The 60,948-nt window shown below is 33.2% G+C and overlaps 1 protein-coding gene across 2 annotated transcripts; it reads left to right on the top strand.

Moving 5' to 3' along the window:
• Nucleotides 1-22,323: 22,323 nt before the first annotated feature.
• Nucleotides 22,324-26,543, top strand: LOC125055910. 2 transcript variants are annotated; one of them, XM_047658639.1, is made up of 5 exons: nt 22,324-22,672; nt 22,941-23,240; nt 23,561-24,531; nt 25,104-25,433; nt 26,326-26,543. In XM_047658639.1, exons 3-5 carry the CDS (start codon nt 23,885-23,887, stop codon nt 26,504-26,506), a joined length of 1,158 nt encoding a protein of 385 aa, XP_047514595.1. In that variant the 5' UTR covers nt 22,324-22,672; nt 22,941-23,240; nt 23,561-23,884; the 3' UTR covers nt 26,507-26,543. The 2 variants fall into 2 exon arrangements, with proteins under 2 accessions (XP_047514595.1, XP_047514606.1); XM_047658650.1 differs by having other exon boundaries at nt 25,104-25,426; nt 26,326-26,396.
• The last annotated feature ends 34,405 nt before the right edge of the window (nt 26,544-60,948 follow it).

Genomic DNA, 60,948 nt, shown 5'->3' with positions numbered 1-60,948 from the left:
AGTCGACAGCTTTAAGAGAGTTAATATTTCGAAAGGAACTTCTGTGATTATTAGATTCAACGTTTACCTTATATAAAAGTGAATTAAAAATTAAACATATTTAAACATTTGATATCATTAACTTCATTATTTAATTATAAATGCGTGGATGGTTAAAAAACTAGAGTATGGTAATGTCGATCTGATTTTTGTCCCGAAAATGTTTAACAAATAAACATAATTTGAGAAACACAAATTATATTCCATTTAATACATACAACATATACAAATCAAACCTTATTGAAGTTTAAAAACGTGATAATACGGAGATAGCTTCTATGGTTACAAAGTTATTTTTAAATAAGAGGCTCAGTACTCATATTAATTTCAAGTGTGATATTTAGATGAAAACAAGATTTCTTTATTAGTTTTGCGATGTTTTTATTTGTCATAATGGGCAAGTGGGATCAGCCTTCTATGATTGACACACGACGTTGATTCGTCTAAGCCGGTTTCACTTCACCGTACGAGCGAGTGTAGGTACAGATACCGGCAAACATCTTGAACAAATGTTCTTGCCTACGCAGAAGCGATTTTTAGGCGTCACATTAGTGACGTGTCGGTCGCGTGATTGGTAAATCAGTTGACGTTTGTGTCCCGCGATGCGCAAACTTTCCTCCACTCTCTTGATCAAGAAGTTTGCCGATATCTGTACATAGAAAGTCCATGACCACAGTCGGGATTCGAATCTACGACCTACAGATATGACCGTCGCATGCTGAAGTCATTAGCCACTGCTCTATATTTAATCTTTCTTTAGATAAAGAAATATAATTGTGCTCAAATAAGAATAATTACCAATCTTTTATCGTTATAACGGTAACTACTTCCACTTAAACGCACGTACGATTTTTATCCGGGAATTGAATTTCTTTTACATGCATATTTGTTAATCATTCAGCGGTTAGTTTATACAGTTACAATTAATTATTCACAATCACATAGCATCGTTTCAGATATGTTCGAAGATATGAATAAAAGTGACGTTCTCGAAGCTAAACGAAAATTGACTTTATTCTCTAAGCCGTATAATTCATTATTAAATAAACATTTAGTAATCAAGATGTCATCTGAATTCGCTTATCATTATAATCTATAAGAAAAATCTTGTCTTATTAAAACACACCGCTTATTTCTTTTTGAATACTGCAATTTGATCATAAAGGTTAGGTAAAAATTACTCATTTAGTTTCTATGAGATATAATAATTGCGTGATTAAATCATTGTCCCAATGGAAAACCTTTCTAACTAAGCCGTGTAGGATGCCTTAATATGGCTTAGGTTTTAAATATCGTAACATCGATATTCTAGAATTATCTAATGAGTAAGAAATATAATCAACCTTCGGCATAACAAATAGTATGTTCTAAAAGAGAATTGCATTATTACTAACAGTCGTTTTAATAATCTTCAATTACAATATAATACTTATAGAACGCTTGATGAATATTTTTAAGGTGACCTGAGACTTATACTTACATTATTACTCTCAGGTCACTTTAAAATATTTATTTATTTAGTATGTAGTTTCTCACACTTTTTTCATTCACTCACTCACTTACACATTTGCATCCACACACTCACTCATGCTCTCAGGCGTGTTGATAACAGTTGAAAAGTAAATAAAATAAAAGATGTAGTTAAATTATGTATAAATATATTTTAAGGAATTTATACTTAAGTTTGTTATGGAAGAGCTGGGAACCCTGACACAGGTATTTCTTACTTAAAAGGGTTCCCAAATCTTACACATTGTAATGCATTTGTACTTAAAATGAATAAACTAGTGTTGCCCAAATGCAAGACCAAGACGAGACTTAGGCCAGTCTTGGTATTGTCTTGCGTCAATACACCTGGTCTCGGTCTTGGTATTGGTATTGCGCTCTCAGTCTTGGTCTTGGTCTTGATCTTGCTGCAAGAGTCTTGCAAGTCTGGCAAGACTTGCAAATACCTATTAGCCTATTGCTATTTGTGGGGGCTTGCGGGCTATCCTGGAGCATTCACCAATGTACAATGTTCATCAACCAATAATAGCAGGCAGGCTACAGGCATTGTGTTGAGATTAGCAGATTTCATTACAGTGTGCGTAGGTACATTTTTTAGGCAACTTGTCGTACTCGTGACTGGCGCGCTTTGCTACGTAGGTACTGTCGTTAAAGTATGTGTAAGTAAGAAACGATGTAGGTACCTACTACAACAAAATTGTATTCCTTAGAAAAATAATCGTCGTACCTACACGACGATTATTTTTATTTATTTAGTAAATCATCGCTGAAGACAATAGTCGCTACTAGAGTAGGTACGATAGAAGTTGATAAACCGACACTGCAATTCTCAATATGACGTCGCTCATATTTGGAGCTTTTCCACGTTTCAAGTTTGTTAAAATCACCCACTTCCAATTTTGCAGTGCAATGTCCTTTAAAAAGGTATAATAGGTAATCTATATATATAAAAATGAAACCCGTTTTCCGTTGTCACGACATAACATGAAAACGGTTTGACCGATTTGTCTGATTTTTTTTAATAATATACCTTGAAGTACGAAGATGGTTCTTACGGAGAAAAATTAAAATAAAATTGAGTGAATCAGTCTAAAAACAACACTTTTCTATATTCCCATACAAAATATTCGTAATAATACTTAAAAGTGAATTTGAACTTTAATACCATAGCATAAAGTTCAAGTGTTAGTGGAGGGGTTCCGGGAAGGTAAATTTTTAATTTTTTGACATAATGTATTTGTTGTCTTATCAATTTTCTTTTTTTATCTTACTAGCTAGACCGGTGTCCCGAATAGCAGAATAAGTATTTTAAACAAATAAAGAATCGACTGTTAGGCGGTACGATGTTCGCCAGGCCAGCTAGTAATAATATAAACTAGGTATATTTTTATTACTTACTACAATTTTTATAAAATCTACCTATCCTTACGACTACATTCTTCCTTGCGAGGACAACATAATCTATTTGCGTCCGTTCTGAGCACCCGGAAACTTATTTTTTTCTGTAGAACATGGGCAGTGGCGGCGACCTTTGACATGAAAGCGACGGCGGCAACACAAAGTCTAGAAGCGGACTAAATTTTTACCTATTTTGGTGGGGTTGTCAATGTTGGCATTAGCACAGAAAAATAAAATTAAGTAAACACAACGTTTATCCACTTTTTAATAACTAGGTATCCACGATAGAATATTTTTTCTACTAATTTCCTAAGGGTCGATTCGACCTAACTTCAATTTATACACGAGTAACTATACCAAGAATAATCTATTCCATGATTTTAATCTCGAGTAAATCCATAGTCGTTTGTCCACGTAATCAATAGTATAATTGCGCTAGGAATAACAATACGCGAATAGCAAGAAAATGGTGAACGAAAATAAAACTCGGCAAATAAATGTTGTTCTACAACGGGACAGTGTAAGAGCATACATCATGTCAACTCGATTTTGCCGTATTATAGTGTGAAAAAGTAGCTTTTAACAGGTGTCAAACGACGACAAAAAGTTTTTATTTCTTGTTAGTTTGAGGCTTTCGTCTAAAAAGGAACTTCTGTTGAGCCTAGTTGAATTTCATTCTAATATTATAGAAAATAAAAAAATCTAAAAATAATTAATAAATAAATAAATACTAAATTGTTTAAACGTTTCATTATACAATGCCAGACTATTAATTTAGTGCGTTGCGTTGACTTGAAATTAAAACACAGAATACATATTTGTGAAATGACAGAAATCAGCTGATTGGACTGACTGACGCCATTAAATTATTCTAGGAATAGCTGTTATTCCGTGCGAAACGGCGGTATAGTTGCAATTCCCGAATAAGCCCACTATTCTTAGAATTTGTAGTTGGTAAAACGTAAAATTTATTTACTCTCGATTAACTGACGATTTATTCTAAGATTAAGATTTACTCTTGTTTGGTCGAATCGACCCTAAGTACTCAGTCTAAATATCTTTTTCATAATTTTTGTTTTTCAATAATATGTTGTGTGTAATTGAATGGTAAACTCTAAATCTTACTAGAGAGCTTTTTTAAAATGAACTTATTGAAAGCACTGACATGGCATATACACTTTTCAATCTTGCTGCTCACATTTTAGTACCTAGGTATCACTCACTATCTATCATTTACCGATATTAACAATGATTATTTCGAAATCAAAATATTCGCAATTCAATAGATGCAATACCTACTTAGTTATTAATTATCATCTCGCCCGACAGCTTTTAACGCTGTAGTGTTCGAATTCAAGCCAGTGTGAGAATGTATTTAAATAAAAAAAACTCAAAGCATTCAATTTATACCTACCTACTGCTAGGACATCTTCAAGGTCATTTAATTTTATACTCCTATACCAACCCTACCAAAATAGGTAAAAATTTGTGTGCCTCTGTCCGTAATCTTTGTCGGCGAATGCGGCGCTCAGTGTCAAATGCTGTGTTACACTTGTTGCAAACCGCGGCGTCTTTGTCGGTAAATTATCAAATAAGTAGGTATTTAATACACCGACCGACCAACAGTTTATTCGCAGAACGTCACATTTCCCCAATCAACTTTGAACCTTAATTCTTTAGCGATAAACTTGAAAATCTGTTGAAGAAATTTGATAGATTGTAGTAGCTTGATGTGCTGGCGTCTGTACCATAGTATTGGCTGCCGTAGAAACAGTTACTAGACCTACTCGACTCGCTGTTAGTTTTAAATTTTGCTAAATAGAAGAATAATATAAACTTTGAAACATAAGTTTCACACCTACATGATGTTTATATAATTTTAAGCACATACCAACCTACGAGTACTAACGTTAGATCTGCACATTAGACATAAACAAGCATAACATATTATTATAGGTAGATACCTACAAGGTATGAACTTTGCTAGAAAGTTATTAGGGAACAGATTTGTGAGTATTAACACGCTACCTACTTAATAAATTGTTGAAATATAATAAGTACTTACCTACCTAATCAATACAATACGTTTCAGGGTGCTTTCAGACGAGCGGCACGTTGCCAATTACAAATACAACTGCAGCCCTTAGTTTAGTGTTATGATTTGTGATACCTACGGTTTTGATACTGGGGAACGTTTCTCAAAATCGGGATTGAAACCAAATACCTACTTAATAACGCCCAAATCTCAGTTTGTCTTAACTGCAAGACGCAAGAGTCTTGCAGGCTTAAGTATTGTCTTGCTCAAGTCTTGCAGGGTTCAGTCTTGGTATTGGTCTTGCTATAATAAGGCGGTCTTGGTATTGATCTTGGTCTTGCAAAAACGCAAGAACAAGACCAAGACTGCAAGACCAAGACCGATTTTGGGCAACACTAGAATAAACAGATTTAAAAAAAAAATGGAAACCTAGGATTTAGTATTTGCGTCACACAAATATCTATTTTGTATCATCAAGACCGTAAAACGTGTGTTCATAGTGTACTTGCAAGGTGATCTATTTGGATAATACTTTGATAAACTGAGAATCATCCAGGCCATAAAGTCTGCCCTGTGTCCTGGATCCGTCCTATTAATGTTATTCCAACTTTGATAAAAGCATTTTATAACCAAACCGAAACGGCTTACTCATATAGAATCGTATGATATTTGAGCTTTCTCGCCAAGCGACCTTATTTCTGAAGTTCTTAATTAAAAATATACCTTTGTAACACAATAGTGTGCGGTCAGACAAAAGAATGTAATAAAAGAATTCCTAAGAAAGCGTTAACTATTTATACGAAAGTAATTATAAGAATCGAATCGGTTTCATTTACTTGAATTGATCTTCTCGATTACTAATACCGATACGTAATTCGATTTTTAAGATGCCTATCGGAGTTTTATCACGAAAATTAGTTTTATCGTTATATAATGTTACATATAAAGTTTATAAAGCAATTTAACTTTTCCAAAACGTATGAAAAATTCGTCATACTTTGACACGTAGTTTGAGAATGGTTTAAGATGTCTAGACTAGATATTGTTTAGGAATTCCGTAGCTACTAATTAAATCTTTATTGCACTTTGTTATAAAGTTTTTTACTGACAAGAGATTAATTAACTATACGTATATTCGAATCGTGCTGTATTTCGTGCGACTGTATACTCCTATATACATATATTCTTAAGAAAATAAATGTATAGCCTTTGCAAGTCAGAGATAATGTATCGTTCGAACGGTTTAGATTATTGAAATTGATCGTTAATTGTTTTCGGTCATAAAGTTTTGATGTTTTCACTGATACTTGTAATACGTAGTATTTTTGGCAATTCAATCCGAAAAAGCTCTCTAACTCCTAATGTTTGTAATTCTATCACTCCTCCTTTACTGTTCAAAGTATCCTGCTTTGGATCTCCTTACCTCTTGATATCAGACGAGCTCAGTCTTTAAATTTATTTAAAAATCTTCTTTTTGATCTTCAGCCTCGAAATTTAGCTACTATATTAATTGTGACTCATTAACCATTAGATTAGCTTATACAATTTTGTTTATATTATTATTATTATTTTTTTAGATTCAACTTTAATTTTTTTGTATAAGGTAACGAAGTGTAATTAATTAATGTTATGAATAAACATCACTTTGCTGAGATAAAATTAAAAAAATATTACCACTTTATCAATAACCTTACAGCGTGGCTTAACTTAAACTATTACAATTCTCTTATTAGAATGAAATTAATCGTACAATATTTGAAAACTTCTTTATTTTGTTGAAATTACAAGCAAACTCAACTGACATAAAACAAAATTCGGGTCAAATTAGTAAGTTGAGAAACCAAAGGTAAGCTTAACTCATCCTCATTAAAAAGGGTCTATCTTCATATTTAAGAGATATAAGGGTCTATTATATGTATAACATACTATGTTTAACCGAAATTGATAGAATGGACCAGTCCCTAGAGATCTATACAAAATTACACGGGTATAGAAAATGTTGTACCAAAATTGTGTAATTATTTTTTCTATTCGGATCCGACCCACGTTGTCCTGTACACCCGTAAATACAAAAATTTCAAACTTTTTTAATAGGCTGTCAATCTAGACCGTTGAAACATTCTCGAATCTATCTAGGACAAGTTAAATTAATTTATTTTGTTTTAATTAATAGAAAAGTAAAATTATTTATTTGTAATCATAACAATAAAACAGTATTTACAATTTTCTTAACCTTCATAGTAATAATAAAAATAATTTAACAATAATAAAAAGAAAATTTGAACATACTTTTGTCCCTGTGGCAGTGTACCTTTAACGCTGGAAATATTTCCTCGCTATATTGCGATACTTTTTCGTTGAGAGTAAAGCTTTTTTTAATTAATTAATAAATTCAACAAACTCATGCACAGAAGCGTTACATATATAGAGATTTACGTTGAGCGTCAAGTTGAAGAAAGTGAGAATCCTTAAATATTAAAAAATTATACAAACAGATCTCTTTTCATAGGTAATTAGATTGTATGCACATTCTTTCACCTTGGCGTTCCACAGGGCGCTTTAAGGGCACATCTTTATGTAAACCGCTGTTAGTCCAGGTATGTCCCAACCGTTACATTTTAGGAGCCTTAAAGGGAAGGGCGTACATTAAGACCTGCATTGCACTAAGCAATGAAACGAAAGCTTCCTAGTGTCGCAGGCGGTAAGCACTTAAGTGATGGACCTGCTTGTTTATACTTATGTATACTTTTACATTTAAACCCGTTTCTATTTCAATCTTCCTTCAGGTCCTCCAAATCCCACCGTTCCTCTCTGCACTGCTTATAAAAAAACTTGGGCTTTAGGGGACATATATTATCATCGAATTCAATAATGTATGGATCGACATATTAAGGGAAGAATAGTGCAAAAGAGAGTGAGACACAGAAGTAAAAAGGTGTGGCAACAGGTGTTCTTGGCCTCAGATTTCTGTATCTGTTTCGTGGTCTTTTTCCTTGAAAGGCATTCGATTAATCAAGTTTCTTCAGGATATTTTCCGTCACCATACTAGCAAGTAATAATTGTTAACTTTAGTCCATAGCCGATCTATGGAGAGGCGCACGGCCAAGCGACTACTCCAACACTGCTCTTAGTGCTCGTTCAGACACGGCGGGAACCGCGCGATTGTCAGATCGTGCGGTTTGAACCGCAAAAATGTCGACTGTTCAAACATTGGCGGTTAGTTAGCGATCAGTTTCAAGATGGAAGTCGAAGAGTAACTAACGTGTCAGTGGTTGATACAGAAAATAAAGAAAAGGCAGATTCAGAGAGGATCGACTGACACATGGTAAATTTGTAACACTATATCCCAATTTAAGAATGTTTGAGAGAATTTTTTTTGACTATTTGAGAATGTCAATAAAATCTTTTGATGAACTCATTGACCTAATCAGGGAAGATATTTCAAGCTCTGAAACACATATGAGGGCAAGCGTGTCACCAGAAGAAAAACTCTCCACTTCATCAATAAATAACTCAGTGTCGAAGCGATAGCGAGCTCACGGTGATCTTGTTATGATGTGTTAATCGCGCGGTGCCCGCAATACTAATGAACGCGAAGTAAAGACTCCATAGTAATAGAAACGCGCGGGAGTATCGCGATTCTATTTTCTGGCGGTTGGGTTGCGGAAACCGTGCGGTTTGATTAACCGCGCGGGTATGTCTGAACGATTACTTAATAACTCATACAAATAAGACCCGCGCGATTTCCATGCGATTCTGAAATCGCGCGGTTCCCGCCGTGTCTGAACGAGCACTTAATGTTAAAGATCTTTTATTACAATTGGTATCTTTTCAATCCAGACGAAACGACATTTATTTGTATACTTCAATTTCTCACATCCCACCAAATTACCCGACGAAATTTCTCAAATCTAGGGTTCATGGAAAAACCTAGCATGAATTATTGGCCCTAGTCAATTTGTCTACATATGTGGCTTTATATAATCCCGCCTACAATTTGCTCATTACTTTGCGGTTTTCGTATGGGAATATTGTGTTAGTGGAAATTGAAATTGCGATATATCTATCACTTTATCCTATTCTCTAGTGAATTTATTTGCGTAATAAATCACTTTCAAATTATAACGAAAACCATTTATTAATATCATTAGAGACAATAACTTCTAAGTATATTAAATCAAATTTTGTTTTGTTGTCTTATTTTGGGAAGAAATAATAAGATTATGATTATGGTATTATTTACTATTGAATTATTAAATATAATATTAATGTCCGTGGCATATTTCTACCTATACATTTATTATAACAGTACCCAATTACCTAAGTTTAAAAATAATAAAAGCGTGCATAAATACATATTTCCAATTGCCACTTCTCTGAAAGAATACCAAGCTTGTTGCAACAAAACTCTGCTGCGATCAGTGCTCACTTATGGCTCTGAAACCTGGCCTCTTAGCATGAATGACAAGATTTCTCTGCTTATTTTCGAGCGTAAGATTCTTCGAAGAATCTTTGGTCCTATTTGCGACGACGGTGTTTGGCGTATTCGCTACAATGAAGAATTTTATAACATCCTTGACGACGCCAACATCGTCCAATTTATAAAGTTTAACAGGCTCAAGTGGTTGGGACATGTGTACCTAATGGCGGACGACAGAACTCCAACGTTTTTACTGGAAGGGTGGGAACCCGGTGGGACGAGTAAACCCGGTAGACCGAGTCTGCGAGTGAGATGGAGTTGTTGACGCGGGAAGCACTGGATAAATGGCGATGGCCGAAGTGTGCTTGAGGAGGCTCAGGTCCGTAAGGCGCCATTGACGATGATGATGTCATCATAACAATTTAGATACACTTACAAAAATATACATTAAAACTATGATCCACCTATATTAATGTTACATCTATAAATTTCTCGTGTCGCAATGGTCGTTCCCACACTCCTCCGAAACGGCTCGACCGATACTAATGAAATTATTTATTATTTATGCATTAATATTAGTAAGTCTAAGAATCGGACAACATCTATTTTTACCCCAAATTTTTCATTTTTTTGACAAAACTTTTTGTTTTTTTTTAATGATTTGTCACCCCTCAACGATGAACCCTAATTTTTGTTATAGTAGATAGTTATTTTTATTGAACTTAAAAAAAGTTTCCTAGAAATAATATACATGGCAAAACGACGTTTGCCGGGTCAGCTAGCATAATATATATTGTGCTATGTCCCCTAAGTAATTTTATGTAAGAACAGGTACCAATAATACGACGTACGTAAATCCATTTTCCCCACATAAGCAAACCATTAAAATAGAAGCAAACACACAAAGTAAATATATTACCCCATCTCCACAATTACTCGTTCGCAAACGTTGAACGAAGCCAAATTTAGGATCATTTATATACAAATTTTATCCGTCTCAAAGTTACCGAACCCTTAAATTACTAAAATTACACCCATTTTCATTGAGTGCTGTAAAAAAATTAAAATGCTAAAGTGTTGGCAGGGGCGTACACTGTAATCTTATCTTTATTTATAGAATGGCGATTACTTGAATGCTGAGGCAATTTGTTGGTAGTTAATGCATTAAAGATTGATAGTAATCCTTAAGATATGCATATAACGATAGCAATTTTGATTGCTTATTGAAAAACTAAAAGACATTTAGGATCTTACGAGATACAGTACTAGGACAAGAAAAAGATGAATTTTATTTATAAGGAATCGCCTGATCATATGATTTTTAGGTTTTAGAGCGAAGCCACCTAACACAAGTCGAAGAAGTGTCATGGTAGAATACGAAATTCCACCCGTATCACTTCGACGCCCACTATTGAGTGTTTTCTCTGGCAGTTTTTGCCGCTCACCACCACTATGTAGCTGTCCACTGAAGTACTTCGAACCAATTCGATTCGTCTTCAAGAAAAGAGCGTACCAATTCTTAAAAGGCTGGGAACGTACTCGCGAGCCCACTGGCAATAAACGTTTCCTTGGGCGGTGACACTTAACATCAGGTGTGCCTCCTGCTTGTTAGCCCCCTGTTCTATAAAAAATAAACATATTTACGAATATATATTATTTATACATAAATAAAAACTATTAAATTTAAATACACAATTACGCAGTCTTGATCTCCACATCAATTTGGAGGCTTCTTACTGTAAAACTGTATTTCTTAGCTTGGCCTTATTGGGGTCTTATAGCCCTTACTGCAATATTACATACCAAAATTTGTATTAACGTAATTATGTTGTCGATTATATAAAAAATATTGTAGTTGTGTGAGCGAGCTTTTTGCCCTACAAGCCAACAAGGCTAAAGCGTTTTCCAACTGAAAGCATAAAAGCTGTTATGAACAAGTTCTGAAAATTTCCTGAGCTAATTACGAATGCCGATTAACGCAAACACTACTTCATAACTGCGATTCAATCGGTTGTTTATAGGAACTAATGAAAGTCTACAATAACGAACGGTTACAGTTTGTTTAGTTAATCAGTGGTTCATAGGGGTGAACTCGTTCTATAGTTGAGTCCAAAGGTCAAAATTTATTACAGGGTATCAAAAGTAGGTTTAATGACTAAATAGATAAGAAGTGTGATTAAAATAGCGTTTATAATCTATTTTGTTTTGTGTGTATATAGAATGGTTCTACAACTATCGACCAAAGACAAATACCCTATATGTCATTACGAAGGATTAGCCTTTGTCTGTCAACTTTAAAAGATATAACTATCATTATATTATCGTCATATTGCTGATTTTGTGCTGTTCTATGGGTGTGAAATGTGAAAGGTCACCAAAGACATCTTGCATCGACTCCAAGTCTTTGTCAACCGCTGCTTTCGCCGTATTCTGGGCATCTACTGGCCCGAACAGATCTCTAACGAGCCACTTTGGGAGAGCTGCCGAGAAACCAAGATTAGCCAGCAGATCAAGCGACGCAAATGGAAATGGATAGGCCATACACTCCCAATCATATTCTCAAGCTTGATTGTTACTCGCAAGTAAGCGGAAGCGGAGCCATCCCAGGCAAACCTGTCGTCATACAGGCAGGTCTGGCAGTTGCAGATGAGGCAAAAGAGCCGGAAAGACTTGGAGCGTGGTGAAATACGAGTCTCAAAACCTACCGCAATTACTGTGAACACCCTCTGCTCCATCAGAAGGGTTAGAAGATATTGCTGATTGGTTCGATTCCCGCCAGTAAATTATCATTTTCCAAAGGACAAGTTTAGGAAGTTGGCCCATAAATTAAACATCCTAATGTGTGTCCTCCATTACAACTGAAGAATAACAAGATTCCAGGTACATGTATGTCTTATCTAACATGGAATCTAAATACATACATTTTCAACGAGCTATTTACACTAAAAGTTCTCTACACTGTAGCCCTAGTTTGTAAACAAACGAGGTTAAAAGCCAGGGCGGAACGTTATTTTGTGAACACGTCGATCAAATGTCAATCGAGATCCGGGATGTACGAACGGATTTGTAGACAAACGAAACGCGTATTGGGTGTCGTACTGAGAATGATCACAACTATAAAAGTTCGCTTTATAGTAAATAATAATGTTATGCAAATTAAAGAAATTTAACTTATTTATTAATTATCTGTCAACTTGACGTAGCATCACTCACTGATCAAGCACGCGAAACTTCGATTTTTTTTTATAGAATACTAGCTGACCCGGCAAACGTTGTTTTGCCATGTATATTATTTCAAGGAAACATTATTTAGGTGAATAAAAATATGTATGTATTATAATAAAAATAGGGGTTAATTGTAGACGGGAAAAAATTAAGGTTTGTATGTATTAATGCCACATAATAAAAAATAACAAATAAAAAAAAATATCCAAAAAATTAAAAATAAATTTTTGGGGTGGACACCCCTTGTCACTTAGGGGTTTGAAAGATCTCAGACTTATTGAATATGCATAAGAATTACATAAGAATCTGTCGAGCCGTTTCGGAGGAGCATGGGAACGAACATTGTGACACGAGAATTTTTATATTACATAGAATAGAGGGCATACGGGCTTTAGAGGAGTCTTATCTGATGTTAAGTGTTACCACCGCCCATAGACCCAGGGCCGGGTGTGTTGCCGGCATTTTAGAATTGCTACTCTACTCTTGAAGGACCCTTAGTCGGAAATACTTCAGTGGGCAGCTGGTTCCACATAGTGGTGTTGCGCGGCAGAAACTGCCATAAAAACCGGTTCAGTTGTTGAACTATGGGCGTCGAGGTGATACGGATGGAATTTCGTATTCTGTCTCGACGTTTGATGGTGAACTCTGAACACTCTCCGTGGTAAGTGCGGTAGATGATGCATAGCAGTTTTTCGAAGTACGCGTCAAAAATGAAATAATCTTAGGAGTATTCATTCTCTATAAGATTTCTCATAACTACGTTAATCATTTACAGTTAACCTAAAAATGTAACATTAATTATTTAAACCTTGTTTGGCCTAATATAGAGAAAGCGGTCCACTGAATTTCACTCAAAGTAAAAATAACTTAGAAAGGCGCTTAAATTAAATTCATTGACCTTTATCAACCTCTATTGGAAATATGTTTGATAGACAAGCGTGTCCCGCAGAGCATTCTCACGATTTCACCATTTCACCGCCTTCCTGTCAAACTAAGTGATTTGGTAAATTCGAATATTCGGGCAGAACGTTTTTATGATGTTATGTTATAGAGCCGCCCATGGGCTCGCAAATTTTCGCCTTTTAAGAAATGGTTTCTAAAGTAAATTTTATCCATGTAAGCATCCCTGTACATTTTGCTATTTTCTTAACACAATTTAAAGTAAACATTTGTTTTCCCAAGTAATTCTTTGAAATTTTCTCTTGTTTATTTGCAAGATAAGTCACCAATCAAACATATTTCTCTATATTTGATTAAAATTTCTACGTTATTCTTGACGTGATAAAGTGCATTGTGAAAAAACAATATTTGCCTATCAATTATTTGACCTAAACTATCCGAAGACCCGAGCCTAAAGTTCCTCTACATTGACAGTCGAAACAATAAATGAAAACACAGAACACTAATACCCTACTTCTGGTAGCTAAGTAAGTACAAGGTTTGATTCCAACCGAAACAACAAATAAAAGGTATTGTGATTTGTCACTTAAAGTATTTAGGCTTTGTTGTAACCACAACTCGTTTTGAGATATCTGTAGCTACTACCTAATAGACAATTGAATAAAGTCCGGAATAACTCACAACCTACCTTTTATAGAAATATTGATGATAAATATTTATTCCCGACGACAGAGTCCCGGGCACAACTAATCTCTAATATTTTAATAGACTTCATAAACATGTAAAATCAAAAGCAGTAATAAAGTAATAATCTTGCTATTAAATTTAATATCTCTAAAATAAATGTATAAACAAAAAAATTCTCCGTAATTTCCTGTGGAACGTCAATATAAAATAGTTGAAACTTAAATTACCTCGGCGAGCAATAACATGTCGGAAAACATAAAATATCTTCAAAGTAAATCAATGGAAATAAGGTTTGTGAGCCAAGGCCTTGCGTTGAATTTTATAAGCTTTAACAAATGTGTTTGTATCATGAATTATCTTAATTATCGTAAATAAAATAATTGTTGGATTTTTTTTAGTTTAATAAAATTTGATCAGGATTATTCAAAATATTTTTCCTCGGCCTATCGTCACATTTTTTTAGGTTAGGTTTATACTTTTTTTAACATTATCGTGAGTGTATTGAGCGTTTTTGTGAACTATTGTGAGGCATGATATCAGTATCTGTCTAACCTCTATTTGTTCTCAAAATAATACAATTTCTCCAAATCCTAACTACTGAGAATTGTGTGCCTATCTTCTTGGTATGGATACATCGTAACGAGGTATGTACTCAGGACTTATTATTATAGTATAAATTGTGTATCACCGAACCGTTCTTTGTGGTACAATAATTATACTGTTGATATGTTTGGAGAATATTGAAGGAAAGTATTTGGTAATGGCATGTGTCTACAAAAAGAGAGTAGTGCACTATTGACATTTTATATTTGGAATGTTTATGTGGTTAAAGTAAATATTTTACTTATAAGTGGTATTCATTTGTGAGTTATGTATGTTTTCTTTCTTTTTTTATTTCACAAATATTGTACGTATTTCATGTAAAAATAATTATTATCTTCACTACCTAAATATTATAAGTCCCGAGTTGGTTTCGTGAGTTAGTTAAGATTTCAGTCAATTTACATAAAACCGTAAATAAATTAAATAAATACACCTTAACATTCTTCAGTAATTACACTATTTATTAGTGCAAACCGTACGAAAATCCCTTTGATTGTTTTTGAGTTTGTCACGTACATACACATGAAATCTTCGTTCCATGACTTCTGTCAGAAAAATACTGTATCTTTACATATTAAAAAATGAAGTAAAATTAATTTACCGATTTTAAATGCGGCAGTAACATTTTAACAATATACAATGAAATATTCCTATGTTAGGAACTTCACATTATTATATTGCACCAAGACAACAACATCACGTTCCCGAAGCATTTTAAATCTGGATAATCGCCTTGTCGTGAGCAAATGTGTCAGCTTACACGAAACGAGGTGAGAAGTCAGCTCACTAGTCATGACCAAATTGATTCTTTGAAAAATAAATACATTATTAAATTGCACGTTTTTAGAATGTATTCAATAGAATTTTAAATTTATATTAAATAATATAAATATAATTAACGAAGCGCACTAAAATGTTGTTTTCAAGTTATACATTACAAACATTACTTAGCCAAGGAATTAGTGGGATTATTGTTTTACTAATTAATTGAAGAAAATAAATAAATTATTTAAATTCATAAAAATATAGCCTAGTTTAAAACACATAACGTACACTACCACTATACAGACATATTACTGCGCGTCTGGTTCATAATATAATTCATAAAAAAATCTATTTGCACACGAAGATTCGAACTCAACGCCGCGAAAAATCGCACTAAACTAAGCCAAGTACCACGAAATTCGAATGTTTTTGGGAAAACACAATTTTTGGTTGTACAATGACACTATAAAGATATAAATAAAAATGTGGAAAAATCGTAAATGAAAATTTTATAGTCTGTGTTTGTTCTGTTTCATTCTTGATTCTTGTTCATTAAATGCAGACGCTTGAGACCATAATGCACAGGTATAGCAGTTAATTTTTACGATTATCGCTGTATGCAGTCTGTGAAAATATAACAGGGAAGACACGAGGTAATTTTCTGTTGAACCAAGTATGATATTAAAATATATTACTTGTATATAACATTTTGTTTGTATTGTTTAACATTTAACTTTTTTTCGAATAAAATAACTATGTGAGTTAAGAAGGTAATCATTGACTTGTAGTTACAATCAGTGGAAATTTGTATAATGTTAGTTAACATTTTAAAGTACACTGGCAATGTTTTTTTAAATTATAATTTTCGAATCAGCGCGAAACAATTTATTTGCTGAAAAACTAACTTATGACAAATTATTACTGGTTTTCGACAAACACACATTAGTTAGCTTCAAATAACTACTTAAAATGTTATAAAATATAAATATTATTTTAATTCATACTCTTTGTAATCAGGAAATTTTTCGTTATAAACCGTCTTGTAAGCTCGAAGCTCAAATGTACTTACTATGCTAATAATATTCAAGCAATCTAATGAAAATAGTAGTTACCTCATCGTGGGCAGTTAACAAAGGCGAAGCTACGCTACAGATGGGTTTTCAGGTAATAGAAAAGTAGATGTGCTTTTAAATCTACATAATAGCGAAGAAAATGGAAGGAAAACTATCTCCGCTTTAAGAAATACATTTTCTTTGTTAGTGGAGATATTTCTGAGTGCTGTTTGAACTATCTATAGACTATGAAATCGTTGTTATATTCTCATTTACCTTAGAGATATTGCACTGAGGTTTCCTTTTGTGGACAAATAATCTTTTTGTTAGCTTTGTGACTTGTATAATTTTCTTTAACTTTCTTTCATTTGACGACATAATACAAAGATAAGACTTTAATTATATTAGTGTATTAAAATGTTACCGAGAAGAAGCCTCTTTGTCATATATCTTGGAGAGCTTCTTGTAAAATATGTTTTTACATATTTAGTTTTATTGTGTTCAGTATGTAAGACTCTTTTACTCAAACAAAAATCAATATACATACATATATCGTCTTTGCGAACACAGATGGTGTAAAATTTGGGGTTCCTAGGTTCGTTTCCTGACCTTTACTTTAAAAAAAATATATACAAACAATGTACAATACGATTTTTATCCTTTGTGAGATTGATAATGCTTTATTTAGTTTTTACTAAAAACATTTGTTTTTAGGTAATAGGTAACTTGTTGCCCCCGCGAACTTCGTTTCACCTTAACATGATTATATTTAGCCTACCTTTTCAATTGCTACATACAAACATATGGAACATTTTCCTATGCAACCTATAGACTTTTGCTTTTCCGGAATAAAAACAGGGTTTTAGGTTTTTCCGTGCAATTTTTCTCGCCATAAAAACCTTCCTTATTCAAGTAATAAATATATAAAAAAATCTCGAATTGTTCCAGCCGTCTTCGACTTTAATTTTGTTTATAGATCATACATCAATAATATGTGAAATAATTTAATCTAAACATGCTTTAAAACTAAAGCTTATAACAGCAACCATCATATTATATATCTAATAGTCTTTTAGCAATTACAGCGATGTATCTAAACACCGACGCCCATATACGGTCATTAACTGATTGGCAATTCCGTCTGTGTATTGTGGTTAATTGTACGCAGACAATCAGATAGACAATTAGTAACCATTTTGATTATAGGGTATAAACTTGGTGTGTCAAGAATGCCTCAGTTCAATTAGAATTTGTCAACATTTCTGGTATCATTCGTATTTGCAGCAATGCCTAGAGACTCAGTCCCAAGGTCGAGTACCGGCTGTACACATATTAATTGCACATATGCACGCCTGATCACCTATTTCATGAACTACTATGAGTTGTAGCGCCACTATTTTTTTTTTTAAGTAACAATGATTAATATTTAATTTACATGAATCATGTCAGTATTATGATGATTTATACTTGATATGCTTTAATCACTTTATATCTTGACATACTAAAATAAAAATAATGTTTAATAGTACGTGTATTTGTTAAGTAACAAATAAAATATTTGTAAAACATAGTAACTCAATCAAGTGTTAAAGAACTCTTTTTCTCAATAAATATAATAATACTAGCTGACCCGACAAACAGTGTTTTGCCATGTATATTATTTCTAAGCAACATTGTTTTAGTTCAATAAAAATAACTATCTGCTATAATAGAAAATAGGGGTTGATCGTAGAATAGTGATAATTAAGGGTTGTATGTATTTTTCTATGTTGTATCATAAAAAAATAAAAACACAAAAATGTAAAAAACCCCTTATCACTTAAGGGTTTGAAAGATAGATAGTAGCCGATTCTCAGACCTACTGAATATGCAATTCATAAGAATCGGTCGAGCCGTTTCGGAGGAGTATGGGAACGAACATTGTGACACGCGAATTTTATATATATAGAGATAATGCGTATTATGTATATGTATGGGAAAACCGGGAAGGCGGGACTGATGTGGGAGACTGCGACCGGCTATTGAGTTACACCAACAACTGAGAAGAATATTGCAGTACTATAAATGTATAGACTTTAAATGAGTTTTTAGTTAGAGGCTCGTTTGATGTCTCTTTGGAGATGTCAGAGATTATTAGTGATGGAAGTTTTAACTTTAGAAACAAAGACAAATATAAGGAATTATGTCCCAATACGCAAATGTTAATCTTTATAGGTTCTTGTAGTACCTATGTTTATCACAGAATTGGTAGGACTTTGACAATTTTATGACGTTTATTTTTAATTATTATTTTTGTGTTAAAAATTATAAATATGTAATAATAAATTTTGAATTTTATACAAATGATATAAACCTCTCGCGAGTTATATTTAAATAACACATTATTTATTTAATCAATATCGTTTTTTTGACAACCAAAGAGTCATAAAGACTGATATGATCTACGCAGTCTATATATTTAATAGCCCGATACTTCACAGCCAATAATCGAAGAGTAACCCTATCGTTGCGTTAAAGATACGGTGGCAATCTTCATTCCAGCAGTCCGGTCGATGAGACCCACTCCGCATATCCTAGGGTTGCCAACTATGCGCGGAAGTAGCAGAACTTGCATAAATATTGGATATGAATAATTTTATTGCTTGAAACCTCAAAAACGTTGAAAATCCAGACGCGTGCAAACGTGATGTAACTTTCTAAACATGAGAATGGTAAAAAAACGATATAGTAATAACGCCACTATAGAATAATCTAATGTTTTTAGGTTTGGACCTCAGATTTCTGATTATGTTTTATCTAATATGAAAGTAAGTAATCATCCTGTGCCTGACACACACAGTCGTGTTTTTATTTATTTATTTATTCAACATCACTATTCTATCTTTACAGTTATTACTAATACGTTAGAACGACACATTAATACCCACACCGATTATTCTACATAAAAAAACATTAAAAAAAATATATATACCTAAATCTTATAACTAACAATATAGCAAGCAACTGTTGTGAACTCAGCTAGTGTACAAACAAATACTTGACTTACTAAAAAATATTTTGTGTCTTAGGCATGCCGGTTTCACTACGATGTTTTCTTTCACCGTACCAGCGAGAATTAATGCACTTAGACAGAAAGTCCATTGGTGCACAGCTGGAAATCGAACCTACGACCTCAAGTATGAGTGTCGCACGCTTAAGCCACTAGGCCAACATCGCTCATAATTAAGTATGTATTGTTTTCTAATATCAATGTACAACGACTTCCTTATCAAATTGCGTTAATTTGACAATCAATGGAGTAGTGATATTAATTTGATATTCGGTTAAGTGCTGTGATAATTGGATAACCGTCTAATGACGTCACACGATTATTGATCAATTGAATTAATAATATGATTGCGCATCACTTGTCTTAAGCCTTTGTGTTCACTTATTGACCGGTAGTATGATAGCCGCCGGGCCTTAATTCGACAAATCATTGTTATACGTTGACCTGAGTTAGATTTCTAGCGAAACAATTATTAGAATAGGCAGGACCAATTATTCATGAATCGATATGCATATACAAACTGGCTATGTGGAGGAAGGAAGATGATGCGCCGAACTAAAGGGAGGATCGTTGACCTCTAAACACTGACTGATTCAAAGACTAAGGTCATATGGTCATAATAACTTACTATTTGTAGCCGCAGATTGTAGAGGTCGCTACATATGTGCATTACAGAACCAATTCTCGCAATTGCTTGTTCGAATCTTAGGGAAATCTTTTGATACGTTGTAAATTGTATCTGTGCTGTGGAGCTATGGCCATGTTTCTGCTTAGTATATGCCTTGTACACGGTCAACACGGATCAACCACCGTGATCACCACTTTCAAAGCAACAGGAAGTTTGGAAATAAGTTTTTATACTTGAGTGAAAAAAAGAAACATTGAGAAAAAAAACAGATGCTTAAAGAGCGGATTACTTTACCATAACATTTAAGGATTCTTGATGACTACGAAATTTCCGTTTAAGACACTTTTATGAATCACTTGAAATAGTGCATCCAATGATTACAAAGAATTATGCGTCAGGCTGTGTGCGCTGAAGAACGGTTAATAGCTACATTAAGGTTTCTGGGGACGGGAAGAAGTTATAAAGGGCTAAGATCAGCCTTGCGATTCTGTAACTCACTTTTCGAACTCTCACAGCGGTTTTCGCAGCGACCGTCGCGCTCAAATCAGTCGTGAAGCAGTCATTTTATGATTTGGCATTCTGATAAGAAGGGAGCTTGTAGTTTATTGTTTGTAACAAGTAGGCCTTTAGTTCTAACACATTCGCTGTGATGTTTTTCAAATCACATTGAAACTTTCAGCCAGGTTTAATATTCTGTTTTATTTGCAAAAAGTTTCAAAATATTCTAAGCAAATAAATCTTTACAGTCATCTTAGCCGGCCTTACCTTTAATTCCGGGGATATTTCTCAACAAGGCCTCATTTCAAAAATAACCCCTGAGCAACCACTTCATTACAAAAGGCTTAATTTTCAAATCTCCAACGTAAAACGGATTTACATTTTTGACATCAGAAATAAATGGGAACACCTAAATTTAGATGAGGATAAAAATTTAGTTAATATCTCGATGAAATATATGTATTTAATATTACTTTTGTTAAGTAATTATAGAAATTTTGTTTGGACACCAGAAATCTTTGGTAAGAAAAACATTTGGTATAGCAATGTTTTTCTTAAAGTAAAAACTTGAATCACTATCGCCACCATACTGCCGTGTGGTTTTTTTCCACTGTAATTATAAATTTTTGCACTCAAAACCAAATCAAAATACAAATTGTTTAATTTGTTATAATTTGAAGTACGTAATTTAATAATTCAAACTGAAGATCGGGCTCATTACGTGAACAAGACAATTTTATTCCAATAAAAATAATATATAAGATGAAGTCTGTAAACGGCTATAAATATGCAAGTATTTAGTAACGATTTCACATTGATTCACTAGTGTATTAAATTACAGGTAATAAAAACTTATAATGACGCAAAAAATTAACCTGCGGCGTCTCAAATATCGGTACACATAATTTTGTATAAAAATTCATTTTGTTGTAACAGTTTCCTCTCAACTGTTTTTGCGAGTTTAATAATCATATCTTATATGAAACCATTTTGTCACGGTTAGGTATTTTTGGTCGCACTCATCCAAAATGACGTTAGTAAAAATTTGGTACATAATAAGTAATAACCCGTTACTATTTATCGAGGAAGGCTAACATCACGCTACCAACTAATCTAATATATAAAATTCTCGTGTTTGTAATTAAACTCCTCCGAAATGGCTCGCCCAGTTTTCGTGAAATTTTGTGTGCATATCGGTTAGGTCTGCAAATCAGACTCCATCTATTTTTCATGCCCCTAAATGTTAAGTGTTACCCCTCATTTTAGTTTTTAGACAAGATATTTGTTTTTATTTTCTTATGATACAGCGTACAAATTTACATACAACACTTAATTTTCGCCCCTCTACGAGCATCCCCTATTTTTTATTATAGTAAATAGTTTACCGGGTCGTCTAGTAATAATATAAGTTTTAGTTAGTATTTTTATTTAATTGAAACGATCGAGTTATAAGAACTTTTTACATTCCATAGATATGAGAAGTATGACAAATTTGAAATTATTATGATAGTAGTTCCTAACCTCAAAATGACTCTAAAATTATGAAAGTAAATAAGCTGAGTCTTTCCAATTTTCTTTTATTTTTTGTATTAGTCCCTAGCGTCAGAACCGACTATGCAAATATTATTAAAGAACAAAGTAAAATTGCAATGAAATCTCAGCAAAATAATTCGGTTGAAGCCGCCAAAGGTGTGATTACTGTAATGTCAAAAACTGGGAATACGAATGGGAAGTACCTCGAAAAATTGTCTAAAAATTCCGAACAAAATGTAACAAGGCAAATTAGAAATATAATTAACGCACTAGAATGTGTGGGATGTGATACGACACAAATACCTAGAAACGAAAAATGTTATGGCGGAAATGTGTAAGCAATTATTGTACTAAGGTTAAATTATTTTTATTACAATTTCATTACAATCTGAAAAATAGCGCAACTGTATCTACTTCGAATAAAATTGATTACATTCTATAATTAAAAATGAATGATTTTATTAGTAAGCGTTCTGAACGATTATGGCAAACTTGCAGAAATCATTACCAAATTGAGAACTTATGAATTGGCTTATAAAATAACATAAGCGTACTTTATTATAAAAATATTATTTTAAGAAACGCCACTTCCTCATTTCCAGGGAAACTTTAGTAATTTGCTCGCACGGCAAAGAATGTTATACTGAAATACACCCGGACTACATTAAGAGGGGCTGTATGTCCCGAAGCAGGTTAAATAGGACATTTATATGCAAATGTCCGCTCTGCAATGACAAACCGTTTGATGACGTCGCTTCCTACGAATACAAGACAATAAGAGATTGGGAATACGATAACAGACGCCTCCAAACTGCAGTTATTGGGATAGACCTCTTGTGTAAAGTGTGTGACACTAAGGGAATGAATCGTGAGGCCGATGAACGCTGTAAGAAAGGAAAAGAGTAAGTTAAACGATAAATAAAATTCTCAGTCTCTGTTAGGTATGGGGAAGACGTATTTCTTAGCTTTGCATAGAACATAAACTGCTTTGGCATAGGCAAGGCACGTACGGTGTTATTTTTGCTTATAAAAAATCGATCCGTGGTCCACAGAGCTTCGAACACGTTTGATAATTCTAAATTTAACCACTATACTAATACGTCTTTTGTCTTCAAAATTTAGTGATATTAATCTATATTAATAAAAGCAGATAACAGGTTTACCTATAAGTAATAATCCAAACCCTTAAATCCTAATGCAATTAAAAATCTTTCTATTCCAGTGCAGATTACATGGTATGCGCAAAAAATCAAGTTTGCTTCACAAATATTGATTTGGAAACTGACTTTGTTTCCAGAGGTTGCGTTGATGTACCAGTCTTTAATTCCATGTATATTTTTTGTAATAATACAAATTGTAATAATGTGGCATACAAAAATGCTAAGCTTATAAAACGTAGGAGTGAAATTGAAAAGGCACAGGAATTTTATATCAGCTTTCCTAAGACCTTAGTATCACGAGCTGGCTCATTTCGATACATCAATATAGCTGGAACCCCATTAAGATCTATTGTGGTACTGATTACTATATTGTCAGTCATTCATCTATGAAAAGAAGAAAAATCAGTCAGTTGTCAATTAATGTCAAATTAAAAATGAATATTATATTCAGTTTCATATATTTTTTATTTGTATCCATTAACTGTGATGATATAAGGAGAATATTACCCTTTCCAAGATTAAGAGAACAAATTGAGGAAGTAACGATAGAAGCTACGTCATCTGAAAGTCCTGATTCCAATTTGGTTTCATTCCTCGTTCAAAATGTTAAAGAAATATTTGGGGCTGCTGATGAACCCACCGTTTTAGTTGACCAAGAAATTGATGCGACTACAACAGAATTTGAAGTTACGACTGAAACAGAATCTGTAGATAGGGAAAAAATTTTGAATAAGATAAATATCTGTCATAAAAATATCTCGGGAGTAATTATTGATGAATGTACTCAAGAAAATATTCTAGATAGCACAAACGAAGAGGTAACAGTAACGACAAAACAATTTTCAAAAGACCGAGTCATACCTGAAAGCGAGGAAATAAAGCTTAATCCTCTTGAATCGTGGTATTCTAAAGACCGAGAAGAAACAAGTTCTTTACCTATATCTACACCGAACTATAATGTGTCAACAAAAAGATCGTGTATTTTTTGCAACAACGTTGAAGTGGAGTATTGTGACGATCCGAAAAATAAATTGTTAGTATACCTCCTTATAATGCCATACTATGTTAATAATAGTAAAAGTATAGTGGATAATAGGAAGTATAGTAAAAGTAGAGAAATTCAAAAATTTGTAAATTAACGTTGCATTATTACATCTGTAGTAGTAGGTACTGTAGGATATTTAATTTATAAATGATTAAACTATATTATTAGTAAATTTTATTTTGTAATACTGATAAAATTAAATGCATAAATCATTTGTTTGCCATAAAAGTGGTATATATTTTGATGGATTAATTAAAATAACCTCACAATCAGCCTTAATAAACTAGCATGCAAATGTATTTTATAATTAAAAGCAATTAAATTATTTGTTATGTCATATTCTATATTAGTATGTGAAAACTTATAATCTTTGAACTCCCTCGCGTTATAAAAGTGTGTCTATGATTTTCCTCTAGGAAGGTGATTGAAGTTTGATTGTTGACGAAGAGTTGATATAGCATAGCTATTTTTTTAATACAGCGTGGTTACATGCTGTACTATCAGTTTGGTATTATAAAAAAGGAAAATTTCAAAAATTTAAGCTATTTTCTTACTTTCAGAATATCTTCAATCGTATGTGAACAAGATGAAGATCTATGTTATTCTCAACACACTCCATTCGGTTTGGTCGATCGTGGTTGTTTTAATATAAACCGTAATATAACCACGTATTTCTGTTCTTGTAATCTCTGTAACTACATTGCGATTTCGGAAATGCCGCACATATTTTCAAGGAAACAAGATTGGATAGAAAATGTTAAAGAAATGTCCAGATTAAAACGATTTAGGCGGTCCATTTTCAAAGACATGTCGTGCTTGCGATGTGAAATTAATGGTACTACTAAGAGTGGAGATATTTTATATAGCACTAATTGCTTGGAAGGTAACATGTAGGTATCATACATATTATATTTAGATTTTTGACGAACATTCTGGCCTTACGACGAACATTTCCTTTCAAGCCAAACTTGGGTATTTTTACACGCTTTATATTAGCTTCACCTGTATGTATGTAACCGACTCCTTCGGACTCGATTTTGACCCACTTTAAACGGACAGATTTAATTCAAACTTTGTACACTTATAAAGAATCAGCGACAATTTAATAATTTCATAGGTTTATCTCGAAAAAACAATGAAATTTTTTTAAGTCCACAAAGCAATACGATCAAATTGAGACAACACGTATTGCTGCTAGGACTAAAAAGTGGAAAATAAATATAGTTTAATAAAACTATAAAACACGCTTTTAAAGCACATCAAACTAAAAAGTGAAAAATAATTCCTAATTTAGGCTGAAAATGGTAACGAACAAAAAATACTGGTATTATTGTGAAAAAGCGTGGGGCGCTCTGTGCCATATTTTTCGTCTATCGAGCAACCCACGCTTTTTCACAATAAAACCAGTATTTTTTGTTCATTACCATTTTCAGCCTAAATTAGGAATTATTCTTCCATATATTAAACCCAGATCCTCTGAACGCTTGACTATGGAGCAGTTGAACTAAGCTACACACTTAACGTAACGAACTATTTAAAATCGCTTACGATAAGTAAGATACGATACTTAAATATGGTGACAAAAAAACAGTACTAAAAGTCTTTTGCGGTGTGACTTAATTTCTGTTTAGATCACATTTTTTTTTGGCTAAAACCGCCGAAATATTAATTATATTACCTATAAGTTGTTGTGAAAGTAACAATTAAAAGTTTTAAAGATATATCCAATATCCGCAATTTATGTAATAAACATTTTAACAAAGTAATCGATTTATATTTCAGAGGGTCCTTACCACTTCAATTATGTGCGAAAAATGAGATTTGCGCAGTAAAAGCCATTCGCAGTGAAGGATATATGTGGCGAGGCTGCGTGTCCAAACCACTTTATAACTATTGGTGGACACTTTGCGATACTGACCTTTGTAACTACGAGGCATTAGTATCAATTTTTGATCAGTTTTAAAAATTAAAACAATTGAATAACGTTTTTTATTGACATACAAATCTGTACTAATACATACATTTCACTTAAAAATCATAAGTCTGATGTAAGCAGCAATAAAAACCCGCCCGGTCAGCTAGTATTTATAATAAAAATAATCCTTTTTAAGGATACCAATTGTATTATGTATATCTTTCTATGTTTGGTACTGCAGAATGATTCCAAGTGGAAAGCTCACACGACTGCAGACCGCAGATTCAAACCGCTGGTCTGGAATATTAGATGTCTCCTTGATAGATTAGTCTCTTGACCAAATATTTGTTTCATCTATGAGAATAAATCAATTATATCAAGTAACTCATGAGAACTTATACTCACTTCACTTCACTTTATTTATAACTAGCGACCCGCCCCGGCTTCGCACGGATGCAATGCTGATACTAAATTCAAAGTGCTATAGAGTATAGGGAGAACCGCGGCCTCCGACGCGCTTCGTCCCGCAATTATAAAATTTGTAATATCATCAAAAATATTCATTTAAATCATATGCTGTAAAGGGCCATATAAATCTATATTAAATCAACAATTTATTTAAGGTATTTAATTGGATAAGGATTTATGCTGTACTGGTTAAAATCGCTTCGAAAATTAGCCATTATTTGTCGTAAAAAGTAAATAACAAAAAAAAGTTATTGTGGGTTATTCATAAGAGATAGACATATACCATCACGGACTTTTCTGTAATATTTTTCAATGTGTATAATACTTAGTACATTATTTTGATAAAACTCGTAGGGTTCAGCCTGCATTTGCAATGTAAGCGGAAAAAATGTAATTATTTACGACATCACATTAGAAACCTCAAAAATAACAGTACTTCTCCACTATTTAATGGATGTTATTATACATATAAACCTTCCTCTTGAATCATTCTATCTATGAAAAAAAACTGCATCAAAATCCGTTGCGTAGTTTCAAAGATTTAAGCATACAAAGGGAAATAGGGACAGAGAAAGCGACTTTGTTTTATACTATGTAGTGATGGCGACTTCTGTGTAAATCACAATTCCGCCAATGTCGCGTTCTAAGTCTTCACACGGTGATGATAGATTTGATAATTTTGATAGATTGAATTTAATCTAAGCAGAGTTACCTAAAACAAAAATGACGTCACAGTAAAGACAACACACACAGATATCTAATAATATATACAAGAGACACATTATACTACAAGGTATGGAGGGGAGAATCTTATTTATAACTTTAATTTATTAACAGGTATAAATTTCCCAAAAAATTTGACAATGCATTGCATCATAACACGTCATATCAATGTGAACAGTAGCCATCACGACAGAGAGCATCACAACACAACACGTCACATAAATATAAATGCGGCTTAAAGGTTACATGGAACTTATACTCGTTTTACTGTTTTATGTACAATGAGTACATCATCAAATGTTTACGCTAAGATGAAAGTATCAAAGTCAAAGTCAAAAATCATTTATTCGTATAGGTTAAACAACGTACACTTATGAACGTCAAAATAGAAATAAGAAATAAACTTTAAATGTTCTAATTTTTAATTTACTGTCAGTGCTTTAGACCAGTGATTATGAATAATAGGAAAGGGATCTTTTGGTTGTCTAAAATCTTTGTTTAAAAACAAAGGACTATTGCATACGTTAGAAAGTTCGAAATACTCGTTTTACTGTTTTATGTGCTCATTGTCATTAAATGTTTACGCTAAGATGGAAGTGTCAAAGTCAAAGTCAAAAGTCATTTATTAATACAGGTAACACAATGTACACTTGTCAATAAAAAAATTATTAAATGCTTCTAATTTTAAATTTACTGTCAGTGCTTTAGACTAGTAATTATGAATTATAGCAAAGTCAACTTATGGCTGTCTAAAGTTTTTATTTGAAAACAAAGGACTGTCGCTTACGTTAGAAAGTTTTTTAACGATTTTTGGGATTGTTTTTCTTACAAAAATCCATTACAAGCAAAGTTTGATTCCCTATATATAATAACAACTGCATGTATTACACCAATAGGCTAGCTCTGGCACTATTATATAAAATATAAAAGATTATTTTATAAAAATGCTGAAGCAGAAGAAATTTTCAGTAGCTAGTACATATATCTTTTCCGCTACAGCTGCGTGATATTACTAGACAAAGTTAATGCAGCTTTAAATATTTTTAAAATAACACTGAGATCTCTTTTATATGTTAATACATTCATGTGGGATTTTGTTTGCTTACAAAATTCTTATACATTTGCTTTTATTGTTAAAAATAACTAGTTTAGATGAAATTTATGATTCTTTGTTCGTATTATTAGAAATTTCTTCAGAATCACTATGTATGTGCGTCAAGTATAATTTAAAAATATTTTCAATAAATGAATTTTTGTCAAGTTTATCTGTTGTTATTATTTTAAAAATAAAATTTAAGAAACGTTTTAAGAAACAGTATCAAACAAAACAATTATGTTCGCAAACTTTTCGGTAAGGTAAGCGCTTCTAAAGTATCCCATGTACTCTATAATATCACTTAAATGCAATGTCAACACCTGTCAAACCTTTTTTCTGTTTGAAGTTTGACATACTTGACATACTTATGACTTATGACTACTGTCAAGTCTAGTAAAGTACTCGGGCGGAAACGGTGTCCTACGTTACATACTCGTATACGCCTTAGATACGCGTATAAAACGTATACATTAGTAAATAATATTATGTACTGATATATAGAAAAAAAAATATATTCAACAAAACCTAGTACTAGCCTACGTAGACTATTTTAACGATATTGGGTTAACGTTTTTTCTCAGCGCGACCGGTCAACCGTTATTAAATAGCTCTCAATAAAAATAAAGAAAATATTGAATGTTATCAAAAAGTGCTGATATCTTAACAAGAGCCTACCTTTCAATATCTGGCTGGCAGCCCAGAATCTAGATCTTTTTACCTTTGGCATCGTTCCAGGGAAAATATTAGGTACCCTTTCGAACTTGACCCTATCACTTTTGAAGTGTTTGAAGTAAAGTGAGAGAACTCGACTTACTGAAGCCATAAATTCTTAGTTTTCTTTGATACTAAATTTTATTTGAGTTGAGAACTTTTAGGGTTTTATTTTATACATCAAAAGAATTATATAAATATAACATTAACACTTTGAATTTGAATTGGCTTTATTACTCGATAAGTATCTTTATAATTTTAAGCTTAGAAAAATCTTATAAGGAATAACTTTAATTAGTTGGGTTTTAAGGCGAATCTACTCCTTATAAACCACACTGCTAAAAGATGTTAGGCGGATCCCGATGTTCCTATATATAATTTCAATGTATATTTCTCTCAATATTTGAAGATGATGTTGCAACCTGGTAATCGTGCGTACAAAACCTCAACATTGAAGTTTGTATCATTACCTTTTTTATCTATTTTCAAGCTAAGTCCCCGACTATGTTGTCGTCGGAGATATTAACTAACGTATATGTACAACTTAGGTATTGGTAACCCGGATGATTAAGCATACCCTATTTCTTTTAACAGAGCAGTGTTGGCCTAGTGGCTCAGCGTGCGACTCTCATACCTGAGGTTCGATCCCCGGCTGTACACTAATGGACTTTCGTTCTATGTGCCCATTTAATACTTGCTCGAACGTTGAAGGAAAACATCGTGAGGAAACGGACATGTCTTAGACCCAAAAAGTCGACGGCGTGTGTCAGGCACTGGAGGCTGATCACCTACTTGTCTATTAGATTTAAAAATGATCATGAAACAGATTCAGAAATCTGAGGCCAAGACCTAAAGAGGTTGTAGCGCCACTCATTTATTTTATTTTTTTATTTCTTTTAACAACTTTTTGTATAACATGGACAGTAAATTCCAGAAAGATGCCGTTTAACCTATTGTTGAACATTATTTCTTTCAAATTCATCTCTGTTACTTTTATCCTCATAGCTTTTTTTGTATCGCTATTGGAAGTTGCAGAGTACTGATGCTGCAAAGACCTTGTATTGCATGACAGAGCTCCATAGAATGCGTCACATGAAGTTCTAATATAAATTACACCATACCATATTAAACTTCCCTTACATTACAAATAGAGAACGTATCGAAAAACCTTCTAGTGTGTCTAAAACAGTACATTCTTTACTAAGAAAGTCTGCTTCTGAATTCCGATAATACGTTGAGGTTTAAAGATTGTTGTATACAATCGACTTATGGTTGCCTTTATAGAAAATGGTTTCCTTGAGCAGTGCTCAGTCGAGTGTACGATGTTGAAGCGCAAGATAAGGCTTTATGAGAGCCTACGTTATCCTATAATTTTCTACTTCCAACCAGCCGCTGAGATGAGTCACAGGTTCGGGAAAATAGCTTAGCCATTTAAGTTGTTTGATGTGAAATATGGATTGTTTTCGCGCCTATATGCGCTTTTAAATTTGGAATTGTAATAAGTGTTTCTATTGTTTTTGAATAATTTAATTAATTTCTTTGGTTGCTTAATAAGCGGAGCACTGGTTTTAGGTTGCTATTTCAAGATGTTAGACAGTTGTATTTAACAAATGATCAATTAAACGGACACAGAAATATCATTATTATGACGTTTTCAACCACAACGGCTCATGTATTAGAAAAACAATTGTTTAGACTTTGCGTAAGCTATTCCCAACAGTCTACGGCTTTCGCTCTTTATCTGACAAACAAAACATAAAACGCGTTACGCCCTTGGCGGAATAGCATCTTGTTTACACCAACGCCGTCGGGATTGCAAAAATCTCTTGAAACTCCTGACATATTTGATATTACACGTTAAGTGAGCATTAAATACACAATTTGTTACGTGTTGAAAGAAACGTGGAGAGTGCCTGAGGGCGTTTTCTTTCCAACTAGCATGCCTTCTGCGTTCTCGGTGTGTAAAAGGGACAGTGAAGCTTAGTTTATCTAAAGGTTTATTTAATAGGATAGGATACCTCCATAATTTAGTATAACTTAGACTTGTACATAAAAATAAATAAAAAATTGTTACTTTTTCTGTTATGATATTAAATTATTTAGACTTTGTTGTTGGGAAATAAGACCAGGATGGCAGTTGTAGTTTCATATATTTTTTCTTCTTCAAGTACTTTTAAAAAGACCTGTTACGCACTCGCGAGCCTTTTATTAGTGTCTGGCGGTACCACATTTGACATGAGACAAATCACCCACTCTTGTATATTAAACCTAAAAAAATCAAGGCTTAAGTTAATAACTTTGTATTTACTTTACAAAAAGTCCAACTCAAAATCGAAAAATCATATTTATCCTCTACTATATTCCCACACCACTCATTACCATTTCATACGTTGCATCGGAACTCTGTTATTACGAGTCGGTAAGGGCGCAATGATCACGTCTGCGTGTGATTACTCGTTTCTTTTCTTTTTGGACGCCTCGAAACAAACATTCATCCAAAATAGATTAATGATACACTCCGTTTTACGGGTTTGGTATGTTTGTATTGATTAGTTTTACATTCGTTAGAATCTGTTTAATCTATATATATATCTATATATAAATGGTATGTTGGTTTGTGTACGCTTCAAAAACTCAAAAAGTTCTGCACCGATGGAGCTGAAATTTTAGCATGATATATAATCTGCATCAAGGATTAAGATTTTTTATCAATTTTTTCCCTTTTTTTTTCATTTTTTTCCACAAGTATCGTAACATTAAACTTACATGAAATGTTTTCTTTTAGTTCTTTCTCATTTCTCAACCATTCAATCATAATTATAATTTATTATTCTTTATAACTAGCCCTCTTATCATTTAAACTTAGTCTAAATGCTTTTTAACTAAAGTACTGTTTCGTCTACATCTATCAAATGGTATTTCATCACAATGAAACGACGTGGATTAAAACTTAAGCTATAACAGTGCAATTAAACTTATTTCATTTTTATTAATAAATTTGGTAATAAGTACGCTAATACATCTTTGCAGCGACGCTCTTACCGGCCAAATAAAGAATGTGACACTGTAAAATGCGTCCTGAGCCCTTACTCTGTCACTTCCAATAGCGACATCGAATGCGATTGTAACGCCAATAGTGAGTTTTTATACCGCGCGATTCTAATATTGCGACAAGAGCTACGGAAAATAAAGAATTACCTACATCGAAATTGCATAAAAAACGTCGGGATTTATATAGCTGTCGCAATTGTAAGGGCGTTGGTCTAAGAGGAGCCAAAAAACTCTGGTGAGACCGAAGTTTTTTTAGAAGAATTAACATTTATCGTAAATCATACATCCCCTCTATTTTATAGCAAAGTATCAATAATAATGCGTCATCAGACACAATTTAAATAGAAAAGAAGAAATTAATGAATAAAATAAGAAATAGGATGGCAGTTACATTGTGAATTTCAATCTTTGTGAAATAGGTTGTATAATATTTTAAAGGAGCCCAGTTATAAGACGGAAGTATATTCATGCAGCCGCAAAAGCTCGTTTTCACATAACGTCGCCACCTTAGTAGTTCATTAAAAAGATATATGTGGTCATTAGGATCTACGGCAGTGTTATGCAAACTTTGGAACATGCTGTTTGGCTAATTTGGGAAATAAACAATATTTAATGGGGTTTAAAAATAGTTTTATACTGAAAACTTATTTTTGGAATGTCAGGTACTAAGGTTAACATCCGCGTTTCTACATTCTCAGCATTTTTATTTTGATAACCTATTTACCCATATTATACGTATACTTCGCAGATTTGAAGCGATTGATATTTGCCAAGATGCTATAACTATATTTTTATTAAGTGCATACATCCGGCGCAAGCGCCAAACACAGAGAAACTAGACTTTGACACACTGACAATGTAAAACCTGTCTATTATATTTATTTAATCATTATATTTACTTTAAACGATAAAAACAATAATTAAATAATAATTTCATACTCATTCCTACGACTGCCGAACTAGTCACTAGTCGACTATGTAGTAGTAGTAGTTGAATAGTCGATAATTGATAGATCTAGAAATATTGGCAAATAAAATAAGCTACTAGTATAGACGGTTTTGAACTGAATTTTCACGTTGTTGACTCTATTGACTAACTACAACTACGTCAACTAATATTTATATACAATAAAATACATAATACTTTTCACATAATATAAAATCAGTTTGCGTCACAGTTCTATATGAATTATTAACGTTTTCAAACAATAAAACTTCTATTCGACCCAAAGATTGGAGATAAACTTTAGATTTTTTACAAATTTCCAAAGCGATAAACGAAATAGTGATGTATATCGCATTTAATTAAGCAGATATTAACCGAATCTCTGTATTTTATCACAGAATGGGACAGTAACATATTACTGACATTTTCTAGAGATTTGTAGATACCGCTCCTTTACATCCGGATACGTAAATATGTGAAAATAACTTAGATAAGAGACAGGTATCGATCAATGCCAACAATATGAGGAAAATGTTTTTATATGCCTTTATATTCCAGTGGTATTGTTTTATTTGAAAAATTAAATAGGACGTGAATTGTTTTTGAATAGTTTATTGAAAATATTTTTCGAGTTATAATGTAGAAAGTAATAAATTACTACGTGTTCGTAATAGATACTTGTTTTTAAAAATTTAGATGAGTGTTATGAATAATATAACACGGCCATTCGCCTTGATTGTTTTGACTGACTGTTTATTCTCTTTCGCTTTCATGGTTAGACGCATTTCATTTCCTTCGATATCTGCAAATTTTATTTATAATTCACGCCCTGATTAATAATTTTGTGAGTGTTTTATCGTGTTGTGAAGTTTTTGTGATTACTTAAAGAAAAAATATTTGTAATATTGACAGTCTAACCTTTCCCATTGTTCTTGTATTAATTGTTCCCTTTTAACTACGGCTTGTACTTAAAGTATTTGTAATATTAACAGTCTAAGCTTTCCTATTGTTCTTGTATCAATTATTGTTCCCTTAAAACTACGAGTGATATTTTTGTGCCTATTTTAATCGTATTAAATTGAGTAAAAGATATTTAAAATGTATTGTTAGAAATCGTGTATCAACAAACTTTGTGGTAAATTCTGTGTGTGATGTGATAGGCATTATATTATGTATTTTAACAAAAAATGTAGGTTTCAAATACAGGAACAGTATTAACCGTAAAGATAATATTGTAATGGAATACAGGATCAATGAGAATGTTTGTCAAAAAACAAATGAAACAATCCAATTCACTATCTAAATTTTAATGCTATAAAATTTATCAGTGACAAGTAGATTCTACTGATAAACATACTTTAAGATGCTTACACTGGGTTCATAACATATATTTTATCAGAAACTTATTGTTGTAGATAAGATTGCTGGATTTTACGAGTTCGTTTGAGAAAATAACATGCGTCAATATGGCATATTCGATGGAATCCGGTACTTTATTCCTTCACGTATATTCCATCAGTGATTCTATCAAAACTTTATTAGAAACGGGGCATTTGGCATACTTTTACCGAGCTTCTATATATGCTTGAATTTCTAACGTAAAGTTTAAGATGTAATACGCAACTATATATACGCGGAACTACATTTTGTAATAAGAATAGTCTGAGAATTATATTGAACTGAACTCCTCCCTTTTTGTCAAATCAGGTTTACGCTGTGATGAAGTGAGACAGATTAGTCATGAGTACTTTAAGTACAGGAGTTACTGTCATACTTAGAGACGTTTATAAGTCACTGGTGGCACAGTATTTGTAGCCAGAGTCCTTCGAATCTTTTAGGTCAATTTTTATGATTGTATTGTGTTCTAGGTGGGCCAGAGAGAATTTTGAAAACTATTTTTATAGAGCATGGCCCAAAAAGGCTAAGATTTTTGATTTGCCTATAAATATACATATAACTAACCCTTCTACCAACATAATAGGGATAGTATTACTGTAGTAATCTTTATGTGACAAAAAAAACGAGCCAGCTAGTAATTATGTATAAAATTAAGAATGTAGCTATGAGATTAATTGCCCGATTTGTTGCCGAATGATTTAAAAATAACATAAAAAGTGATTATTGATTGTGAAAGCGATTTTTATATTAATTTACCGAATTGCTGCACTAAGTTTTTGAACCCAGAGTTTATAAACATTGAGTATACTTTTCACACCATAAAATAATAATAATCGTATGCCTATATTTATGTTAAGGGCACGTAAAGTATTAATTACAATAAAATGAATTACATAACTTTCTGAAGTCTTAACGGACATAGTAGACGCCTCAAATACTTGCCCAATTATTACTAACAGTATTGGTAACAGCTGCCAATCGATAGTATTGTTTCATACGTGATTCCATTAATCAAAAGTACAGTTAACTTGATTGCATCAGCGAGCCTTATTGTTAGATATTTGGGCTATGGTTACAACCGATAATACAAAGATCAAAATTAATGAACAATTTGTAGTTTAAATATATGTATTCAAATATAATTAAATTATAAAACTAACGTATGAGATCAGAGATAAATAATAAATCTAGTTAAAAGTATGTTCTTATAATTATATGATATATAAGCCTATATCACAGTTGTATTTTGATAATATGATTATCAAAAGTAAATTAGTCTAATTGCATTCTTTTAACTAAAGTACTCTTTATTTTCTGTCAAATTGTGCTTTAAAAGAAAAAGAAACTAATTAAAAGTCTTTGATTAAATCGGTACTAAATCCGATCTATTTTTTATGAGGTAGTCTATAGTAATATAGTTTCAGTTCTTACTATTAAAGTGTTACGCGTTAACAAATTAATGTTATTATTTCTTCCACCTTCGAACATCAGTTAATTGTTTTTGGATCCACCGCCAAATAAACATAAAATAACACCTTACAAAAAGCCTCGCCTGTTTTATGATTTAAAATAAAAATATATCGTGAACGGCTATTGTTCCAAACGTTTGTCGTTCAGACGCCTTAACAATGAATAAGTGTGATTGTGTCGATTCGCATCGGCGCGTTTTATTAAAATTTCCTTTATTTGTTTCTTGTTTCTCCCTAACAACGGCTTTGCTTGAGTATTGGGGATAGCGTTTTTATAATTCAGTGGTTGGGCCCGACCGAAATCTTAAATCTTTGCAATACTGTTAAACAAGGTATGTATATAGTTTCAATTCTTTCATCGAGATTTCGTATGTTACAATTAAGATGATGATGGCATACATATGGGCGGTGCGAATTGGGTGCACCTAATCAGGGACAGAGAACAATGGAAGGTAAGGAGGAGGTTTTGTATTTACTCCAAAATAATTATTAAAGATTAAGTAAATTTATAATAAATATTTTAAATCTTTACCGTAAAACTGTCAACATTGTATCCCTAACTTTCGTCCTAACTGATCTAACTGACATTATGTATAGTAATTCATGTGTCCTTTTCTTTATCCTGCCTTGTCTATATATGTTTTAATTGCGCTGTTTTGTTCCATTCTTTTTAAGTAATTTTATTTCGTATGTAGTTCACTTCTTGCGCTCACCTTATCTAATTTAATATGTTTTTCTTTCAGTGGTTGCCTGGAAGAGATCGTTGGAAAGCGATAAGGCCGCTCTTTAAACTTAATTTAAGGCTTGTTTAATTGCCATGTAACTATACATTCATATAGTTTCTTTAAAAATAAAAAAATTAAATTCCAAATTAAAAATTATATTTATATGTATGTACCTATACGTAGAATTTATAATCCCAAGATTTAATATTTAAAAATAATTAATTTTGGATTAAATTAGAGGTTATACCTACCTTAAATACCGAATTTTTATTGTTTTTTTTTTTGTACTCAAGATAAACCAAGTGATTTTTACTATTTGTAGCTAAGATCATTAATGTGTACCTATTAATTCTTATTCGATTTTCATCAAAACAATTTAACGGTAAAAATTCATATGTAATCTATTCTCTAAGCTTTAAAAACAACTGGCTTAGATATTTTTAAACCACTCTCTAGACTTATGCGCAACATCTGCCCCCCGGGGAAAGCACAATGAAGTAAAAAGCTTAGATTGAATATTTAAAACCTATTAAAATACTCACGACATCCAGATCACAAGATCGTCAGAATGTAAAATTTTTTACTGAGTCAAACTCGTGTTAACATACATTTTTACTAAATACCTTTCGAACACATTCTTCTGGGTTTTGGGACAAAAGGCATTTATGCTTGAATTAATTTAGTATTCGGTGTTAAACAAAAACGTTTTCAGATATTTCTTTATACAAGCTTCTTTATTATTACACGTTTAAGATTTTCAAACAAATATTTTTGTCAACGTTATTCCATACCAAGCTTGGAATAATTAAATCATGATACTATTTAGTGTTGTTAATGGAATTCATATCATGCCACGGAAATTGTTAGTGTTGTTTTAAGAATCATAAAACAATATCTATCGTTTCTTTGATTAATAGGAGAAATAAATATATTAAGTGTTGATTGTTTTATATACAAGGTGTATGCTGTGAGGCAATTTTTTGGAAACCGTTGCCAAAATGCTGGTAGACCTTTCGATGCCGATTTCGACCTTTTAAGTTGTGATTCTCAATTGACTTTGTATATGTCACCGTAAAATTGTAAACACCGTTAGATTGTAATCTATCTCGCGAGATTATAAACTGTCGAAAGATTGTGAACCTCAACGAACTGCTTACAATTTAACGTATATCTCGCGAGATAGATTACAATCTAACGGTGTTTACAATTTTACGTTAACATATATAAAAAGAAAACTCTTTCTGACATTGTCGCATTCGAAATAAAAAGATTAGAGTTAATTGATTGTTACCTAAAGATGTAATTCATTAACTCTAACATGAATGTATATCATTCGTTGTTCCAAATTGTCTTTATCATTATTATTATGTAGATAAACAGACTAACTGCTTAATAAGCTGATGCACGCGAATTGGAGATTTGGAGTAATTATCCAACCTATTTTTAAAGGAGTTCAAAGAGTTCACTTATTACACTTTCCGGAAACCTATTCCAGTCAGAATGTTCGTTAGGGAATTTGTATTATATTGAGTGGTCTTCAGTTGTAAAGAACTTCCCCTCAACTCCTGGAACATTTTGGTGGCCAGTAAAGATTTTATAGATTTAAGCTAGGTTTTATCACATAAATATATGTAGGAAAATAATTGTAGTCCTACTATTACTACCTACTACATTGTAATAAGTAATAACTTAATTACTACCTATTTTTAATCATTGCCAGATGTCGTCCGACCACAGGCAATATGCCAAAGCTACGTCATGAAGATCGTTAACTACACTTGCCTATCGATAGATTAATTATTCGCTAAGTTCATAAGGCATAAATTGTGTATGATACAAGATGCTGGAAGCTAGCCCGGACTTAATATGGTAAGCCTGGTATAAACGTTCAAGTTTCAAGGGATAACTAAATATAAACTGAAGATTAGACATCAAACAAGTTTTTGAAGATAAAAATCATTAGATTATTTTTAATAAAAGAAAATTAATAAATAATTTCTAATGGAGTCGTTTTAATAATAGCTCAAAACATATGTTCTTGAATGCAAAGTAGTTTCTTGCAATAAGTTGATTTTAAAGTGTTAAAGAAAAACAAAGAAAATTCTGTATTACCCATGATAATGAAGGGTGAACTAAAAGAAAAAGTGCACTAGGAATCCCTGTTCAAAACCCGAGCTATACATTAGGCTGGAATCTTTCGTTATAATCTTTCAGTGGTATTGCTTATTACTTGAATTACTACATGTTCCATATACTGTACAAATGATGGTGGAAGTAAACTATAAACAAACTGTTTCCTGTTGTATTAGGCGAATATATTAATCGTGGAAAACTATTTTTAAAAACTTGATTTAAATTGAAAGTTGTTACGTTATGCAACTTTCAACCCGTCGGGCATTCAAGCCCGTGTACGCTAATTGAGCGCGTAGCAACTTAGCCTTCCTTATAGTAAACGACAAATCTATAAGAAAACTACCACCAAAATCGGCGGCGTGGTTTGAAAGTGATATTTGCCTTAAATGAAAATTGATTAAAGAAATCCCATCAACCAGAAGCATCAAAGAAATAGTTCAAGGTTTTATACATGATGTTATTTCTTGTAGAAAGTTTACTGATTTTTTTAAGGCATAGGGAGGCAAACGTCAATATGGGACGCCCAAAAACGGCAGTCCTCGTATGTGTACCCATTTTAGTTGGTGCGTTGCTGGCCTTTGAAGGAGGAGTATAATTTATACAATAGGAGGTCGTGTCTCCCATGAAAGACCTCCTCTGGGAGTCGATTACATAGTTCGCAAAAGAAAATGCTTTGTTAATATCCACAAATTAATAGTATAAAATTGTCTATGTTTCAGTTGAATAAGTTAAAAAACTATTGCACTATGTTGCTAATACAATCGCGACAATACATGGCGAAATTATTAACATTTAAATTTTTTACCTACAATAAAGTTCACAAAAGAGAGTGACTTTACATGAATTACAATCTAGCCTATACAATAATTATGGCTAATAAATAATCTTATGTTGACTTAATATTCTACAATACTAGTGAATAGCTTAAACTAAGGTTATGGGCATTAACAGTCTCAGTGTTACATATATAATGTTTTGACACTAGGTTCGTGTGCTAACATAATAAATCTAATTATAATATCGATTTTTATAACAACTCGAAACGTGGAGTTTTTATTTTGTCATGTTTTTATAAATAGTCGGTGCGAATCAATGTAATTTAAATAGTAGCAAAAATTCTTAATCCATTTAAATATGCTTAAACCAGATACGATTGCTCGACGTTTAAGAAAATAACGTTTTAGATTTCCCAATAAGTGTTTAGAACAATAAAGTGTAGCCGTCACTATTTGTGTCAGTTAAATGAGATTTATAGCGAATCCCGCCATTAAATCATTAAGTGCCCGTAAAAAACACCTGTTACAATTCTTAGTATGACAATTCAATGATGTAATTGTTTCGGAAAATTCTTCTTTTGATGCTTTTCCATTACTGGAGTTCGGCCGTCAGCCTCATGAAGTGTGTCTCAATATTAAACAGGAATAAATGTTTTAATATCTCGTGTGTAACTTTGCTTCAAGAAAAGAGCGTAACAATTGTTAAAAGGCCGGCAACGCAATCGCGAGTCTTCAGGACATATAAGTTTCCATGTGCGGGCGGTATCACTCTTTATATTTCATAGTAACGTTTGCAGTTACATAAAAAACTCTGCAATCCATCCAATTACAAGGTTCTAGGTGAGAGGCGAGATTCTGTTTTGGGAAGAAAAATCATTAAATCAAGGTGAAAAAGTACCAGACTTCAACTCCTTTCAACCCTAAGTTTAAATGGCACTTTGTTCCGATATATATCGCTTTATAACAAGGAACGTAATATCGATTGAAATACCATTTATAAATAACATATGAACTGTATCTTTTTATTCAACGGTAAGTGGCCAGTATCTATACTAATATTATAGAGGAAAGGTTTGATTTTTTGTTTGTTTGAAATGAATAGGCTCCGAAACTACTGGACCAATTTCAAAAATTATTTTACCATTGGCTAGTTACACTATTCCCGAGTGACATATGCTATGTTTCATTTTCAAAAAAAATAGGGATGCTTACTAAAACTTGAATAATCTAACCCAAGGTGTAAAAAAATAAACAAAAAACTACCTTCAATCGTTCGAGTGCGTTGCGAAAACTATTAATGATAGAACAAAATGATGTATTACAATTTTTCAGGACACATCACTATCTACAAAAAATGTCACGACAGCATGTCTCTATCTTTAATACTTACGTCACAATAAGCGTCCTTTTATTATTTTTTTTATTAAAATACCACCGCTAGAAAAGGCTCTTTATTCTTACCTAGTTATTGTTCATTATCAAAATAATTACCAACGTTTCACATAGGCTACAATTTAATGGCATAACCACCAAAAAAGCATGGTGGATTGGTGTTCTCCTGCCTTTTCTCTTGAATAGTTTACTACTCTTTAATATAACAAAAATCTTACTACTAGTCGTATATAAATGTAATGAAGTGTGAATAAATAAATAAGCAAAAATTCTCCTACATTTGAGAAATTAGAAAAAATAAAGAATAGTAATAAAATCAAAACCAACCAACCATTGATAAATTTCAATAAAGATTTGAGTGTCGCCAAACAATAATTGAAGGGTAAAATCTAAAAGAGCTTTGAGTTAAATACGTTTCTATAAAATGTTTTACTACCTCTCATTTTAAGTGCTTTAATTATAATAACAGTTGCGCTCTAAAATGAGTTCAACGAATATAAAACTTAAGTAAACCAAATCTATCACAGGAGCCTTTATAAGCTTTTATAAGTTACTGGTTCGAACTTAAAAATTATATTAAACTAGCTGCCCCCGCGAACTTCGTTTCTCCTTAATGTAATTTTACTTAGCCTACCTTTTTAGTACCTAGCAACATGGAACAGTCTGCTACACTACCACTAGAAAACTTTTTAGGTTTTTTTGAGAATTTTTCTCTATATATAAACCTCTGAGTTCAAGTCATAAGTTAAAAAATAGGGGTTGTATGTATTTTATATGTTATCATAAAAAATACAATTTATCCGAAAAAAAAAATGAGATGGACCCCTTATCACTTAGGGGTTTGAGACATAGATAGTTCCGATTTTTAGACTTACTGAATATGCCTAAAGAAATTTCATAAGAATCGGTCACCCGTTTCGGAGGAGTATCGGAACGAACATTGTGGCACGAGAATTAGATTTAATACGAGAGAAATATACCTAAATACGATGAAACGGTTTACTTTAGCTTACTTAAACAGGCTACACAACCATGTGAATGCTGAGGCAATCCAACTTCTTGATACAACAGGAACAAGACGCCTAAAGAGAACTAAACCATTAGAGTTACTAAAACTAGAGTAGTGATTATAAGTGCAAATGCGGTATCTCGGACATACGAACATAATATCAAAACATTATAGAACACTAAGACTGTTAATGATTTACCCTAGTTTGAGCTATTTACTATTATTGAAGAATATTAAGTCAACATAATGCTACTTATTAGGCATAATTATAGTTTACAGTCTAGCTGTTATTCATGTAGCACGACATTTAATTTCGGTAAATTATAGTTACATTATTTTATTTCGCAATATAAATAACTATAACGCCCATATTAGTTCGATTCCCAATCAAATAACTTTCTGGCTTATCATATATTTACAAAAAAAGACGCAGAAATGTATCCATGCATTTGTGAAAATTAGGTTCAACATCAACTTGGTGTAAAAAATAATAAGGTATTACAAAGTAAGCTGCAGAGAAAAAGCAAATATCAATATTCATAAAGCAGTATTAAAGATTTAATTTAAACGAAAGGAAGAAAACTACGATTTTAAAGAGCTTTTCAAAGCTCATTGTAGCACGTCTAGCGATGCGTCCCCTCCACAGTCATAAAGGCAATTACGCCCTTTCACTTCAAAGTTTCAGGCTTTCAAGAGAACTATCTTTTATCTTTGAGTACTTATTGCTTTCATATTTTTAAAAAGAACAGTAATATGTAGTTTTAATAGTATTTTAAAATATGAATTATAAAGCTACAACTTTTAGCAATATAAAAATTAAGTTAAAGAAATATTTATATCAATTTGTCGCGCTCTTTAGGAGAGACTGCTATGGTTACTACCATTAGACAGGATAAGATTGAATATTACGAACACACTTTTATAAAAGTTTCTAAACACCCGGCTGCTTAATATCTACCCGCTCACCGTCTACAATATAAAAATACGACTAAAGGACTGGCTTATGAGCATACCTTACGCAGTGTTAGAGATGCTTTTGAGACCTATTGTGTAGTTACACTAAAGTTTTGTTATGGAAGAGCTGGGAACCCTGACACAGGTATTTATTACTTAAAAGGGTTCACAAATCTTACACGTTGTAATGCATATGTACTTTTATTTTATTACCTTGTTAACAAAAAATCATGAAGTTTTTTAACTGAATTAAATATACTGGTAAAGATCTGTAGAGAATATCGACACATGTTCAAACGACGCAACGTGACGCGTACTTTATATATTATATTAAGATGATACACCGCAAAAATGTTGGAAAAATATATACTCGTATAAGTACTTTTTTTGCCAAGCTGTCGATTAGAAATAATTTTCTCATTACAAATGTATATCTGTCAGCTGTCATCTCTCAGTGAGTGTGGACGTACGATATCAAAAATGAAAAGCGTATCTTTAGCCCAAATGTCAGGTCATTTCATCGCAAGTCAAATGTACAAAACTGAAAATAACTTTATCTGAGTGGAGCTTATGAATATTTATTTCCCCCTGCGGTCTCACCAAGTTTGGACACTTAGCACGTTATCAAAGTTTGCTACATTTAGTCGGAATATTTTTAAGCTTAGATAAAAAATACTTAATTTGTAGGACATTATACACTTAATATTACGAACAATAATTTAAATTTAAATATGAAACATTCTAGAAGAGAATTCTCATTCGAGAATAGTTCTTCTTCGGCAATTAATAATTATTCAAAATTAAAACATTACCTTTGTCTGTGTGATTGCTACCTGAAATAAATTGTTCAATTGAGAAGAACAGCTCAACGACCGGCACACGATTATAAATAGACAGGTTAATAAAATAATGATACTAGAAAATACATAAAAGTACGTTACGTTATCAGTGGGCAAAACAAATTAAAAATTTACGACCTCAGTATCAGCGAGGTAAATTATTTGACAAGAACGCATTAATCTTTATCTCTGTACCTGACTAATGCCTTACCAATCCTGGTTGGTTGGGTTTTAATTAGTGGCGATAAATGTGTGGTCCCCTATCTATTGAAAGGCTGCCGAGTCAACCGATATTAATGTAGAATTAATTTGTGTTCAGTACAGTAAGTAAACAGAGATATTTTTGATTAATAATTTATTTTTATCATCGGACGCCGAGGCAAAATACGAAATTCCACCCGTATCAACTCGACTTTCGTCCTTCCACATCTGAGCGTTTCTTAAGGCAGTTTTTGCCGCGCTCCACCACTATGTGGAGGGAGCTGCCCACTGTAGTATTTCCGGACCAATTCGACTTAGGGTCCTTCAGAGCGTACCAATTCTTAAAATGCCGGCAACTTGCTCGCGAGCCCTCTGGCATCAAGAGTGTCCATTAGCGGCGGTATTCCTTATACTTACTTAACAATAAGAAAAAATGTGATTTTTTAAAAATATATTTAACTTTTAGTGTCTTGAAAAGTCAGTTATTATTTGAATTTCGATAAACCTTGATTGGATTTCAAACTACACAAGCGATTTTATTACGATGCGTTCCGCTTTAACAGTTTATTTTTTGTTAAATCAAACATTAACGAATGTACTAAACGCGTAAGACGAAGCTCATATATTAATATTTGTTTTTAAAAGCGAAATACTAACATACAAAGAGCATAAATTATAATTCAGATCAAACATTCAGCGAATCGTAAAACAAAAATAATAATGAACGTCGAAAATTCTTTCCGCGTAAGCTATAAAGCGAAAACTTCTACAGTTGTTTCGGAACTAATTCATTAAATTAAATTCTCCAAGGAGTTCGCTGTAAAGTTGTTGAAATTATACTTTGTTTGTGTACACGTAAGCAAATGTGACTCCAGTGTCTTTATTTTACTTGTGCTTAATATCAAGGGCGTGTTTCGCGGAGTTTTCATATAATTTCGCCAGTTTAGGGTTTCTGTTGGATTTATATCGCGGCCGTGATCCGAGTTGTAGAGAAAGTTTTAACGTTTTAAGTACCGATATGAGAAGAGTATTTTTATATATATTTACAGAACAGGAGGGCAAACAGGCAGAAGGCTCAGAAAAATGTCTTAATTGAGGAAGGACCGATATTTTGTATTTATTTTGTTTTAAAATCAGTACAGATTTGTTTATTAGTATTTCAATTTTAAGAAAATATTATTTTTTTATTTTTATTTCATAATACATAATTAAAAAGCTCTGTTTATAAAGACATTGTTGCACCTTTTTAACATAATAAGCAGTTTCAAAGAAAAGTCTTTATAAAGGTTAATTCTTCAGTCAAAACTTAGACTTTGTAGGCCTCATATAATATGCTAGCACTCAACAAACATAGAATTTAGGTTAAGGTTGGCCTTTAAGTCACGACAGCTACAAAAATAAAGTCTAGTTGACAAATATATAAGAAAAATGTATGTACTTTTTAGATATCTATATGGAAATAGAAATGAGACCTTAGGTAGACGAATAACTGCCTCACAGTACGTATATACTACGGATACTATGGATTTAAAAATAAAAAAAAAACAAAATCAAAATCATTTATTCATATAGGTAACACAATGTACACTTATGAACGTCAAAAAAGAAATATTTTTTTTACTGCCAGTTTTCAAATCAAGGGCGTAGAACGGAAGAGAAGAACTGGCAATAAACTCTCCGCCACTCTTTTTAATCGCCAAGTTTTTTGTTTTACACAATGTTTGTAAGGAGCTGCAACTATTACATCATGTTCCCCTTGACATCTTCAGTAATTCAAGTCAAGTTTTGGGTTTGAGAGGATCGGTTTCCTTATAATGTTTGTCTTCACTGTAGGAGCAACTGCGCACGTTCAACGCACGACCGGGTCGCACATTTAGCCACTAGGCTGCTATTTGAAATAAATAAATTAAATGATATTAATAACACTTTAATTAGACCCGTCACACGCCTCAACGTTATTACGTTTACTTAGAAACTTGTATTAAGCTCACAGTCCGCGGTTACTTAAACATAGAACGCAATTATACGTACAAGAGATTACTTAAGTTTCTTAGAACTTTCCTCTTTAGTACCACTAGGGAGCCTACTAGGGGTTAATTTGTTCTTTGATACTTATTGTTTGATGAAATAGACAATTTTTGGACTGACTAGACAATGCTGGTAATTAAATGGCTGGCTTAGTAAGAATTATCATTTGCCAAATCCATAATAAAAACACGGGATTCCCCAACTGATCGCAGGAAATGTAGAACACTTCTGGCTTAGTAGGAGACAATACCGCAGTCATAAGTCTCGGACGTAGAATTTTCACCATTGGTTTAGTCAAAGCATCAAACGTTTGTTTCAAAGCCATACAAAACCTATTGATGAAGTCATCAAGTAAACTTTTTAAATATAAGATAATGCAATTACGTGTGCATAATATTAATATTATCTTTTCATTAATTTTATTTTACACTGCCTGTCCTGAATCTGCATGTTTTTTTTTTATAATTTCGTAATCTAATGATTACGAAATTATAAAAAACCCTATGTAACTATTGTAGTTGCAATTCCATCACCGGACGTCGAGGCAGAATGCGAAGGTCTATTTTTTCCATCACTACGCCTAGCGTTCCACAACACAGCTCATTTTAAAGCACTTCTGTCGCGCACCATTTTGTGGAACCAGCTCCCAGTAGAGGTATTTCCGAACCGATGGGGGCCTTCAAGAAAAGAGCGTACCATTCCCTGAAAGTTTGCCAATATACCCGGCAGCTCCCGGCGTTGCAAGTGTCCATGGGCGGTGGTTATCACTATGTTCAAAATGATCTGTCTGTTTGTTTGCCTCCTGTTCCATAAAAATAATAATCTTTTTTCAAATCAATCCCCGTAGTATTCAAGTTACAAAGATACAAAATCGAAACAATACAATTTTAGGCTGGTAGGGAAAGGCTGATCACCTGCTTATGAATTATGATTCAAACATACCTATGTGTGCCTTTACTGGTTTGAGCATTTTATATATTTACTAGCTGACCCGGCAAACATTTGTTTTGCCATGTATATTATTTCTAGGAAATATTAATTTAGTTCAATAAAAATAACTATCTACAATAAAAAAAAATAAGGGTTGATCGTAGAGGGGTTGTATCTATTTTTGTATGCTGTATCATAAAAAAATAAAAACAATTTTTTTTTTAAAGAATTAAAAAAAATTTTTTGGGGTGGACACCCCTTATCACTTAGGTGGTTGTAATGTAGCCGATTCTCAGACTTACTGAATAAAAAAATCATTAGAATCGGTCGAGCCGTTTCGGAGGAGTATGGGAAAGAACATTGTGACACGAGAATTTTATATGTAAGATTTGGTAATACAATATTCAAAATATATTTAGAATATTCTTCTGGTCTAAGTACAGTTATGACGTACGAGCAGCTGTCATTGTTTGAGGAGTCTTCATTAACCTCAGCTACTGGACAAATACCGGCATCCATTACAAGTAAGCGAGTGATCTCAACAAACATTGCTAAGTGTTTCCCCTTACATATCAGAGTATAGGCGACAATGCAGCTTTTTGAGGCTTTCGTAGCCTAAAAAAGCTGCATTATCGCCTATACTAAAATTGGATTGTAAGTTTAAAGATTTGTATTATAACTTTCTTTTATGTTATACTATAACATGTAATATAAAAAAATATACTTAATATAGATCAGTGTTGGCCTAGTGGCTTTAGCGTGCGACTCTCATAACCTGAGATCGTAGGTTCGATCCCCGGCTGTGCACCAATGGACTTTCTTTCTATGTGCGCATTTAGCATTCGATCGAACGGCAGACGAAAACATCGTGTGGAAAACAGGCGTATGTCTGGCACAGGAGGTTGATCTACTTGCCTACTAGGTTGGCAAATGATTATGAAACAGATTCAGAAATCTGAGGACTAGACCTGAAAAGGTTGTAGAGCCACAGATTTATTATTTTATACTTGATATAGCAACTTCATAACAATAACAGAATGCTAAAAAACTGACGGAGGTTTTTGGCATCTTAGACTGTTATTCAATAGCACAAAAGCTTTCTTACTTGCAATGGCAAGTTAGCAAGTTATTCTATAATTTGTGACTAAGTGGGCATCTATCTTAAAGATATACAGCATGTTATCTATATAAAACATGCACTAAACTTCACCATACTTCATACACTGTACACAGTATTTGCTCACATCACAACAAGCCAGAGAAATGTTTAATATATTATTACGCAAAGCTAAAGACAGAAACCTAATTACGGTAGTAATAAATATTCACCAGCAATAAACTTTGTGAATAATTTACGATCTTGTAAACGTTTAATTTCGATTCGGTACACGGTAGGTCGGTCTAAGACTATCACTTACCATCGTGGAATGTAGGGATCGTTTAAATTTGGAGGCTAATTGTAAGGTAGCACTTTCCCTTTGAAATCTATTACACGGTATAACAGCCTTATTGATAAATCATCCGTATCGATGGTTTAAAATTGTTGAATAATATAATTTCAATGTTAGCAGGGTGATTCTCTTATTGAATCAATGAAGTTTTAATTCTGTACAGCTTAGACTGGGTTCACACGGCATTGTCCTACACGTTTTCTTTGTATTCGTTTTTTTAACGTACTTTTATCAGGGTGTTCACATGGAAGATTTTCATTCGTGAAAAATACAAATAGCCGCAATCTTCACACAGTTGTCACATTGAGCGAGAACGAGACAGAGCTATATTATGTTCCACTTTAAACCGAATTTACGTTAAAGTTCATTCGATTTGCTTGACAAGTCCGTTGAGTATTCGTTTGAACGTATAAACAGTATACGATATTTGCAGTACAAACGCCGTGTGAATGGGTCTATGTATACATGTGCCACTATTTATTCGTTAAGACGTATACTGCAAAAAAACATGCAGGACAATGCCGTGTGAACCCAGTCTTATATGGTTAATTCGTTTTAATATTGACGTAAAATAAAAGCGTTAGTATCACGCAAAGTAACAACTAAACTAACTAACTAAATAAATAAAAATAAATAAAAAATAGAAAAACAAAACATTTCGAAGAAAATATTACGCAGATACTGCTGAAATATAGAAGTTTAAGTGAATTGTTCAGTTGATTAGAAATAAAATTTGGTATTTAATCGGATACTGATAGACTCTTATTTAAATTTTATTTTAAAAATAATATCCTTAAATTTTCAGTTAAATAGGAACACAATATCTCGATTAGCAGGCTCGAGGATTTTAAATTGAAGCAGCGTAGCCTGCGGCTCTATTCTTGATCAAGTTTTTCGATTTAAAAATTTTCAATTCTAAAAGTTTTCGCTTTTTGACGACTCCATCGTTAAATGCTATTTAATATTGTTATAATTTAGTAACAAATAGTAATAATAACAATAATTAATTAATAATTTAGAATCTCTATCATCGTATCGAGCAGTGTCGGCTTCAGCGTGCGACTCTCATACCTGAGGTCGTAGGTTCGATCCCCGGCTGTACACCAATGGACTTTCTTTCTATGTGCGCATGTAACATTTGCTCGAACGGTGAAGGAAAACATCGTGAGGAAACCGACATGTCTTAGACCCAAAAAGTCGACGGCTTGTGTCAGGCACGCTGAGGCTACAGGCTACTTGCCTATTAGATTTAAAATGATCATGAAACAGCTTCAAAAATCTGAGGCCAAGACCTAAAGAGATTGAAATAAACTATTCAAGGGAAACGGTATTAGAACACCATGCTTTATTGGTGGTTATTCCATTAAATGGTAGCTTATGTGATACGCTGGTACTTTCAACTAGTGTTGCCCAAATGCAAGACCAAGACGAGACTTAGGCCAGTCTTGGTATTGTCTTGCGTCAATACACCTGGTCTCGGTCTTGGTATTGGTATTGCGCTCTCAGTCTTGGTCTTGGTCTTGATCTTGCAGCAAGAGTCTCGCAAGTCTCGCAAGACTTGCAAATACCTATTTGCCTATTGCTATTTGTGGGGGCTTGCGGGCTAGCCTGGAGCATTCACCAATGTACAATGTTCATCAACCAATAATAGCAGGCAGGCTACAGGCATTGTGTTGAGATTAGCAGATTTCATTACAGTGTGCGTAGGTACATTTTTTAGGCAATTTGTCGTACTCGTGACTGGCGCGCTTTGCTACGTAGGTACTGTCGTTAAAGTATGTGTAAGTAAGAAACGATGTAGGTACCTACTACAACAAAATTGTATTCCTTAGAAAATAATCGTCGTACCTACACGACGATTATTTTTATTTATTTAGTAAATCATCTCTGAAGACAATAGTCGCTACTAGTAACTAGTAGGTACGATAGAAGTTGATAAACCGACACTGCAATTCTCGATGATTTTAAAACAAAATGCGTAAAGCAATATGACGTCGCTCATATTTGGAGCTTTTCCACGTTTCAAGTTTGTTAAAATCACCCACTTCCAATTTTGCAGTGCAATGTCCTTTAAAAAGGTATAATAGGTAATCTATATATATAAAAATGAAACCCGTTTTCCGTTGTCACGACATAACATGAAAACGGTTTGACCGATTTCTCTGATTTTTTTTTAATAATATACCTTGAAGTACGAAGATGGTTCTTACGGAGAAAAATTAAAATAAAATTGAGTGAATCAGTCTAAAAACAACACTTTTCTATATTCCCATACAAAATATTCGTAATAATACTTAAAAGTGAATTTGAACTTTAATATCATAGCATAAAGTTCAAGTGTTAGTGGAGAGGTTCCGGGAAGGTAAATTTTTATTTTTTGACATAATGTATTTGTTGTCTTATCAATTTTCTTTTTTTATCTTACTAGCTAGACCGGTGTCCCGAATAGCAGAATAAGTATTTTAAACAAATAAAAAATCGACTGGTAGGCGGTACGATGTTCGCCAGGCCAGCTAGTAATAATATAAACTAGGTATATTTTTATTACTTACAACAATTTTTATAAAATCTACCTATGTTTACGACTACATTCTTTCTTGCGAGGACAACATAATCTATTTGCGTCCGTTCTGAGCACCCGGAAACTTATTTTATTCTTTAGAACATGGGCAGTGGCGGCGACCTTTGACATGAAAGCGACGGCGGCAACACAAAGTCTAGAAGCGGACTAAATTTTTACCTATGTTGGTGGGGTTGTCAATGTTGGCATTAGCACAGAAAAATAAAATTAAGTAAACACAACGTATATCCACTTTTTAATAACTAGGTATCCACGATAGAATATTTTTTCTACTAATTTCCTAAGGGTCGATTCGACCAAACTTCAATTTATACACGAGTAACTATACCAAGAATAATCTATTCCATGATTTTAATCTCGAGTAAATCCATAGTCGTTTGTCCACGTAATCGATAGTATAATTGCGCTAGGAATAACAATACGCGAATAGCAAGAAAATGGTGAACGAAAATAAAACTCGGCAAATAAATGTTGTTCTACAACGGGACAGTGTAAGAGCATACATCATGTCAACTCGATTTTGCCGTATTATAGTGTGAAAAAGTAGCTTTTAACAGGTGTCAAACGACAACAAAAAGTTTTTATTTCTTGTTTGTTTGAGGCTTTCGTCTAAAAAGGAACTTCTGTTGAGCCTAGTTGAATTTCATTCTAATATTATAGAAAATAAAAAATCTAAAAATAAATAAATAAATACTAAATTGTTTAAACGTTTCATTATACAATGCCAGACTATTAATTTAGTGCGTTGCGTCGACTTGAAATTAAAACACAGAATACATATTTGTGAAATGACAGAAATCAGCTGATTGGACTGACTGACGCCATTAAATTATTCTAGGAATAGCTGTTATTCCGTGCGAAACGGCGGTATAGTTGCAATTCCCGAATAAGCCCACTATTCTTAGAATTTGTAGTTGGTAAAACGTAAAATTTATTTACTCTCGATTAACTGACGATTTATTCTAAGATTAAGATTTACTCTTGTTTGGTCGAATCGACCCTAAGTACTCAGTCTAAATATCTTTTACATAATTTTTGTTTTTCAATAATATGTTGTGTGTAATTGAATGGTAAACTCTAAATCTTACTAGAGAGCTTTTTTAAAATAAACTTATTGAAAGCACTGACATGGCATATACACTTTTCAATCTTGCTGCTCACATTTTAGTACCTAGGTATCACTCACCATCTATCATTTACCGATATTAACAATGATTATTTCGAAATCAAAATATTCGCAATTCAATAGATGCAATACCTACTTAGTTATTAATTATCATCTCGCCCGACAGCTTTTAACGCTGTAGTGTTCGAATTCAAGCCAGTGTGAGAATGTATTTAAATAAAAGAAACTCAGAGCATTCAATTTATACCTACCTACTGCTGGGACATCTTCAAGGTCATTTAATTTTATACTCCTATACCAACCCAACCAAAATAGGTAAAAATTTGTGTGCCTCTTTCCGTACTCTTTGTCGGCGAATGCGGCGCTCAGTGTCAAATGCTGTGTTAGGCTGCGGCCTCGAATTTCGCGGGCAGCGGGGCGGCAGCGGCTGCGGCGCGGGAGCGAGGCGGCCAACGCATACCAGTTCTCGAAACCAGCGGGCAGATCGCGCGGCACTATAGCGGTGTAGTGTTGTGTTCGTGGTTGTGTAGTCGAGATATTTGTTTTTATTCGCGAACGAAATGTCTAAAAAACGGCGACAACATCTTTTTGATTCAAATTTATTCCTAACGCTCGATTTATTGTGGGCAAAAATATGTTATATGCAAAAATATAGTTCCATATGGGTCTCCTTTCAAAGATTTCTGAAATAATTTGCTCTTGCACGTCCGAGGTCATTTTGATACGTCACAAAAAATATGTACAGCACTATACTACAATGCATACGCGCAACGCGGGCGGTCACCGCTTGACTGGATTGCGCCGCTCGTTACCCGCGCCCGCGCCGCTGCCGCGCCGCTGTTTTCGAGAACCGGTCCATTTGATTGTACGCATAATATCCTGCCGCTCCCGCGCCGCGGCCGCCGCCGCCCCGCTGCCCGCGAAATTCGAGGCAGCAGCCTTACACTTGTTGCAAACCGCGGCGTTTTTGTCGGTAAATTATCAAATAAGTAGGTATTTAATACACCGACCGACCAACAGTTTATTCGCAGAACGTCACATTTCCCCAATCAACTTTGAACCTTAATTCTTTAGCGATAAACTTGAAAATCTGTTGAAGAAATTTGATAGATTGTAGTAGCTTGATGTGCTGGCGTCTGTACCATAGTATTGGCTGCCGTAGAAACTGTTACTAGACCTACTCGACTCGCTGTTAGTTTTAAATTTTGCTAAATAGAAGAATAGTATAAACTTTGAAACATTAGTTTCACACCTACATGATGTTTATATAATTTTATTAGCTATAATTTTAAGCACATACCAACCTACGAGTACTAACGTTAGATCTGCACATTAGACATAAACAAGCATAACATATTATTATAGGTAGATACCTACAAGGTATGAACTTTGCTAGAAAGTTATTAGGGAACAGATTTGTGAGTATTAACACGCTACCTACTTAATAAATTGTTGAAATATAATAAGTACTTACCTACCTAATCAATACAATACGTTTCAGATTGCTTACAGACGAGCGGCACGTTGCCAATTACAAATACAACTGCAGCCCTTAGTTTAGTGTTCTGATTTGTGATACCTACGGTTTTGATACTGGGGAACGTTTATCAAAATCGGGATTGAAACCAAATACCTACTTAATAACGCCCAAATCTCAGTTTGTCTTAACTGCAAGACGCAAGAGTCTTGCAGGCTTAAGTATTGTCTTGCTCAAGTCTTGCAGGGTTCAGTCTTGGTATTGGTCTTGCTATAATAAGGCGGTCTTGGTATTGGTCTTGGTCTTGCAAAAACGCAAGAACAAGACCAAGACTGCAAGACCAAGACCGATTTTGGGCAACACTACTTTCAACACAGCGCCATCTGTTAGAATTGTGACTGTCAAATAATAAACAAATAATTTGCCATAAAATAATATTGCGGGTATAAATTAAGATGTAAGCTTTCCTATCTTTTAAGATAGATCAAACTGCACAGGGTGAGCAAATTTGATTGAAATCGGTCAAGTAGTTTAGGAGTCCATAGCGGACAAACAACGTGACACGTAATTTATATATATTAAGGTATAGATATAGATAGACGTACGATGTTTATTATTATAGACAGGAAAAGAGTCGGCATTTTACTGCGTAAAACAATTACAGTGACAATTAATGTTATACGATATCCATCTGTCTTTTGTTTGTCTCACGAAACCATATGGCGACAGACGTTGTGACAAAAACTTGTGTCCTATTGTTTAACAGAAATTGTCTGTAATGAGATTTTAATACATCGCACGAGGGACAAAAGATGTCAAGGGCTACATATATCTTTCTACAGCCTAGGGGCGTGTTGCGAATGATGTTCATACTAACAAAAACATCAGATTCCTTTCCGAACCACCATTTAGGGTTCTTTAAGAGAAAAGCCCTCTTAATAAGGCCGACAACACACTCGTAATCGTCCTGGCAAGGTGAGTGTCCATAGAGGGCCGGTATCATTCAACATCAGTTGTAGCAGCAATGGCTCGTTGCTAGCTGGTTTTCCCGTAATACTACGTACCGACTGCACGAATGCTCGCTCTGTGACATGTTACATTACACCTCGTATCGTATAGATTTAAGTCAATATCCAATAACAACGTTCAATGTATATTGTATACTTAGTAATATAATCTTGTAATGCGGTAGCGACCATAACAAAATGCTGTCGGCATTTCACAAAAAGGCGTGTTTTTTTGTATTGCAACATGTATGTCGCTGTGATGAGCATGTGTCTGCCCTTTTTGTTGACCATAGATTAAAAAATACCTAGATAGGCTTCACGTATTGCTTTAGAAAGCTGTGTTGATCTGAGTAGTCTCCATAAGATCATGAATAAAATGCTGATTATTGATGATATTAGATTCTTGTAGTTAAAAAAATAAAACGGGTACCATACCCGTTTCTTTCACGTTAATAATATGTATTTTGTAGTTTTGCGTCAACCTATTTTGTACAAATAGTATACCACGTACGAAATGATACTTTACATAATAGAAAAGAGCCTATGGCGGACCATCTTGTCCATCCCAGAAGAGAGCAAACAAACCTTTAAACAGCTCGCACTCGCTATACTTATAGCTACGTGAGTGTCCATGGGCGGCATCACTAAACATCAAATAAACGCATCGCATGTCCTATAAAACATGAAATGATATGGATATCGAAGACTACTTTGACAGATAAATTAATTAATTAGAAGCATTTAATGTATATATATTTTTGACGTTCATAAGTGTACATTGTACCTGTGACTTTTAATTAAAACTGTCAGTTCTGTGTCAGTTTTTAATCTGTGACGACGAAATTAAGCCGACAAAGGATCCTCAGTGCGTGCAAAATTCACACATTTCGTAACAGCACACGTGAATGACACAAAAACGGGATTAATTACTATTTAATAACTGCGGTCCCTTTATGAATATGTTTTTAATTTTGTTAGTATTAAGTTTCAAAGGCGTTATTTTTGGATAAAAAATATTAACGAACTTACCCTTTATTAAAAATCTTGTAAAGAGAATTGATACAGTTATGATGTATGATACAGAAAATGACTCTGAGATTAAGTATATCAAGGAAATATCGAATTTATTGCCAGTTCTTCTCTTCCGTTCTAAGCCTTGAGAACTGGCTGTAAATGTAAAATTAGAAGCATTTAATGTATATTTCTTTTTTGACGTTCATAAGTGTACATTGTGTTAACTTATATAAATAAATTATTCTGACTTTTGACTTAAATTTAATTATATTAGGGCATATTGGGTAAAGCCCGGGTTCGATTCTCGTTGACTTAAATTTTAACTTAAGTTTTTCACGTTTAACAGACTTTATCATATTCCGGACTTAAATACACATTTAATGAATAACGTCCTTTTTCGAAGTAGTTTAAAAACAAATACAAGCCTTACATATGTATGTATGTATGTATGTATGGAACCGACTCCTTCGGACTCGATTTTGACCCACTTTTAACGGACAGATTTAATTCAAACTATGCGAACCTGTCGAAGATCGATGACAATGCAATAATCCGAAAAAAAAAGAAAAAAAAAAACTTAACTAAAAAATAAATAATAGTTTAAAAAAACTAAAAAACACGCTTTTAAAGCACATCAAACTCAAAAGTGAAAAATAATTCCTAATTTAGGCTGAAAATGGTAATGAACAAAAAATACTGGTATTATTGTGAAAAAGCGTGGGTTGCTCGATAGACGAAAAATATGGCACAGAGCGCCTATTAGTTTTTTTAAACTATTATTTATTTAGTTTACCAACACCCGATATTTCTCAGAAAATTCAATTTTAATAAGATTCTATGGCACAGCACAACGTTCACGTACTAAGAAATTATTCATATCGCGAGCAAAACAACACAATAACCGTATCGTAACAAGCTGCAGTATAATTTTATTAATCCTCACTTAACTATTCAGAAGACGCGCCGAGCCGTGTTGAATACTTTCCTCTAACATAGTTAAAGGATTAACCGGAGCAAACTCTAAATATTCGCGAAAACAAGAAGTCTTCTTAGCTTTGAAGATATGGAGCGAGGATCTTGCTCATGTCAACTTAGTTTAGTCAAAAATACCCAGTGGAAAGATTCACAATATATTAAAGACAGATTATTTTAATCACAATGTATGACTATACGACTTACAGTCCAAATTAATTGGACTAATTCAATAAATGATTACTTAAAAAAGTGCAACAAATATTTAAAAAAAAACTCAAATGTTGAGTCTGGGAAACGGCAAACTATTCCCTCCATTTGCTGCCCCTAAATGAAAATGAGTGTACACCCTAATCCACCTTATTTTTTTTATAAGTAACAGAAGGCAAACGTAGCAGGCTCATCTGATGTGATACCGACTATGGACACCGTCAATGCCAGAGGGCTCGCGAGTGCGTTGCCAGCCTTTTAAGAATTAATACGTTCTTTTCTTGAAGGACTAAGCCAATTTGGTTCGGAAATACTTCAGTGGGCCGCCGGTTCCACATAGTGGAGGTGCGTGGCAAAAATCTTTCAGTTGTGGAACGATGGGTGGTATTTCGTTTTCTGCCTCGACGTACGATGAAACTCAGCTGCATTATTATCATCTGATGTTAAGTGAAAACCGTGGACTAACACTGCCAGTAGGCTCACAAGTGCTTTTCCACCCTCTAAAGCTTTGGTCCTCTTTTCTTAAAGGACCCTAACAATTGAATATCACATATATTATTTGTACCTCATGTTCACTTTGCGTGCTCTATGATCCGTTTATTCTAAGGTCTAACAATAAGGGTACCTCCAAAGTTAGCTTATACTATGTCGTGTTTCTTAAACTAATTAATCCAATGAGACGTCTTCGCACTAACGACGCTCGTCGTTTACAATCCCCCGATATTCTCCTTGAGAAATTGTATTTCTGAAATCGGTTCTCAGGGGCATTATCTTACAATATACTTACTGTTTGATGAAGCTTTCAAACTCAAACTCAAAATATCTTTATTCATATAGGTAAACAAGTACACTTATGAACGTTAAAAAGTTAAATTAATTGTAAATTTACATTTACTACCATTTCGCAAGTCATAGGCGTAGAGGCAAGAAGAACTGGCAAGAAAAAGACTCTTTTTAATCGCTAAGTTTTTAGTCATACAAATTATTTGAACTGGACCAAATAAATCCCAAGAATAAGGATCAATTAAGTATTCGTCATATTTAAAAAAGCTTTATTGATTAATTTACGTTTAACGAGGGCTTTGATATATTTAGTAATAATTCTCTCATTTCGCTTGGGAGTTTGTTGTAAAAACCAATACAATTTCCTTGTAGAATGGATATTAAGATAGAAAAGGTCCTATGCTGCTATTCAACGATTGATAGACGAACGGAAATAAGTATAGGGCTACAACCTTTTTAGATCTGGACCTCAGATTTCTGTTTTTTTTTCATGATCAGCCTTCTATGCTTGACACACGCCGTGGACTTTGTGTGTCTAAGGCCGGTAACCTTACAAAGTTTTCTTTCACCGTTCTAGCGAATGTTACTTCCTTGCTTTGGTGCACAGCCGGGGATCGAACCTTAGGGACGAGAGTCGCACGCTGAAGCCACTAAGGCCAACACTGCCGTACTGACTTCACATATAATTAATTTAATTATTACTACCTAAATATTTGCACAGGAATCGCATCTAATCCATACTCAAATCAATCAATTTATTACGGCACTGTACATATTTTATTCAAACACTTGCTAATAAAAAACAAGAAGACATCAATAAATAATAAAACAAAGAAAATTTGATGAATGAAGGTCGTTATATGATTTATTTCTTGTCTTGACGGCCAATTGATTCAATCTATTCGCATAAACAAATTGACCGAGTCTAAAAAATGTTTTATTGCAATTTGTATGATATTTCAGAATTATATCTAGACAATCTATTTAGGTTTTAAAGCGCGTTTCGTAATTCTTTGTCCACAAATTTCTTTAACTAAACTTACTTTTATATACGGAAATTGTTAAATTTAATTTTTCTAAATAACTTTTGTTACTATCCTGTAATTCATTAAAAGAAAAAGAAAATAAATAATTTAAAATTATATTATTATTTGTTCATGAGCACCTCAAAATCAGGACTGTCAAAGAGGAGATCAAGACCTGGAGTATGAAATACAGAAAAAGGCTAGAAATGCATCCTAATAAGCTTGCCACGCAACTAACCATACCGGACCTAATAAATAGGTTTAAAATGCGACAAATCCGAAGTCTTGATAGACACGGTTGAAAGAGAGGAGCAGTCTCGATGGAGATTTTGCTTTGAACGCCTAACAGCTCTCAACACATCTGCGTCTAGCTGACTGATTGCAAGATAAAGACTTATATAAAAAAAATATTATTATTTGTTCAGATAAAACAGGTTATTAAACATATCCGCAGAAGAGGTTGTCGGCCTTTTGCGGCGAAATGTTTTATTTTTATGAAATCGATGTCTATAAAATCTACGCGTCATAATAGACATCGTTAGGGAGTGGGCTGTCCGTTTGGGCGTCACTTTTTCAAGTCATTGCGTCAATCGTTTATCACAACGTCTGTTGTGTCAAGTTGTACGATTAAAATGTTAGGAGGTATGGAGTTGCTTTTTTTTCTAATATATATTAATACATTTTTATGGAATTAAAAGTTGACCCATTTAATACAAACGTTGAACACTTAACATACCTGAAGCTAATCTAGTTTTAAGAGCTTTTTCAAAGACTTTTGAAGTGAAACTTCTTTAGGCGCATGAAGGTAACATTTTCACGGATACGTCAAGAAGATGTGCAGCGTTTTGCGGAGAGAGCGATTGAGAACGATTGAGAGAGTGAGAAGGGTGAATTACTAATTATTAAAATTTCGTTAAGAGAATTTATGAAATATTAGTATTTTATATTTTCTGAACAATTATTTATTGAAATCTCAAATGACGAATTGTAAATTAAAATGATGCGTGTTTTTACTATCGGAGACGTAAACAAAAATATTAAATGTATTATTTGTATTTGTTTTAATTTTCGACACTTTTAATATTTTAATGACAATTAAAGTCATTAAATTCCTAACATATCTTCCTTTATCCCTCGCTCTAAGTCTCGGAAATTTTTAGATTTGTAGAAATATGATCAAGACTTAAAAATTAGTTTGTTAAGTTTCACTTCTGACATGTGTACTTTGTACGCACGCACTTTTTTTTTATAGAAAAGGAATCTCTTCTCTTGGGCTTGCGAGTGCGTTGCCGGCAAAAATTATGTGATCATAAAATACATACATTATTAATTTCTGTAACTGCTGTTTCATTTAAACGAAAAAACGAATGCTAAATACTTATAAATAAAAATCACAAATTAATGACTAAACAACTATTGATTGTGAAATACGTCTCCATAGATTTATTGTGCTGAACTTAGGGGAGTAATTTCGGACGTCAGCCTCATTAGTTGAGGTAAACTGATCAAAATTTTTCCAGTCATTTCCCCATACAACTTTCCAATATACTTTGAACATATTTTACTTGCACGTATTTATATAACTGACATCATTTTGAAGCTGGTTTTCATAAAGAAAATTTTCTGTAATATTTATTCAAGTGTTTTAATATGAGAATCCTGAGAAAACTCATAACAGTTTTATGGACATTAAGTAAGTAAACAATTCGATGTTTTTTCTTTATTATTGGACAAGTCAATTCGATAAATTAATTCAACAAATATATTCGGTTTATAATAACAGCAGTTGCTTATAATTATTAGTGTGTTTTTGGGTTAGTGCGAATTAAAAACTAACCGCCCATCGACACCTAAAAGCCGTGATTGCAAGTGCGAAGTCGGCCTTTAAGAGAGCTATTCAATTTAACTTTGTCTTTTATTGACATAACCTTTACACATTTAAAGAAAACACTTTTCATAGAGGACACCGTGAGCTATTTCTGCCAAAACCCTCCA

This window comes from Pieris napi, chromosome 2 (genome assembly GCF_905475465.1).
Source record: "Pieris napi chromosome 2, ilPieNapi1.2, whole genome shotgun sequence".
NCBI lineage: Eukaryota > Metazoa > Arthropoda > Insecta > Lepidoptera > Pieridae > Pieris > Pieris napi.
This window is presented reverse-complemented; position numbering and strand designations above follow the sequence as displayed.

Excerpts from the sequence above, each read along its gene's own strand:
- LOC125055910 (XM_047658639.1), top strand. The coding sequence starts at position 23,885 with ATGAAAAGAAGAAAAATCAGTCAGTTGTCAATTAATGTCAAATTAAAA. Across the intron at positions 24,532-25,103 it reads GACGATCCGAAAAATAAATT|AATATCTTCAATCGTATGTG; the intron begins GTTAGTATACCT and ends TCTTACTTTCAG. Across the intron at positions 25,434-26,325 it reads AATTGCTTGGAAGGTAACAT|AGGGTCCTTACCACTTCAAT; the intron begins GTAGGTATCATA and ends TTTATATTTCAG.